Below are 72,089 nucleotides of genomic sequence, written 5' to 3' on the forward strand. Positions count from 1 at the left end.
CCTTGCCGCCCCGGACACCGCCGTAGCGCGAAGCGTCGTGTGTTTAGTTCCATCGTGCTAGCTTCTGAATCGTGCCGCCACCTCGCTACCGCAAACCGCGAAGCCTTAATTTTCCTCGCATTCACGATTGTCGGTGAGGGCTAGTTGAAGTCTTTTCATGTGTTGTAACGTGGTGTGTGCGTTAAAGTTGAGGTCTGCCAGGGGCGGCTTGGGCTTCGGCTCACGCGATTTGCCGGTGCGCCGGCCAATCTCGCAAGCCGAAACCAGACTCGCGAGATTCCGGCCTCTGCATCAGCTTGTCGTTCCGAATGCAATGGCATTGCATTTTGCTCACGTGGGGCTACGGCTTAGCGGAGGCCGTTCGTCTGGCGCTATCCTCGAACTCACGAGTATTCAAACTCAATGCACGCGAACTTTCTCCAGAAGACAAAGCTGCGGTCTGGGCGCTTGCCTAGCTGTCGACAAGCAACGTCGACCCGGAGGCAGATCGTTCGTTTCCCGCTTTGTGGTTGCTGCGTGGCTGCGCTCCCCCGCGTATTGCGCAGGAGCATGTCTTCACCTCACATAGGCTCGGTGGCCTGGTCGCCGCCGCTGTATCAGCTTAAGCCTCAAATAGATTCGACGCAGCTTTTGCTATGGCTGTGAAATATAATAAAAGTTTAATGTTTAATTTCCTGTTCGCTCTATTTGCCGGCTAATGAGATCTACCATATTGGATTATATCACGTATTAGGGACAGTTCTGGACGGTGAGATGCATATGTTAGGCACGGGCCGTCGGTCACCCCCACGTGTCCGTTCTCTTCGGAGGCTGCTGGAGCATTGCAAACGGCGTAGCAGCTTGACAGCATGCTTAGATTACGAGCAGATTGAGGCACATGCCAGTAGACTGTTTATTAAGGGCTAAGCTTAGGCTTCAAGCGAATACGCACCTCTGCTGACGTAATCCGTCGCGTCCCCTGTCGCTGACGCTTGCATGCAATCTGGGGCGAGTTAGCGGTGCTTGCCGGACGCAACCAGGCGTGAAAACGTCAATCTGTGCGATGTTGGTATGTGCGCATCTTTGCAAAATCTCGAAAGCAGCCAATAGAGCGTGCAACTTAACGGCGTTGCCTATTCAGTGAAGAGCGCGTAGCAAGCAGCATGGAGGGCATACTTTGGACGTGACTTTAGCCATGTGTTTACAGCTATGTCCGCCGTAACCTTGTAATGAGAATGCACTGAGATGATTGCATATTCAGGAGTAAAACCAGTCAAAAGACGGAACACAGCGAAGAGACGAGGCACACACACGACGACTGGACTAGCAACTGTGCTTTATAGAAGAAAACAGTCTCCCAAGAAAAGTGGCAAAGTTTGCGCCGCTCAGTTAACAACAATCTACATCTAAAGATAAACTGTGATCTAATGCCGTTGCGAAAGGAAGCTTAGTTCCTTCTGCATGAGGTAGATAGAAGGACTGCTGATGCAATCATCTCCTTGAATACTAATGAGGAACACTTCGAGGATTTTGCGCTCAACTTTTCTCTTGCCTCTGCCGACAATACTAGCATTGGAAAATAACGGGTGGCAACCGCATTCCCGGCAATGTCGAGGCAAGTTAGCGCCGTCAGTAGGGGACAGAGAGTTGTGGTGTTCTTAATCTGTCATTAATACATCGGCCTGTTTGCCCAATGTACACTTTTTCGCAGGTCAACGGAATTTTGTAAACCACACCTGTGGCACAGCTGACGTAGCTCTTTTCATGCTGCGTCGAACAAACCTGCCGATAAGTCCTGCCACGTGCAACTCCGTGAGCACAGGCGTGAAAGCTTGCAGGGAGATGAAAACACAACATTGACGCCCTGCTTTCCGGCGACCCTTTTGATGGTGTGGGCGACTTTATGCACATAAGGCAGGACTTCAAAATTTCTCTTTTCCACTGTCTTTGGGTCAACCTTTTTGACGTCTCGAAGCTTTATCTTTTGCAAGAGCGTTTCGGCCACTGTCCTCAGAAGTTCTTTTGGAAAACCGGCCGCCTCCAAACGTTCATACTGGATATCGAAGCTAGTCTTCATGCTGTGGTGGCAACTCTTTTGCAGTGCATTACGGAAGCAGTTAGTAGCAATACCCCTCTTGACAATCTTGGAATGAGCTGATGAGTACGGTAATAAGGACTTTTTAGTTCTAGGCATGAACCACCAGCAAACATGGCTATCGTCACGAAATGTTGATTGAAGTTCTAAAAATCTAATCGAGTGGTTAGCGGGTAGTTCATATGTAAAACTGAGGGCACTCGAGCAAGCTTTAGAAGCTGTCAAAATCTGGTTTACAACCACATGCCATGAGTCACTGGGTGAAAGATTAAAAACAAATCAGGAAATCATCAACATATCTAAAAATTCTGCACACATGTTTGTCAAAAAGAACGCCTTGCAACGTGTTGTCAAACTTTGCTCAAAATATATGGAACAGTACTGGTGCTACGCTTGGCCCAATACAGATGCCTTTTTTCTGGACGTACCTGCCATCCTTAAAATCAACAACTGTGGAAGAAAGATAAATCGTTAACAGGTCAAGGAACGTATCCACAGAAACGCCACAAGCATTTTGAAAGGCGACTTGACCATGCTGTTCAATCAGCTCACGCACCGCAACCAATAGATCACCATGAGGGATGCTGTAAAACAAGTCACCAATGTCAATGGAAAACGCACTGTTGGCTCCAGGGATGCCTTTGTACAGAGCTTCAATCACTGCAGCCGCGCTCGCAACACAGTAAGCGTCCTGAACAGTGATGGACTGTAGATGTCTCTGCAAATACTGGCCCACTAACTTCTGCCACGTGCCTGCCTCTGTCAAAATGGATCTCAAAGGGCAGTCAGCCATGTGCGTTTTTGCAGAGAAAAACACGCGGATGCGATTCCCTTTGCAATTCTTCATCCTTTGAGACAGGCTGTCTAGGTATTTGGCCAACAGAAGTCTCACAGCCGCACACTTCAATTTCGAGGAGTTGCACTTCGCAGGCTGGAAGTTCCTGTCAATGACCGCCAAGGCCTTCTCACCAAACGCGCCCGTGGGAAGCACCACAAAACCGCCTTCTTTATCCGCCTGAAGAAGTGTCAATCGTTTTCTGTGAAGTAGTCCACAACTCGGTGAAGAATGTGGTTACTGTGCCGTTACTGTGCAGTATGAACGTTTGGAGGCGGCCAGTTTTCCAAAAGAACTTCTGAGGGCAGTGGCCGAAACGCTCTTGCAAAAGATAAAACTTCGAGACGTCAAAAGGGTTGACCCAAAAACAGTGGAAAAGAGAAATTTTGAAGTCATGCCTTATGTGCATAGAGTCGCCCACACCATCAAAAAGATCGCCGGAAAGCAGGGCGTCAATGTTGTGTTTTCATCTCCCTGCAAGCTTTCACGCCTGTGCTCACGTGTTGCACGTGGCAGGACTTATCGGCCGGTTTGTTCGACGCAATATGAAAACCGCTACGTCAAATGTGCCACAGGTGTGGTTTTGTGGTTTTCAAAATTCTGTTGACCTGCGAAAAAGTGTAGATTGGGCAAAAAGGCCGATGTATTAATGACAGACTAAGAGAACACCACAACTCTGTCTCCTACTGACGGCGCTAACTTGCCTCGACATTGCCGGGAATGCGGTTGCTACCCGCTATTTTCCAATGTTAGTATTGTCAGCACAGGCAAGGGAAAAGTTGAGCGCGAAATCCTCGAAGCGTTCCTCATTAGTATTCAAGGAGATGATTGCATCTGAAGTCCTTCTATCTACCTCATGCAGAAGGAACTAAGCTTCCTTTCGCAACGGCGTTAGATCACAGCTTATCTTTAGATGTAGATTGTTGTTAACTGAGCTGCGCAAACTTTGCCACTTTTCTTGGGAGACTGTTTTCTTCTATAAAGCACAGTTGCTAGTCCAGTCGTCGTGTGTGTGCCTCTTCTCTTCGCTGTGTTCCGTGTTTTGAATGGTTTTACTCCTGAACATGTACCAACTGACCCAGATTTCAACACTACTGTAAGATCGCATATCTGATTAAACATTTTTTCTTTCAATGAAGGATGGGCGAACCAGTCTGATTTAACACTCAAAATCAGTTTTTAGCGTTCGTTAGGTCGGTTACACAACGTATCGCTGGTATACACACGTCCTGGTGTGTTCCAGATAACCTCGTGAGTTCGATTTGACATGCATGTCGCTGCGAGACATTCATGTTGCACCGGGCCTCTACTAGAACTGACAATTAATTTACTCTTAAAAAAAAGAAGCCTTTGAAAGGATCCGTTAGCTGCCATTAATAAAACAGAAAAAGCTTCTTCACCACACAGTTCAGCAGTCTTGACTCGGAGTCATTAGATTGCGCCACTGTATGTTACGCTTCTCGGCTGCTGCGCTGTCTCTATGGAAATGTTAGCGCAAAATAAGACAAAATCACAAGAACGGTGGACAGGAGGAAAACGCGCTACTGACAACTGATTCTTTTATTGACAGGAACACATATTATAGAGGCACACTGTCACACCCCCTATCAGCAGCAGCAAACGTCAGAAAGATCTAAAGGATCATAAAATCGATAAAATACAAACACTAAAGACATGACTTAGCTAAAAAACGATAAGATCGGAGAAAACACTAAAATGCATGACACGTGGTGTATAGGACCAAAGAAACATGACTGGATGGGATCTGAAAGGATTAAGATAAACCAAAATGCATTAAAACCGTAAATATAATACGAGAAAGCACGTGAGGCAAGAAAACCCTTCTAAAAAGGCTTTGTGCCCTGAACTCTTAGCATTACATTCAGAAAAAAGCACCTGTACACGTACTCGTACTCAGAAAAACCTTTCTAGATAGCCGTTTTCAATTTGGTACAAGAAGATAGTTGCATCGCTAACGGCACTGAGGCCCTTTTACCTGATCAAAAAAGCTTCTTTTAATTCACGGGACACTCGATCACGGCCTCTACCTAAAACAATGGTTTTCTGAATAATGGGCCCGCAGGTGTTTAGTTCACAGTCCTTACAGTGAAGAGGCAAATTCGAACCTGTTCCCGTCCCCATCGAACGCTCATGCTCCCTCAATCTTTCATTCGGGTAACGCTCCGTTCGCACAATATACACTTTTCCACACGCGAGTGGGATCTGATATATAACCCTTTCATTGCACTCCACGTAGCTACGTGTATGCCTGCTTCCGCAGCTTTTTCCGCTTCTTTTTTCCCGAGTTGACACGAGGACATATTTCGCCCAGCTTACAGGGAGGAGAGAATATAACTGGAACTTTGAATTTAGATGCAACTTTTTTCACGTTATGGGCAACGCCGTGGGAATAGGGCACCACTTCAGGCCTAAATCTATCCTCAACGGGCATAGGCTGCTTACGTTGCACGCCTTTTATGCTGTGAAGAAGGAACTCCACCACACTTGTCAGGAGAGACCGAGGGAAGCCTGCATCCTGAAGCCTTACCATCTGTAACTGGAAGCTCCTTTCCACGGTATGACAACAGGACTCCGCAATGGTGGCTAACCACTCCCAACAAAACTGTCTTTGAGACAGAAATGGTAATAGCGCTGCAATTAGACGTACACAAGAAAGACTGACACAGGACATGCGCTAACTTCATCTGATTTTATTTACTGCGAGGCCAGCAAATATATGGAAAATTCAAGGCATGCGCAAACAACACCTACACAACAGGCATCAACAAAACCGTTCAAGATATGATATCTCATTCTTGAAAAGGCGAACCGAGGTATCACTCACGCAATCTACTCCCCTCTTCCTAATGTGGAATGCTTCCAGAAGCTCCCTCGCCTTCGTATCTCCACTCCTGCCCAGAATGGCCGGGGCATGGGCCGGGGCAAAAAATATGCCAGCAATGCAAGAAGTGTGAGCCACGGCTTCGGGAGATAAAGATTCTGGGCAGGAGTGGAGATACGAAGGCGAGGGAGCTTCTGGAAGCATTCCACATTAGGAAGAGGGGAGTAGATTGCGTGAGTGATACCTCGGTTCGCCTTTTCAAGAATGAGATATCATATCTTGAACGGTTTTGTTGATGCCTGTTGTGTAGGTGTTGTTTGCGCATGCCTTGAATTTTCCATATATTTGCTGGCCTCGCAGTAAATAAAATCAGATGAAGTTAGCGCATGTCCTGTGTCAGTCTTTCTTGTGTACGTCTAATTGCAGCGCTATTACCATTTCTCTCTCAAATAATGCACCATCTAGCCCAAACTGACGTTCTTCTAAACAAAACTGTCGTTTCCAGGACAGGTGGCAGTGCGTGTTTGGTGCGCCCGTTGCGTACGCCTTGCTTTTGTGGGCGCACAGATGTAACTGTTTATTACCAGAGTCTTCAAGCTATTAAAAGAGCCTGCTATTATGCATTGGACGAGCGGTTGCGGTTGATGTTCATGAACGAGTGAAATCACGTCCTGACCAGTTGTCAGTGGCTTATAGCTAGGAATCTTCGTTCAGACTAGATTGAAGGGAGGGGTGCTCAAGCTTTTATGCAACCCCCTCACCTCTCTAGACAAATTCGCTAGCTAATCCCCTGTGATATTATAAGATTAGGAATAGGGGGACCCTATCAGTCAGGGGGATAGCGTAAACGTGGACATGCGCATGCGCATGTGCAAGAGAAAAACTAGCGATCCCTCTAATCGATAGGGTCTCCCTATTCTACAACCACCTAATGTTTAAATATTCCCTGATGTCTTGGAAAGGGTTGGGCCACTAGCCCCGGCCCCGTTCGTCCCCTCAAATGTAGCTGCCTGACGAAAGGGGCGGTGGCTCTTGTGAGGAGTGAAAGCGACTTGTGCTTTTTCTCTCGCGGTTTGAGTGTACGGGCATTGGCATTTAGTAATTTCAAAAAATGGCTTTCTTAAACGTGTACTAACATGTTGGCACAGCATTCAAATGCAAAGGCACGCATGTGGTGTTCCATGTCAGCACCATGCATTTAAATTTCGTCAGCAGCATTGTGCACCAACTTCCGGTTTGGTCTCCCGGCTCCTCTCAAAGCTTTTTATGTCGCAATTTTTACTCCAAAGCACCGCAGATTGCAACCCAGAAGGTAACACACCGCAGGGCGAATTGTGAATTATTTGCGTGGTGGTAACTATTTAAAAGGAAAAGATAAAAAATTTCTTCTGTATTTCAAACGGCCATGACACCATTTCTCAGACTCAATCTGCTTATTGTATATTATTCACTATCCATTTAGGAAAAAGTGGGGAAAATATGAGCGTATTTTGTGCAGGGAGTAAACTGTAATTGAATTTTAGTAGTTCTCTTGAAACTTGAGGGAGTCACGTAACACTGGCACATTCGTAGTTCGTGACGACATAAACTAACAGTCACAAGCTTGCTGATCACGACTGAACTGCGGGTATTGAGCGTAGGAGAGTTGGTTGCTTGTCGTTCAGGCTGGTGGTGCGGTGCGGTTAAATGAGGAAGATTGATGGGGAGGGCGAACGGCAATAAAGACACTCGGTTTTGTAGCGGACAACGCTGCCAGTCCATGAAGTCACTCAAGCTGTTTCAAAATGGCCGTCACTTCCAGGGGGAGGAGCTTAGAGCCGATAAATTCAAGTTACTATTTCAAGTTCAAATGCGCGCGTAGAGCCCTGCGTTTTTTAAATGTGCATAATAAAGTCAAGGCTAGTACCTTCAACGTAAAAACATGATTTGTTGGCAGAGTATGTCGTGACCCCTTTAAGCGAATGCTGATATCACTTAAGCGAATGCTGATATATTGACACGTGTACTTATCTTTATCGGGCGACCACGTTTCGCCGCCTAACAAGTGTTATCGCACAGCGCGGGACGCGCCTGCATCTATCCGAAGTTTCTGGCAAGTCATCGATGCTTCTATTCGCTGTCTGTTGCAGACGAACCTTATGTCATCTGATTTCATCGCCTGACGCGAATGGTGTAGAACTTTGTGGAAGGCACGCGGGTCCCAACGATTAGTCTGGAACATTCGACGACCGCTATATAACAGCCGACGCGCTTGACCCGCGGATCAGATTTTCGACGATCGCCGACCGTGCTCGCCGCTATCGTTGTGCTGTAAGTGTAGCCTCTCTTGTGGGCACAGGTTCGCCCAATAAAAGTTAGTTTTGTCTTTCACAGTATTGCTACTGTGTTCTTCAACGTCACCATCACGTGACATCTGGTGGAGGTGCTTCTTTTTTGTTTTGTTCATGTACCGGACGCCCCCGATAAGCCGTGATCCAAGCCCGGACCGCAAAGAGAACACCAACGTAGTCCGGGACAATCGAGCAAGCCGCTGTCTTCAGCTGCCCCCGGAGCACGGATTTCTACCTAAGAAGACCAAGAAGATTGTGGCCGAGGCAACCCCAATGGCAGCCCCAGCGTCCCCCATCGTGCTGCAGCAGCCCAGGGAACCACCGACGTTCCGCGGTTCCACATTTGAGGACCCGGAAAGCTGGCTGGAAACGTATGAGAGGGTCGCTACGTTTAACAGCTGGGCAAGCGATGACAAGCTGCGACATGTCTACTTCGCATTGGAGGACGCCGCCAGGACGTGGTTCGAGAATCGAGAAGCCACCTTGACGACGTGGGACCTGTTCCGAAGCAGCTTCCTGCAAACATTTACAAGCGTCTTGCGAAAAGAGCGAGCCCAAGCTCTACTGGAGACCAGAGCGCAGCTGCCGAATGAGACGATCGCAATCTTCACTGAGGAAATGAGCCGTCTTTTCCGCCACGCCGACCCGGAAATGTCCGAAGAGAAGAAAGGCCACCTACTGATGCGTGGTGTAAAGGAGGAACTTTTCGGCGCAATGACACGAAGCCCACCGATGACCGTAGAAGAGTTCCTTCGCGAGGCCACCAGCATTGAGAATTCGCTCGAAATGCGGAACCGACAATTCAACCGCCGCACGAACTCGACAAACTTCGCCGGAGTTCAGTCACTGGCCACCGACGACCTGCGCGAGACCATCAGGGCAGTCGTACGAGAGGAGCTTCAAAGGACCTTCCCTTCATCGCAACCTCAAGAGGCCTCAGTCGCCGAAATTGTCAAAGAACAAGCCCAGCGATCGCTGGGAGTTCCCTAGGTACAACCACAATCATCGCAGCCCCAGCCAGAAGCGATGACCTACGCCGCCGTCGCCCGCCGTCAAGGTCCACCTCCACGACCGCGCCAGGACCCTGTAACGCCGCAATTCCGTCGACCGCCGCTGTCTACACGCCCACCCGTCGACCAGCGCAGCTACCCGAGGAAGACCGACGTTTGGCGCGCTACTGACCACCGCCCGCTCTGCTACCACTGCGGGGAAGCCGGCCATGTGTACCGCCGATGCCCATACAGCGCCCTGGGATTACGAGGGTTCGCCGTCGACGCACCGCGCCCTCGGGGAGGCGAACGCCCTCGTGACATCGCCGACTACCTCGCCGCTACTCAGTGGAGCCCTCGACGGCCGTCTCGGTCGCCGTCACCAGGCCGCTACCTGCCGCAGCAGCGCCGTCCATACACTGGCCCAGCACGGGGCCGCTCTGCGAGCCCATATCCGGAAAACTAAAAGCAGCAACCGATGGAGGTGCGGTTGCTGTTCGTCGAACTGACGAAGATCCTCCGCCGCAGACGAAGACGACGCAGAGACCATCTCGACGACATAATAACGACACGCCGCCGTCCCGACGAAGTCATGAATCCAAGACAACACCGACGAAAGACGACTTGACGACGCGACGTTCCAACTTCAGTTCAACAGGACGCAGCCGTGATCTCGCGTCAAGACCTAACTGCAACGCCAGACAAAGAACAACCGACCTCGACGTGCTTCTCGACGGCCACACAGTTACCGCCTTAGTGGACACAGAGGCTGATTACTCCGTACTGAGTGGACACATAGCCACCCAGTTGAAGAAAGTTAAGACCGCATCCTCAAATTCGGACCGCTGGAGGACACCTCATCACGCGAAAATATTATATCACTAAATATCATACCGGAACGCAACTTCCGACGTCACTCCAGGGCAATATTAGAAATTGTTTGCCTGATGTAAGCACTTAAAAACATTAATGAGAAAAAGTGTACAATAGAAAGAGGATTCCAACTGCAGCCCTCTGCATTCAGAAGCAGAGCAGTGATCAGTTGTTCCTCAAAAAAGAAAAATACTAAGTGGTGCTGCTGTGTTCTTTCTTGCCCACGCTCACAAATATTCCACTTTCCGCTAGGTGGCGCAGCTGACTTCTTGTACTTAAAGCCTCTTGATAATATAAAGTAGCGGCACTCGCCTCCTCGCGGCGCTTTCATCCTCTTTCTCCTCGCGCGCAGGCACCCAACGATGCTGTCGCGAATTGGTATCGTGACGTTCCTTGTGTGTGCTACGAGGGTCCGCGTTCGACGGCGCGGCGTAGACGGAGCCCCCAGTGGCGGCAAAAGCACTCAAGGTAAAGCAATTCAGCTGGAAGAGAGGAGATCGGCAACAGACGGTCTCGTTTTGGAAGCAGCCAGCACACATGTTTCTACTGTATATGGCTGCAAGCAACTTGAGTGGGATTGCTTTCGGGCCTGCCGCCATGAACCGCAAGGAGAAGACCCAGGTGACAGCTGCGTCCAATTACCGAGCCATACTCCTTGAGAGTGAACGACCAAAACGAAGGGGTTTAAGCACAACCGCACCCCCTTTCCATAGTGTCGGCACGTGTCGAACGCCGCCGCCGCCGCTGCGGGGAGACGGGCGTTATCTTCCCCAATTGCCGTGACCGTGCCGGGGACAAAGGGCCTCGTTTCGCCGGGCTTGGCCCCGTGACAAGACGGCGGGCATCATCACCAACACTCCCGAGCACATCCTAGGACAAGGGACCACTTTCCCGGCCTTTTAGTGACCTCGCGTTCCGGCCTTGAGTGGCGAGTGTCATTTGATGGAGAACGGAGGTCGGTGACCCGCGGGAACCGTCAGCGGGCCAGAGACCGTCTACCACAGCCGACGCTACCTCGACGACAACCTTCTTTCCCTCGGACTCAACACGCGACGGGGGCGAAACCATAAGTGCGGTGGTGTGTTTGTGCGCCCAAGTGAAAGCCTTAGGCCCCTCCCACTCCGGCGTGGGCGTCCTCAACCTAGAGAATGTGGGGAATAAGAAGGATATAAAAATCGACAAGGAGCACGGAAGAGAATAAAACGCTGAGGACGACATCGTTCGCCAAGGGGGCCTTCAGCGCCGAAGCCCGACGGCGTGCAGCTTCTGCCAGCAACCGTTCGAGCTCAACTCCAGAGCCCCTCCATCGTCCCCATTAAGTCGTCGGCACGTAAGCTCGGACACCCCAGCCTCTGATTGTATAATCATAATCATGTATAATTATTGAATATATCTGTTTGTTTAAACTGAGCCATACGGTGTCTCTTGCCTCTCCGTCCAGTGTGGACCTGCGAATTATGGGGGGTCGTCACACTGGTGTCAGAAGTGGGGTCTCAAAAGCAAATGTCCTCTGAATGCTGCGACATTCATGACTTCAAAATTGTAATCAAAAGGGAATCACGGGACTGATTGTGGGACTTTTACCCCCATTTGAGAGGCTTGAGGCACCGGAGGGCTTGAGCGAAAAAAAAAATGTCTGTATCTGAGGGAGCTCCCACTCCACAGCCGTCGCTCGGAGCAAGCATGCTGGCATTAGGAAGCGTCATTCCGACGTTTACGGGAGATAAGACAGGGGTTCCAATCTGCGATTTCTTTTCCATGCTAGAAGAGATTGGGAAAATGGGGGGATGGTCCGATGCTCAAATGCTGGGAATGGCGAGGTGTAAGATGGCAGGAGCTGCTCTTGATTTTGCATGGCGAGACGAAAAAGTAAAATCCACAAAATCATTTGCAGAATTTAAGAAGCTCGCGTTTGAGCATTTCGACACTGAACCACGTCACGTGCGGGTACAGAGGTTCCGTGACGCCGGACAGATGGTAGGGGATGACGTGCGAACGTTTGCGTCGCGGCTTCAACGCCTAGCACGCGATACGTTAAGCAGGGAGGAGGAAGGAGACCAGCTAAAAAAGAAATACGCGGAGGATCTACTTAAAAAGGAAATGACCGCTTTGTTCGTGGCTGGTCTGCAAGACCCCGTGCGCCGGTTCGTGCTCTCACGCAAGCCGAGCAATTTCGACCAAGCCGTGGCGGCCGCATTGGATGAGGAACGAAATGAGGCGTTAACGACAGCCGCAGCGAGAGTACGCGTCATAGAGAGAGCGGTGCTCATCCCTGAGGTTGCTCTCTTGACAGAGCTCGCTTAGAACAGCTGCTATCTCAGCAGGTGGAACGCCATGTTGAAGCGCGCGCTCAACAGCGCCCATTCGCTGGAAACCGGAGACCGCCACAAAGCTACAGGCGCGGTATGCGAGATTTTGAAGAAATCGTATGTTTCTCTTGCCAGGGTCGCGGACACATCGAAAGGTTCTGCCAAAACGTGCGCCGTGGGGAGCCACAAAGAGAAGCAGGTGAGACACGCCCTAAGCAAACCTACAGCGGGGCTCTAGATACCGAGACAAAAAAACTAGATAGTCCTCCCCATCCTGAGGAGCGTGGGGAGGGAGCAGTGGATGATAAAGTGGTGGTGGTTTGTGTGGCCGACGAGGCATGCCCTGTTGTGCGTTGCAAGTTAAATGGTTGTTGCATGGAATTGTTGATAGATACGGGGTCAAAGGTGACATTGCTTAAGGAGAGCAGTTTTAACACGCTTCGAAGGAAGGGGGACCGCGAGGTGTTGGAAGCGTCTGGTGGTATGGCAACCAAATTTGTAGTTGTAACGGGGGATCCTCTTGGCATAAGTGGACTCTACCGGTTACACTTCTCTCTCAGCGGAATTGCATTGGAGCACCCCTGCTACGTATGCCCCGACGCGGTGTCTCTGCCAAACGGAGTGTCAGGTATATTAGGGCAGGATTTCTTGAGAAAAGGGAAGGTAGTAGTCTCATTCTCTGAGGAAGAGGTTAATGCGGGCGGCTCAAAAGTTCCGTTTTTGAAGAGGAGAGGGGCTGAGATTCGCATTACCGATATTGACACCCGTCAAACAGTGGGATCAGTGGAGGAGGTATATTCGCGGTTTGCCGTCAGGCTGGTCGATGAGGCGGTCGTCCTTCCTTGGTCGGAGCACATTTTGTACGCGTGTGTGCCTTCAGATGTAGAGAGCGGCGCCGTGGGAGTGCTGGAGCATGTCGACTCTCTCAGCAATGGCCTGAAGGCAGCCGCGTGCCTCGTGACAGTTAATGACGCCCACAGAGTTCCCCTACGGGTGGTTAACTGTAGCCAGCAGCCACCGATCCTTCCCAAGAACAAAACATTGGCTTTCTTCATCTCTGCGATAGAGAAACGTGAGCCCACCGATACGGTACTCGCAACTGTAGACCATGCTAGTCCTTCGGCTGCTCCAAAGGCGTCGTTCGATCTTTCTCACGTAAAATCCAGGGAGATGGAGGCTCTGGCTGGTTTGCTGAACGACCACTCAGAGGTATTCGCCGCGTCCAACCTGGATTTGGGCTGCTGTGGCGTTATAAAGCACAGGATAGAAACCGGCACTTCATCGCCCGTTTACCAGCGTGCGTACAGGATTCCTTACTCCCAACGTGAGGAGATGGAGCGGAAGGTGCAGGACCTGATTGATCGCGGCATTGTCGAACACTCAAAGTCACCCTGGGGAGCACCAGCACTATTGGTGGAAAAGCCAGATGGCTCGTATCGATTGGTAGTGGACTACCGCAAACTAAATGCCGTAACTCGCATCGATCCATACCCCATCCCCAATATACAGGAGACGCTTTCTCTGCTGTTGCTCTGCCAGGTACTTCACGGTAGTGGACATGGCGGCGGGATTCTGGCAGATAACAATGGATCCGGCAGATGCTGATAAAACGGCATTCAACACGCCCTCAGGGCACTATGAATGGAAAAGAATGCCGATGGGTCTGGCCAACAGCCCTGCTGTCTGGGAGAGAACCGCTGATGTTATCCTGGCAGGTCTTCTGGGGAGGCTGGGCTTCGTGTATATGGATGACATAATCATATACAGTGACAGTTTTGAGAGCCATTTGCGCGATATTGAGCAGGTTTTGGTGCGACTAAGAGGAGCGGGTCTCAAGCTGTACGACCTGTACGACCGACTCGCCCAACAACGTGCACTCCTGAAGCTGAAGCCCTCTAAGTGCCAATTCCTCAAAAACGAGGTGAAATACCTCGGGCACGTTGTTTCAGCTGACGGCGTGCGACCGGACCCTGAGAAACTAAGGTGTGTCTCGGATTTTCCATCCCCGACTAGCGTCCGCCAGGTCCGGCAGTTTCTCGGCCTGATCGGTTACTACCGAAGGCACATAGAGGAGTTCGCCAAGCTCGCAAAGCCGCTCACCGCCTTAACAGCCAAAAATGTCGCCTTTCGCTGGGACGAAAACGCGGAGGATGCTTTTGGGGCCCTGAAAAGGAAGCTAATGAGTGCACCGCTGTTGCGCCACCCGGATTTTAATTTGCCCTTCGTTATGGCCACAGATGCGTCAAAGTTCGCAGTTGGTGCCGTGCTATCTCAGGTTACCGAGGGCAAAGAACATCCCGTTGCTTTTGCTAGCCGACAGCTGAGCCCCACAGAGCAAAAGTACGGAGCTGCGGAAAGGGAGTGCCTCGCCGTTGTCTGGGCAGTAAAGCACTTCAGATGCTACCTTTACGGCCGCAAATTCAAGCTAGTCACAGACTGCCATCCTCTGAAATGGGTGATGAGTGTCAGGGACCCTAGCTCGCGACTCGCTAGATGGAATCTACACCTGCAGGAATACTGCTTTGAAGTGGAGCACAAGTCAGGAAAGACACATCTGAATGCTGATGCACACAGCCGCACAGCTTCCGTGGCAGCTATAGATGAGTTTGTCACCGTAGTCGACCCCGCCGAATTACGCACAGAGCAGTGCAAAGATCCTGACCTGAAGCGAGTAATCGAAAACTTAGAGGGCGCACCGTCTCACCCCGAACAGCTAGGTTATTTCATTGGCAAAGACGGCACCCTGTGTCGGCGCACGAGGCCAACCAGGAAAGGGAGACCAGAGAAAACCGCTTGGGAGAGAGTCGTCATACCTCGGTCGTGGACAGAAAGGGTTCTTCGCGCGTTTCACGATGCGCCATGCGCCGGTCATTTTGGCGTAGCGAAGACACGCAGGCGTGTGGAGCGTTTGTACTTTTGGAGTGGCATGCGACAGGATGTTAGAGACTACTGTGCGAAGTGTCATTCCTGTCTCGAAAGAAAAACACCCAAGGGACGAAGACCAGCTCCAATTCAGCCGTTCCCTGAGGTTTCGGCTCCCTTCGAGCGGACAGGTATGGACATAATGGGCCCATTGCCCACGACCACTTCCGGAAACAGGTACATTTTAGTATTTGTCGATCACCCTTCAAAATACGCGGAAGCAGTAGCACTCCCAGATCAGAAGGCAGACACGGTTGCAAGAGCATTTGTCGAGCGGATCGTGCTCCGACATGGACCCCCGAGGCAACTCTTGACAGATCGGGGAACGAACTTCGTGTCGCAGCTAACGAGGAGAGTTTGTGAGCTGCTTAAGATCGCTAAGAAGCAGACAACACCGTACCATCCGGCTTGCAACGGCGCGGTGGAGCGACTGAACCAAACCGTGGCCGGGTTACTGTCGCATTTTGTTTCGCGCGACCAGCGGGACTGGGACTTGTGGCTCCCGTATGCGATGTTTGCCTACAATTGCGCAGCACACGAGAGCACGGGCGAATCGCCATTCTTTCTTCTCTACGGCCGAGACCCGGACCAGCCTAGTGAAGTGCCAGAGGGCCCCCGTCGTGTCCCATAAGCTTCACTGGACGACTATAAGGTTGAGCTAGAATCGCGCTTGCAAGTGGCGAGGGACATCGCAAAGGAGGCCTTAAAGAAAGCGGCGAAGCGCAGGAAGGAGGTGCACGATCGCAGTGCTAGAGACGCGTCGTTTGATGTAGGGGACAGCGTGTACATTGAAAACTGCCAAAGGCAGATTGGGCTAGCTCGTAAGTTCCAGACGAAGTGGAGAGGACCGTGCGAGGTTGTCGAGAAGCTTTCTCCGGTAAACTTCAGAGTCCGAGACGTGAACCGGCAAGACCCGACAAGACCATCTAAATCTTGTCCGCTATCATTACAGGTTAGAACGTTTTGCATACAGTGAAATTCCATTTCTGTCCTTTCTGCCCAAACTGCTGCCAACGCCGTTGCTTGTGTGCACTGTTTTGTTGCATTTGAGATGGCTGAATGTACTGAACTTAGGAAGGAAATGCGCGAATTTCAAGCAAAACTTGAACGGGATCTAAGAAAAGAGCTAAGGGAAGTAAAAGCAAGTCTCGAATTTTTCAACAAAGAATTCGAGGACAGCAAGAAAGAACGTGATGAGCTCACAAAAGTAAACAAAGAGCTCCAAGCGGCTAATGAAAAGCTATTAAAAGACTGCGAAGCGCTCAAAACGCAAGTTTTACAGCTCGTGGATCGAGTGACTTTCTCGGAGCAGTATTCAAGGAATCGGAACCTTGAGATTAAAGGGATACCTTTCTCTGAAGATGAAAACCTTCCTGATGCTCTTGATAAAATAGGGGAGGTTTTAAAGGAGCCTATTGCGAAAGGCGACATTGAAATTTGTCATCGCGTTCCTACAAAAAACCCCCACACTGTACCGAATATCGTTGTGCAGTTCAAAAGCCGTCCCAAGCGAGACGCTGTGCTCCAAAAAGCACGTAAAATGCGCTTGTCAACTAAGGACCTGGGTTTTTCACCGAGCTCGCCCCTTTTCATCAACGAGCATCTTTGTCCAGCGCTAAAGCGAGTACTTGGCATGGCTATTGAACAAAAGAAAGCAAACGGGTGGAAATTTGTCTGGACAAGCAATGGTAGGGTTCTTTTATTTATTTATTCAAGTTACCCCTAAAGGCCCTCCAGAAGAGGGTATTACATAGGGGGGGGGGTACAATCATAAGTAATCGCGATACATTTCAACAAGTAAGTGTAACAAAAAAAACGCTAATTAAAACATAAGGCATCACACAAAGAAAAATTGAACACTAACAAAAACAGCAAACATTTACACATTTCCGTCACAGCGAAGAAGCTCTTGGAATTTTTTATTGTCAGTTTCTGTGGCGATGACTGATGGCAAACTATTCCATTCAGTGATAGTACGGGGAATAAATGAATTGGCATAAGACGATGAATGACAGTTTACGCGTTTAACTTTGAAAGAATGATCACGGCGTGGAAAGAGAGCATCAGGTGACTGAAACAAATCACGGCGAAGGGATGGGTGGTGATAAAGCTTATGGAAAAGGGTTAAGCGAGCAAGTTTACGGCGATATGACAAATCTTCCAGTTCGGCACGTTTTTTTAATGCTGAAAGGCTTGTGAAGGGTGAGTAGTCTGAAAATATGAAACTAACAGCACGGTTTTGCAAGGATTCAATGTTAGTGATAACGTAGGCTTGAATAGGGTCCCAAATGGCCGCAGCATATTCGATTTTAGGGCGTATTAGAGTTATATAAGCAAGCTTTTTAACGTGTATAGGGGCGTATCTGAGGTTACGTTTAAGAAAACCAAGTGAGCGGTTAGCAGATGCTAGGGTGAGGTCGATATGGTGATGCCATGTTAGGTCAAACTGAAGGTGCACCCCAAGGTACTTGTATGTTGATGTTAGTTCCACAGTATTGTCATTTAGAATATAAGTGGTTGGAATGCGAGCTGTACGGCGAGTGAAAGATATTAGTTTAGTTTTAGAAACGTTTATTGCCATTAACCATGATGAGCACCAAGAGCTTACTGCGTTCAGGTCAGATTGTAGAGATTGGCGGTCACTGTCTGTAGTAATGTTACGGTAAATTACGCAGTCATCAGCGAAAAGGCGAAGTCTAGATGTTACACAGGCAGGTAAATCATTAATATAGATTAAAAAAAGCAAAGGCCCTAGCACGCTTCCTTGTGGTACCCCAGATGTCACATTAGCAGAGGAAGAGTTAGAATTATTAACGGAGGTAAACTGAGTTCTAGATGACAGAAAGTCCTTAATCCAAGCGAGCACGTTAGGGTGTATATTAAGCTGTGCTAGTTTCAGTAGAAGTCTTTGATGAGGAACCCGATCGAAAGCTTTTGAGTAATCCAGGAACACTGCGTCGACCTGAAAGCCCGCGTCAAGTGATAATTGTAAGTCATTAATAAAGCCAGCTAACTGAGTATCACAAGAAAATCCCTTGCGAAAACCGTGCTGATAATCGAAAATAATGTTATGATCTTCGAGATAGCTGATGACTTGGCTGTGAATGATATGTTCGAGTAGTTTGCAAACAGTGCTGGTTAACGAGATGGGTCGATAGTTTAATGGAGAGGAACGCTCACCTGATTTAAATATAGGTATTACTTTGGCTATCCGCCAGTCATTAGGAATTAATCCGTGCGATAATGATTGCGAAAACAAACAGGACAACACAGCGCTAATGCTTTGGGATGTGTTCTTCAGCAACTTATTGTTGAAACCGAGGTGATCCGAACTATTAGTTATTTTAAGATTGTTTAATAAAGCTAAAATACCAGTTTCATTATTAACTATTTCAGGCATGCAAATATCTTGGATTATATCTAAGTCAGGGAATGCGCTAATGTCTTCTTTGGTGAATACTGATGAGAAGGCGTCGTTGAAAACCTGAGCACATTCATACTCTTTAATTATGACGCCGTCGCTGTCGGAAAGCAAAATGTCGGGTTGAAAGCCAGGATTTATGATGCGCCAGAATTTACGAGGGTTGTTGGTTAGCAGAGATGACAGGTCGTGATTGAAAAAGTGACGTCGAGTGGATTTCAGTAGTGACTGGTAGTCCTTGTCGCATTTCTTGTACTTTTCCCACGCGCTTAGAACACCATTTTTCACTGCCTGTCGGTAAAATCGCTTTTTCTTGTTATTGGCACGTCGCAACTTCTCGGTAAACCATGGTGCACTGCTGCTACATCTAATGGTCATTAGAGGAACGAAATCATCGATAAGTTTATTAAAAGTACTCTAGGAAGGAAGAGTCGTCATCGATTCTGTACCTTCGCAATGCTCAGGACGTGGAAAAAATGGTTTAAGCGTCTTCACTTGTTTACATTTGGCATCTCGCCTGTAAAATGGCAGAGTCTCCATTCGACATAAACACCACGTTTAATACATCGAGAAAAATTGGCTTGAGTTCCTTTCATCTGAACATTAGATCAGCAAGGCATAAAGAAGATGAGCTTACTATCCTTCTAAATGAATTTGTTTTTGACTTCGACGTAATAATGTTGACAGAAACGTGGTATTCAACGGATACAGAGGTTTACAGGCGTGATGGATATAATAGTTTCTTCCTAAACAGACCTAATAAACAAGGTGGGGGGATTGAAATCCTTAGCAAAAATAATCTAGAATGTGAAATAATTCCTGAACTGTCTCTGTTGACTGAAGATTTTGAATGCCTATGCTTGAAATCGAGAAACTACATTTACTGCGTGATCTACCGACCACCAAACGGTCATTTCAATAATTTCATTTCCCACATTGAATTGCTATTCAACTACGTGAATGTAAATGATTTGGAATTATTACTTGCGGGTGATTTCAACGTTGATGTGCTAAAATCTTGCCCTGCGCAGGAGACCTTTCTTTTGACAGTAGAAGCAAATGGTCATGCTATCTTTACTAAAACTGCAACACGTGTTACAATGTGCACAGAAACTTTGATAGACCTTTTTATCACTAACATTGATGCAAAAAAAGTAATATCAGGAGTTGTATGTAACGACATGAGCGACCACTTTCCCATATTCCTTTTTGTTGAATGTGAAGATAAAAGAACGCATGCGCAAACTTCGACGACAGTAATTGTCCAGAACATCACCCCTGTAACCTTGGAATCTTTCTACTCGAGTATTGTGAATGAAAACTGGGATGTTGTATTCCACTGTGACACTGCAGATGAGGCGTATGAAACATTCATATGCATTTTTAAGCGAATTTACTGTGAACAGTTTAGAGAAATTATTTTAAAGCCACATCACAACAACCGAAAGCCCTGGATCAGCCGTGAATGTTTAAGACGAATAAAAAAGAAGGCTAGATTATATAAAAAGTTTGTCAAAACGAGGTCACTTTTAGATTTAAAAATATTTAAGCAATATAGAGATAAGCTGAATTCCTTCCTGAGAAATGAAAAGAGGCGTTTCTTGCAGCATCAGTTCCAACAGGAATCCTGTAAAGATAGTGCAGACGTATGGAAAAAACTAAACAAGTTGCTAAACAGAACACCATCGTCGCCAGTTATCAAAGATCTCGTTTTTCAGGGCCGCCGCATACATGGTAGAGAACTTGCCGAAGAATTTAACAAATTTTTTAAAGATGTTGTCAGCAGTTCTCAAAACCCTCAATCTCTGAGCAGCACAATTCCTAGGAATAGCCGCAGCATTTATTTTGATCCGACAGATGAATGCGAGGTATGTAATATATACAACTCGTTGCAAAATAGCAAATCACGTGATATTGATGGCATACAAATTATTCCAGTTAAATATGTGCTGAACGTAATTGCCCCCCTAATGACTTATATATATAATCTGGCGTTATCAACAGGTTGCTTTCCCAAATTAATGCAGATCTCCAGAGTGATTGTACTTTTCAAGAGTGGCGATAAAAACGATATGTCCAACTATCGACCGATTTCTATTCTGCCGATTTTTTCTAAGGGCCTAGAAAGAGTAATTCATAAAAGACTCATGAACTTTTGCAATAAACTTAACCTCATTAATCCGTCACAGCATGGTTTCCGCCCAAACAGGTCTACTGAAACAGCCTTACTAATGCAAAAAGAGATAATCCTGGAGGCACTTGAAAATAGGGAGATGTGCATAGGTGTTTTTGTGGATTTCTCGAAGGCTTTTGATCGTCTAAACCATCAAATACTACTCAACAAGCTAGAAAAATATGGAGTCCGTGGCACTGCAGCTTGTCTACTAAAGTCCTACCTACAGCATCGATATCAATGTGTAACAATAGATCAGCATGTTTCAACTCTTCAACCTATAACCACTGTAGTTCCACAAGGAAGCATTTTAGGACCGCTACTGTTTATTGTATACATAAACGACATAACAAATATTAGTAACCTTCCAAAATATGTTCTGTATGCAGAAGATACCAGTCTCTTATTTAGTGGCAATAATATTCCATTGCTCATTTCAAACACAAACAGTGTGTTAGAAAAGTTGAAATCGTGGAGCGCAGCAAATTCCTTGATAATAAATAGTAAAAAAACAAAAGCGGTACTTTTTCATTACCGGCAGAGTGCCGTTACATCAGATCTTAGGCTAAAAATAGACAACTCTATTATAGAGGTGGTTGACACAGTAAAAACACTAGGAATTTTCTTTAACAAGAACATGAGCTGGGACCCTCACATTAGCTTCTCTTTAACCAATTTATCAAAGTGCGTCGGAATTCTAGCGAAATTTCGGTCCTATCTACCCGTATCGATTAAATTAATAATATACAACACATTATTCATGTCGTATGTTAACTACTGTTTCCTTGTCTGGGGCTCTACTACTCCAACTAACCTGCACAAGATATACATGCTGCAAAAGAAAGCAGTACGTTATATAGCAAATGTTGACTACCTCGCACATACCGAAGAACTGTCTAAGAGATTCAAAATCATACCCGCTCATAAGCTATACGAATTTTTCTTAGCCATAAGATATAAAAAATCCATTTCTCACGGTGACAATTTCTTGACAGCATTGTCATCCCTCGAAACAAACTCAACGCCATACTCGTTTCGAAAACACGAACATTGGACCATTCCCTTTTGCCGTACAGAACATGGTCGACAGATGATGCGTCATGCAGTTCCAAGGTTACTAAACAAATTCATCTTTGAACGTTTTTCTCTTGAAACATCTAGTACACAAACTCTACGAAATCATTTTTTGTAAGCCACTGTATTCCCTTTGTGTGAAAAGTGTGACACGAATGACTTTTGCATCTATGTTAACACCAATGTATTCCGTATTAATGAACATGTACCAAGAGTTTATATCGATTGTTCTGAAATTCCTGTATTATATTCTGTTAGGTAGCGTGTGTGGATTTTGTACTTTTTAAAAAAAAAATTTTTTTGCCCTTGCTGTACGCCATGTAGGGGGGCTCGGGCTCCCTCAAGCGAAAATCGTTCGCTTTTTGCCTGAGCCTGCCCACATCATAATGATGTAAATAAAACTGACTTGACTTGACTTGACACGCAAATCGCATCAGGTCGGCACCGTTTCAGTATTCACGAAATGAGGAAAGGGAAAGCGCGGATTTTGATGGCGACAGAAGTGAAGCGGAGCGCGCAGATAGTTCGCAAGAAACGCCCTCTCCTACATTTGTTCGGCAGACGCCAGAGGTGACGGCCGGAATGCCACCGGATTTATTTCATGCATTGCTAGAAGAAGAAGAAGCGCGCGAGGTTGCCGGGCAGATAACGCCAGGAGAGGGTCCTGCCACGAGCCCTCGCGAGTCTCAAAGCAGACAACGGGTCACAGACTTACTTGGTATGACTCATGAAGGCCGATATCCGCTGCGAAATCGGAAAGCTAAGTCGGACTAATGGCGTAAACAGAGCGGAGTTGTGGATTGGTTAGAATTGTGTAATGCCGGAGCTCATAACATTGCTATGTGCTTATGTGTTAAGATATCGGAGTTGGTAGTTAAACCTTTCTGTCATTAAGTAACACCTTCACAGGAGAGCATGCGGAGCGCATGCAGAACCTACCCTACTTCCTTTCGTTATCTATATTTTTGTCTGTGCCGTGATCGTGCTAGAAGTGGGAGCTCCTTTGTAACTGTGGTAAATTTATTTCGTCCAGTTTGTACTAGAAAGGAGAAGCTTGGGTGCTGAGTTTCATGTTTATCTGTAAAAGAAGATCAGTGCTGCCCCTGGAGGCGCCAGTTATGACAGCTGAGGCATATGGTGTTGTGCAGTGGTGTTGAGTGCAGCGAAAAGTGTTTTGTCGGACGCACTGTGCGAGGCGATTCAGAAAGAGAAGGGGAGCTACATGGACTCAAATGTTCGGAGAACATTCTTCTGGAGGGTGAGCGAGTGTAACGTTCCTTGTGTGTGCTACGAGGGTCCGCGTTCGACGGCGCGGCGTAGACGGAGCCCCCAGTGGCGGCAAAAGCACTCAAGGGAAAGCAATTCAGCTGGAAGAAAGGAGATCGGCGACAGCCGGTCTCGTTTTGGAAGCAGCCAGCACACCTGTTTCTACTGTATATGCCTGCAAGCAACTTGACTGGGATTGCTTTCGGGCCTGCCGCCATGGACCGCACGGAGAAGACCCAGGTGACAGCTGCGTCCAATTACCGAGCCATACTCGTTGAGAGTGAACGACCAAAACGAAGGGGTTTAAGCAAAACCTGACCCCCTTTCCATAGTGTCGGCACGTGTCGAACGCCGCCGCCGCCTCCGCGGGGAGACGGGCGTTATCTTCCCCAATTGCCGTGACCGTGCCGGGGACAAAGGGCCTCGTTTCGGCGGGCCTGGCCCCGTGACAAGACGGCGGGCATCATCACCAACACTCCCGAGCACATCCTAGGACAAGGGACCACTTTCCCGGCCTTTTAGTGACCTCGCGTTCCGGCCTTGAGTGGCGAGTGTCATTTGATGGAGAACGGAGGTCGGTGACCCGCGGGCACCGTCAGCGGGCCAGAGACCGTCTACCACAGCCGACGCTACCTCGACGACAACCTTCTTTCCCTCGGACTCAACACGTGACGGGGGCGAAACCATAAGTGCGGTGGTGTGTTTGTGCGCCCAAGTGAAAGCCCTAGGCCCCTCCCACTCCGGCGTGGGCGTCCTCAACCTAGGGAATGTGGGGAATAAGGAGGATATAAAAATCTACAAGGAGCACGGAAGAGAAAAAAGCTGAGGACGACATCGTTCGCCAAGGGGGCCTTCAGCGCCGAAGCCCGACGGCGTGCAGCTTCTGCCAGCAACCGTTCGAGCTCAACTCCGGAGCCCCTCCATCGTCCGCATGAAGTCGTCGGCACGTAAGCTCGGACACCAAGCCTCTGATTGTATAATCATAATCATGTATAATTATTGAATATATCTGTTTGTTTAAACTGAGCCATACGGTGTCTCTTGCCTCTCCGTCCCGTGTGGACCTGCGCATTATGGGGGGTCGTCACAGTATCGCGTGCAGGTTCGAACGAAACAACAAAGACATCCTACAAAGCAAAACGAAGCAGTATTTATAATTTAAAGGAAAGAAGCCGATACGAAACGAAAACAAGAAAAACACGCTAAACTACAGAATGAAGGAAAGCGTTCACCTGGTACTGAGCGTCCCAGGTGAGGCGGGGATGCCTTGCAGACAGTGCGAACGCGGGCCGATGTAGTGCGAAGCGTTGCTGGTCTTGCGTCGAAGGAAGCGGCGGAAGGGAGCCAGGTGGTAGCAGGAGCGGAGAGGAGCACAGGGATACGCCGGTGGCCTCCTGTCAACGGCGCGAAGAACTTGGCAGCAGCAGGATGGGGGAATTCGGGCTTACCACCGTTGCTTTTGCGCGGCAGTTGCCGGCGTCCAGCGTTGTTCGCTTCTTTCCCTTTCTCCCGCCTCAGGCGAAGGAGTTGGGCTGGGTGACTAGTCACTGTCATTTGGCCGCAGCTCCGCCCCGGCTTTCCAAAGGCCTTTGCCATTGGTGCCTTTTGGCGGGAATTCAGGAGCCGCTTGGGCGGCAGCGCGCCGTGCGACCGTCAGAGTGCAGCCCAGAGAGGGAGACCCTCCGAGACAGCGTTAGGTGCGTACGCTACTGTCTCCCCGGACCGACCTTTGCCGTTCGCACCAGTGCATACTCGAGCTCACCAGCACGGGTCCTCGACCTGCTGCGGCTCGAACCTGTCCAGGGGTCCAGTGACCTCCGACAGGCGCACCTTGCGTTGACTGCCCACTCTCTCTCGCAGACGGCCCAACGGCCGACACGAGGGAGATCACAGCACTGCCGCGGCGACAGTCTCCTGCAGCGACGTGCTAGCGACGCACATTACTCTTGTTGCTCCGGGTGCGCAGCGGAGTCTTGCTCCTCGCACGCCCCCGGGACGGGGTGACTTTGAGTGTGTGTATTGCTGGAGGACGGCGTGAATAAACGTCTCCTTGGTGAACTTGGAGGCCTGTGTCTTAGTGGCGAGTCGCTCCCCTCTCTGTAGAGGTTGAGTGCGCCGTAGCGGTCCCCCGGGGGCGTGTGGTGACGGCTGATCGGGACCCTTGTCTCGCGCGAATCCCGAACCCGCGGTGGTTGGTGGCCTGTTCCCACTGAGAAACCACAAGAATCGTAGCTAGACCCTGTCGATGGCGGCCCGAAACGCCAGAGGCTTAAAACAGGCTATCCAAGGGCACCTATCGGCAGCACCGACCTTGAATCCATCGGCTGCCAGCTCCACGCTTGCAAGGAACGCAGGAAGCTTGCGTCGGTGATCCAAGGGAGGTCCACGGCAGCATGGACCCAATGTCCGACGGCTGCCACCTCCGCGCTTGAATGACCCGATCTCCGCTGCGCTGCCTTCCTTTACACCTCGGTATTCTGACACCTGAGCTCTCTGTTCCTCGTGCCAGCCATGCTCCCTGTCGCCCTCGCCTCGCACACACCATCCGCACATGCACGCGTGCAACGCTGGGATGGCACGCACCGCGCCACGCTGGCCGACCCACCACTGCCGACGCACCGCGTTCAACAATCCTTCGAAGATTTGTTGTGCACGTCACAGATGCACACGGCACGCTTTTTCGTCCAAGCGCCCGGTGGCCACCCGCAGCATTGTTTGCTGGCGCGTGTTTTGGGCCTGACTGGGGGCGTCACTGAGTTAGCAAGTCTTCTTAGGTAGTGGTAAGAGCATTGGTAACGTAGACAGATACTTTTTGGGAAGTTTTGGTTTTCAGTTTATTTTTTGTCCAGAATGGAGACTGCATAAACTTTCTGTGCCACGAGATAAGATGTTGAAGTACGTGTTTCGAACTTAGTACTGCCGTTGACAATAGCCATCTGTGTTAGGGTTTGTTCATTCCGTGAGCGCATATAAAGCGCCTGTACTGTGTTTGGCAGGCCTTATGACAAAATGTCGCGAGTGCAGAGGAATGCCAAGTGTTTGGTTTTTCTAATTAGATCGTGGCTTTAGTGAATTTCATCTGAACCATATGGCAGAGTACCGTATAAGACAGCGTCAGCGGCGCCGGCAACCACTCTACGACCGCAATAATTGGAGCTGCCACACACGACCTGCTGATTTTTAATTCGAAATCGTTATATGAGCCGTTGAGTGGAAAAACTGGCGCCGCGCGTCCGATAGTGTTGCTTGAGTGCGATGGGGCCGTTGCGAATATGATGTGGTGCATAGGAGACAAGCATAAGAGCAGTACTTATTTTTATTTATACATACTGCAGCCCCCTTATGGGGCTACTGGAGAAGTGGGTTAGACAAAAAGAAGTCATACAAAAAACAAGTAAAAAATAACATTAAAAATTCTCAGGAAATGAATGAATGAATGAATGCTTATTTCAGGCAGACAGGTACAAGGAAAAAAAGTACACATCTGTCTAAGAAGCTGACAAAAAGGCACGGATGCCTGACGAGTGTGAGCCTCTCAATACACACAACACCTCAGCATAGGCTGTGAAGAGAAAAATAATCTGTTACATGCACTAAAGAGCAGAGAACAATGGTAATGATAATACGGGCATTGACAAAAAGCGGCCTTGTAGGGTTAACAATATATATATATATATATATATATATATATATATATATATATATATATATACAGCAGGCATTCAAAGCAACCAGACATGACTAGGAATTCAACTTTCTCCTAAAGTGACAACAAATAAGCATTCAACTATTTCTTGAAGACTGCTAACGAAAATGATTGATTTACTAACGTCGTAAAGGCAGGGTGGCAATTTAAAAAATCTGGTATAACAAATGATTGCTGTTGCATGCCGTAATTAGTTCGTGTTTTACCCTTGTTGTAAGTTGTGTACCTTGTGTCATATTTGTGTTCGTTCGGGAGGTATTTTTGAAACAATTCTCTTTCATTAAGCTTGATTGAGTGGTATATTGTAATTGCTACTTTCCTGTTAATGAGGTTTCCGATTGTTAATATATTGTTCTTCTTGAAAAGCGGAGTGGAATGACTCATGTAGGGTGCATTCTCAATAATGCGTAATATGCGTTTCTGTAAAACAAATAACTTATCTATATTTGTTTTTGTCGTCGTTCCCCAAACGGATAAGCAGTATTGAAGGTGTGAATGCACTAGACTATAATATAGCTGTTTTTTTAATTGTGGAGGTAATAGGTTCCTTAGTTTATTTATAATATCGATGGATCTTGCAATACTGGTTTTTATGTTGTCGATATGATTTGACCAGTTCAAATGTTCTTCAAACACGACTCCAAGAAATCTGTGAAATGAGCAGCGCTGGATGACTTCATAATTGTACTTTTAATATGCCTACCACGAGGCCGAAAAATAATGTATTTCGTTTTCTTAGTGTTTAATTCTAATTTGTTTATTCTAAGCCACTCATACACTTTATTTAGCCAGATATTAGCTTTTCGTTGAACAGCGCATAAATTTTCACCATAAAAAAAAAACGTTAGTGTCATCGGCATATAGGATTATGTCTGTAGTAAGAGGCACGTTAATGATATCATTGATGTATAAAAGGAAAAGAAGCGGGCCGAGAATAGGCCCTTGTGGTACACCAAATTTGATTTCTCCCCGCGCGGATCGCGAACTAAGTATTTCTGTGTACTGTAGCCTGTTAGTTAAGTAACTTTGAACTAGGTTAAGAGCAATTCCCCTTATCCCATACTCATTTAACTTTAGTAATAAGATGTCATGCTTGATGGAGTCAAAAGCTTTTTTAAAGTCAAGAAATATTCCAATTGTATACAGTTTATTTTCAAAGTTGCTTACTATTCTTTCTTTTATGTTTAGCAGCGCCGTTTCCGTACACTGTTGCTTCCGAAACCCATATTGTCTTTTTGTTATAATATTATTTACAGCGCAGAAATTCAGGATACGTTCATTATTCACTTGCTCCACTAATTTAGAAAAAATTGGCAGGATCGAAATTTGTCTGTAGTTGTTAAAGTCATTCCTGTCACCCCCTTTAAATATTACCGATACCTTTGCAGTTCACAGTTCACAATTGGCAGCGAGAGCCTAGAAATTGTGACGGAATACGTCTACTTAGGGCAGGTGGTGACAGCTGATCCGGATCATGAGAGGGAGATAACTAGAAGGATAAGAATGGGGTGGAGCGCATATGGCAAATTCTCGCAGATCATGAGTGGCAGTTTACCAATTTCCCTCAAGAGGAAAGTGTACAACAGCATAATCTTACCGGTACTCACCTACGGGGCAGAAACGTGGAGGCTAACGAAAAGAGTTCAGCTTAAGTTAAGGACAACGCAGCGAGCCATGGAAAGAAAAATGATAGGTGTAACGTTAAGAGATCGGAAGCGGGCAGAGTGGGTGAGGGAACAAACACGGGTTAATGACATCCTAGTCGATATCAAGAGAAAGAAATGGGCTTGGGCAGGGCATGTAATGCGAAGGCAAGATAACCGCTGGTCCTTAAGGGTAACGGAGTGGATTCCAAGAGAAAGTAAGCGTAGCAGGGGGCGGCAGAAGGTTAGGTGGGCGGATGAGATTAAGAAGTTTGCAGGCAAAGGGTGGATGCAGCTGGCAAAGGATAGGGTTAATTGGAGAGACAAGGGAGAGGGCTTTGCCCTGCAGTGGGTGTAGTAAGGCTGATGATGATACCGTTGCAATTTTTAATTCATCAGGGAAAATACCAGTAGGCAATATGAGATTGCAAATGTATGACAATGGTTTGCTTATGTACACTGCGACTGTTTTTATAGGCTCTGCTGTAATGCCGTCAACACTACAGGCTGCTGAGTTCTTTAATTTGAGCAGTTGGCTACTTATCTCCGCGTCATTTGTAGGTGCAGATGACGCAAATGAAACTCAAAATAACAGCAACACTGAGATACAGTACAGAAACCAGAATGAGTCAATAAACTGCAACAACAAGAAACTACATAAAATCAGGTGTAATTAATTTTTAACAGGAAGTTGTTTAATGGCAGCGACCTACTTGTTCCGGGAATTAAGTTCCAGAATTCAATATTACGTATTACGTGGGAAAAACCAGTATTTAAATTTATTACATCGAGCAAAGTAAGGCTTCATATTAAGGCTATGGTGATTCCTACTTGATCGAGGAATATCTGAAAGAATATATATGGGGTTTGAGACACGATAAGAAAAATGGAAGATGCCATGCAGAAACTTCAATAACTCAGTGTTACGGCGTACGGATGAAGGGGTTAGGTTCAGAGAAGATAAGTCGCGAGAGGGTGAAAAATGGTGATTATAGCGATGATATATGATCCTAATAGATTTAGTTTTGTTTTATGCACTGAATGCAGTTAGTTTCGCACTGCTTATTTAGGAGGGTTCCAAACAGGAGAAGCATTATCTAGGATTGGGCGAATTAAAGTTTTATGCATTAGTAACTTAGTTTTCTTTGGAGAATTCTTGAAATTGCGTCTCAAATACCCGAGCTTATTGACTGCTTTAGTGCAAATGAAATTAATGTGTTTTGACCAGAACATGTTAATGGTAAATATGACGTTAAGTTACTTGTATTCTGAAACCCTATGCAAGGATAAGTCGTTGAAAGTGTAACTGATCAATGAAGGAGAGGCTCTATTAGAAAATGACATCATCACAGTTTTAGTAAAATTTATTTTCATTTGCCAAGTGTTGCACCAGGTACAGAAGCTAACAAATGGGGAGTTTAGTTCAAGATGATATTCTGGCGTGCTGATCACGTGATACAAAACACAATCGTCCGCATAAGAGCTTATGTGTGAAGTGACGTTTCGAGGTAAGTCATTAATGTATAGTAGAAATAGTAAAGGACCAAGAACCACGTCAATAGACGAGTCAAGATGACACGTTAGACCACGTCAAGATGACAACAAAATAAGAGTTAGTTGAATTATAACATGCGAATTGTGATCGATGAGAAAGGAAACTGGCAATCCAGCTAACAAAGTGAGAATTTTTCAAAATCATGTTAAGCCTTATTAAGAGATCAGAGTGCAGTACAGTATCGAAAATTAAGCCTTGGAAAAATCTATAAATATATTTGTAGCCAAGGGTCTGACGGAATCCTGACTGGTTGGCTCGGTACATGATATAGTAAATCGCACCGACCAAAAATTATGATGGAATGACGTTTCGGCTGCCACACGGGAGCCTTGTTCACAATGTGAACAATGTTGAACCTTTGTGAACAATTGTTCACAATGTGAACACGGCTCCCGTGTGGCAGCCAAAATGTCATTCCATCATAATTTTTGGTCGGTGCGACTGTGAACAAGGCTCCCGTGTGGCAGCCGAAACGTCATTCCATCATAATTTTTTGTCGGTGCGACTCACTAATATCATAATCTAGAAATATAGCGTCGACCTGGGTGCCGACATCAAGGGCGCAGAGAATGTGGTGTGAGAATTCAACTAGTGTCAAGGTGCTGAAACCTTTCCTAAAAGAGCTTGTGTCTTGTCGTCGTCCGTCCTTGTGGTTTGCATGGTTTTGGCGCTAGGTTTTCTCTAATTCAAGCAGTGACTTCTAATTTCTTAAGTGTGATTTGTAAATATAAACAACCAGAACACCAAAAATGCACCGAAGGTAAATAAAAATTTTTGCACTTGAGTTGGAGATGTGAAAGTTGTGACCTCTAATTAGTGAATAAGACGGCTAAAAATGCTCCTCAATAAAGGACCAAATGGTCCTTTACTGACTGCTAATTACTGAAGAGTGGTTAGAAAATAAATGTCCAAAATGGTCTGAATGTAATTAAACGAACAGAACCTAAGCTGGAGGTATTAAATGACTTAACAGTGACATCTAATTCCCGACCCCTAATTAGTGAGAAGTGATTAAAACGGCTATAAAGGCCCTAAGTATAATCAGTTGAATGGTACTTATCCTGGAGGTAGTAAAGGAGTAAATGGCGACTGCTATTTAAAGACCCTTTGTTAGTCAGAACTAATTAGCGAATTAAGTTGCCAGAAAGCTCCAAACATGTTCAAATTAACGGTACTTTAACTTGACGTAATAATTTACCAAATAGCAGTTCGTGATTAGGGACCGCTAATTACAAATAGGAGTTATTGACTTAATAACCAAAATTCTCTGAATGTAATCAAATTAACAGTACTTGAACTGAAGGTAGTAGGGAACTAAATATACTTGTATTGATTATAATTGATATACTTATAATCAATTTTGGTCCAGTTTGGCCAATGTCATTTTTTGGGTCAACCATGCCGAAATTTGGGGGTGTTTCTTTTTTTTGCTTAGCTTTTACCGCTCAGAACGTAGCGGATGATACATGAGACCTGATTTTTTAAACACATCATAGTTTATTTTGCCCTAGTCGGAGTGATTGCGCAAATGTACAGCATATATATTTTTTGTCTTTCAACTATAAAAGTTAATTCTTTGTGCCTGGTCGTGAGTCACAACTCGTGGCTCTTGGTTTCAGGGCTATTGCAGCTATTAATTATGCAAGAGGAACGAAGGTCGAGAACACAGGCGGGAAGCAGCACTGCTTGTTGCTGCACTCATAACAGCACTCCACTATGAGTTTTAGATTTCTGGCTTGTGTTGCTCTTTCTAGGACAACACATTTTATTATTCCATTGATAAATATTGCGCTCACAAAAAGTTTTGGAGCCATAGGAGACCGCCTAAATCTCCTGGTTCTATGTTTTCACTTTAATTTTAATAAACTGTTCATTCATATCAAACTGCTTGTCTTTCGGTTCTCAGACAATGCTATACCGATAAAAATCATTGTTTTCCGCAAACGTGTCACATTCAGATATTGCTGAACTACCTGCAGGCAACTTCCCTCGAGCAGCGAATTATGGATTCTCACTCTTTCATTAGTGTAAACGATGTAAAGATCGTATTTGTAATTTAATGTGCACTTGTGCTTGCACAGAAATCGTATTTTGTGCGGGGAAAAAACTTTGAAATAAAATAACAGCAACCAGGGAACAGAAGCTTGCAGGAATTTCAAATATATTTTCATAAAACCGAAAACAAAAATCTGAGTAAATTAACAGGGCAGCCAAAAACAGAGAACTGAACTCAATTTATATTCACAGATTTTCTGTACATGACAGAAAAGAAACATTGTAGAATAACAGAATAACTGAAAACAGAAAAGAGAACTTCACTGAGATTTTACAAGCTTTCAGTAAATAATGAGAAAGAAAAATTTGAAAATCACGGTCTTACTTCGAAACCGAAGGGGAAGTTCAAAGAAATTTCACACGAATTTTCGGTAAATAATAAGAAAGTAACACTGTAAATTAACCGAAGTACTGAAAAACATAAAACAGAAATGTAAGGACATTTTCTGGTAGGAGAGCTGCCAGAAAATGTTTTTTTTTCAAAATATTTTTACAGTGCATGTGTCTTCAACGCTGCGGGCCGTGAGCGAGGAGCCACTTGAGGTGAGCCGAAACTTCCTCCCGTTCCCCCATTTTGTGCTTTTTACCCCCGTACGCGAGCGGAATACTCCTTTACGGCAGTTATTTTGTTGGCTCTACGTGCATTGCTAGGGAGCACTAAACGCTCATCCGAGTAGAATATTCGTGTTTGTCCCCTCTGGTCGGAACCCGCCTTGGTTGCGACCTACCGCACCGCAGGTTGGAGGTCACAGCTGTGACTGCTAGGGCTGGCATGCGGGTGGTAGAGAGCGGCTACTGATTGAAGCCCTTTGAGAGTAATTACAAGAATAACCCACGTAATACCGACGTCGCCGCCTGGCTCACCCTCAAATAGCCTATGACTGCTTCTGCTGTACCCATGTAAAAATAAATATTTACCGAGGATTCCGAAACTCTAGTCTTTATTCCAGTCCTTGTTCTTGTCTCGGCTCATAATCCTTGGTATTTTGCACGTCCTTACAGGTGTTTTGTAACACCAGGCCCTTGCCAATGCCTTCGATGCTGCTACATTCATGGGAAATTTTTTATAGCATTGAACCACACATTATGAATGCGGTCCTACGTTTTCGGGTTTTTCTTCTTTCAGAATTCGGATGGTAAAAATTTGGCACTCATTTTTCCTTGGAAATCGAGTGGAAATGGAGTTTTTTACCGTAAAGATTTAGAATTAGTGGTTTTAGAAGCCTTTTTCTGCAAAGCTACTTGATTATTAGCCATAATTTTCGCTTCTGCGAGACATACAGATCTCCATTTCTGGCACAACTTTCGCGTATTGACAGGTTACCTCCATAAAAGTACGCACCACGTCAGAAACCATCTTTTTATGCTCTGCTTTCTTACAGTTATTTTATGTGGTTCATTATATCAGAAACCAATTTTCTTTATTTTCTGCATTCTTACAGTCATTGTGTGCGGTTCATTATCAGCTCTGTATGACACAATTCTCCGGAGTTGGGAACTTTTTGTGCACTGTGAAAAAATCATTTAGCAACAGAGTAGCATAACTGGCGCAACACCTGACAAAACAGCAGTGGAAAGATGGATTGTGCATGTGTGACATTAACAAGAAAAAAGAGGGCTTCTTTGTGAATGCCCCATAGGGGCAAGCCTTCTCTCTACTGGCATGAATCAACTTACCCCACAACGAGCTCTGCTGACCTGACGTAATGTTGCCGTCCTGGCGTCCGGTGAGCACCTGAATTCAGGACTATACTTTCTAAAACAATTTTCGATCTTCTTCTTAGAGTAAACGATGCCATAGATCAAGAGGATAACAAAAAAATGGAAAACCTAAAAAATATGACAGATAATCTCCTTTGAAAAACATGCATAATATCAGCAAACTTCTGTGCTGTACCCCCTCTTCTGGACGCTAGAGCACTGCACTGACATAAGGGCGCATTTTTGGGTATGAATGCGATTCATCCCAATAGTTCAGGACTATTTGGGGAGTGCATGCGAGTTAAAAAAAACATAAAGACCATCATTTTGTGTATATTGAACTTTCAACTTGAACAAACCCGACAACTTCTACTGTTCGGTGCGTTGACGCTTTATTGCTTCCAAATAATGTGTTTTTCTTTTTGCACAAAAATATCGGCAGCTCGATTTTCATTGTTTTCTTAATATTTTACGGGTACCGATGACCCGTAAACATAATGCGCGCTTCAACATTAAACATACCCCGGAAAAGTTAGGGCTGCAGTCGGAACAGAGCGCTGTCAAGATAAAAATCTTCCAAGAGATAAAGGAACAAGGAATGGAGCCCAGCGTACAAGGAAAATGATTTGCTAGAGTAGAAAGACGGGCTAGGTGATCCACTGCAGGCTGAGCGGGTAATTTCAGCTCATTAAAAGAAAAATCTTGCTTGAAAAAGAAGTTGGCGATAAGTCAAATAAAATACATTCTGTACGAACAGCAGACCCTGAATATGAAAAAAAAACTCGACTCAGAGTCTAAACATGCAGGCAACACGAAATAAAAAGACGCCAAGGCTGAAATGGATGGCGGCAGGAACGGGCGCAGCCGACCATGTGATGCATGGCAGTCGTTTATTCATCCAGGAGTCCAGAGTCAATAATGGAGCGCGTCGATGTTCACTTGACGGTGCGCAGTTATTTCTGGAACGCCGCAGTAATGAGACGATTGTGCAGAGAGTGAGAGAGAGAGGCCGGGATAAGAGGAGGACTCGACGGTGGGCGAAGAAGCGAAACCACGCCGACGTGAGCTCTCACACTGAACCCCTATACTTATCCCATTACGGAAATGCCGGAAAAGGCGGAACACGCCGCGGAGAAAAAAAAAAAAACATTGCATGTGGAGGAGCCGCCTTCTTTGTTCAGGGCGAAATATTGGGTCAATAGGGAAGTGGATGGTGTACCCTTCAGTCTTTTCATGGCCAGAGAGGCAAAAAATGCGACAGGAGCGGCTGAAGGCAGCGCTCCCCGTCTGCTGTGGCCCGTCACGAGTGGTGCTCTGGATCACTTTATTTTTGTTTCAACGCTTTCTCTTTCCCGCGTTAATAAGCGGTCCTCAGAATCGCCGGAAAGACGCGCCGTCTTGCGCAGTACGTAGTCCTCGTCTATGCAGCGATCTGTACCACAGCCGCTGAAAGGTAGGCATTTGGTTAGTTGCACACCACATCGGAGGTCACTGATATTTCAGGCAATCAGTAATATTCACGACTCTCGGCAAGCGGTTTTTGTAGCACACAGCCGTTTGGCTCTCGCTAATTGCTATAGAACCTTCGTCAAATGATGAGGGAAAAATATCGAGAGACATCGTTCGAAGATTTCGCCCAATGCAGAATGATGTAGGGCTACCATACTGACAGCAACATCATATGCTACACGGCGCTGTTCATAATACTTTTTATTAGCCCAACTATATCGAACCAGTGCGTTTCACTCATTAACCGATTATTTTATGGAAGCGTGGACGAGGTGCGTTAGTTTACTATAATTCAGTGCTTTAAATGCAAGGGCACATGAAGCAAATAGGCGCAGTGTGTTTGAAAAGTTTTATTCTGAAACAAACATACATGCTCGGAGCTGAAGAAAAGCTTACTCTCGAATCCTCTGTTTCTTTCAGCCTTGCTACGAAGGTTTTAAACAGAAGTAAGGACCGGACAGCCTGAGAACTGTTGGACACCTTCTATATTAAAAGCAACTCTAGTGATTGTGTTAGCGCGCCATCTATTTAGAAGAATGAAGCTGTTTTTAAGATACACGGGAGTGAGATACCTGTGTCAAATCAAATCATATCAAGTTTATTTCGTATTTACAGTACATGGTTTATGGGGTATATACATCAGGAGGCCCAAAAGTCGAGACTGCAAATAGGGCCTCCTATGGCTACATGAACAGAATACATAAACCGGCGCATGCACAACAATTCGAGGTAAAGAAAAAAAAAAGGAAGGCAAATAAAGCGACAAAAAGGAAAGAAGTGTACAGCAAATGAATGTTACATAGTGATTGCAAACACAAAAACGTTATTAAACATCTAAGGATTCAAACAAGTGGTGTTTTAACATTTTTTTGAATTTGTACAATGACATTGGGGTTTTCAGTGAAGGGGGCAAATTATTCCAAGTGGAGATGGTAAAGAACGATGTAGTTTGCTTTCCATAATTAGTCCGTACTTTTGGCAACAATAAATTGTTCGACAAAGCAAAACGCGTGACGTTATTATTTGTAATTATATTTTCAGGGACAAAATTAACACATATGTAAACCAGGACCTGAAATTTGTGAAGATGTTCAAGGGGCAGGACATGTAGTGAATGGAACAAAGGTGCAGACGGCTGGGTAAAAGAAGAGAAAGTGATGATTCTAAGTGCTTGTTTTTGCATAGAAATGAGTATAGAAAGATGAATTCTGTATGTGCTACCCCATGAAGTGATACAGTAATTAATATGGGAGTGTATGAATGCGTAATAGATTGAAAGCAACGTATCTAGGCTAAAGAACGGCCTTGTTCTGATGAGAGCCCTTATTCCGAAACGAATTTTATTAACAACGGAGGCAACATGATGATTAAACTTTAGGTTCGAGTCAACTATCACACCTATAAATGTAGCAGAATGTGTTTGCGGTATTGAAACATTGTTGATAGTTATTGATAAATGTGAAGTAATTTTTCTTTGAGGGGTGTGAAATACCACAAAACTGGTTTTAGACGGATTAATTTTAATACAGTTAGCGTGACTCCAGTTCTCTAAAGAATGCAGCAACGAGTCAAGATTTGTGGTTAATTCAGAAGACGTGTTACCAGTTGCCATGATGGTTGTGTCGTCAGCGTACAAGAGACACTGGGTTGTATTTAAGTAAGTCTGAAGGTCATTATTATAGGTTAGAAAAAGGAGGGGACCTAGAATTGAACCTTGGGGCACTCCTTTATTAATTAGTCTAGGAGATGACAATATACCTTCAATGCACACGCTCTGGTACCTGTCGGATAAATAACTTTTGATCAGGGTCAACGCCGGGCCTGTAATACCATAGCTTTCGAGTTTAGAAAAAAGAATGCAGTGATTAATATTATCGAAGGCTTTGGTATAGTCTATGAAGACAGCGCCGGCTATCATACCGCTGTCAAGTTGTGTTTTGATCCAGTCAGAAAAATATAATAGGGCACTTTCCGTTGAATGACCACGTCTAAAACCGAATTGAAAAGGAGACAAGATATTAAATTTGGCGTAATAGGAATGTATTTGTATTTCTAGTAGCTTTTCTACAACCTTGCTTAAGAAGGGAAGTATAGAAATAGGGCGGTAATTCTGCATTTGTGATCGGTCGCCTTTCTTAAATATTGGAACTATCTTAGCCCGTTTTAATTGAGTAGGGAAAACTCCTGTTTCAAAAATGACATTGATAACGTGACAGAGAGGCTCGCAAATTAGGTGCTTGACACTTTTAATATGGGAAGAATGTATATTGTCTAATCCAGCACCTGTGTTATTTAGGTTGCTTATTACACCTAAAACTTCCTGAGGCGTGCATGCTCTTAGAAAGAAGGACGGTGGCTGACGTGATAGAACAGGAACTTCAACGCTTTGAACTGTTTCAGACGAGGAAAAATATTCACTCAACGCATTGGCTATTGGTAAGGGGTCGCGCAGAGCTGAATCATCTTTCTCGATAGTCTTAATAGATTGTTGACTAGGTCTCGTGTTTATGAATTGATTAATCAGTTCCCACTTTCTTTTCGCATTACTACTGCTTTCGATAAGCTTGGTTTCAAAAAACTTTTTTTTGCATTTTTAAGAGACTGGTTTATTTGTTCAGATAGAATCTTGTAGCGATGTAAAATACGCGTATTAAATGGTTGTCGTTTTGTTTTTCTATATAAGTTCTCTTTTTTCCACAATGATTCCAGTATATGTGGGGAAACCCAGGGACAGCGAGGTGCGCGATACCTTATGGTCGTTATATGTCTTGTACAGGATGTAACTGCAGCTGTTATGAGACTTGAGAACATATCAATGGCCTGTTCAGCGTCTGAGCTTGAAAAAATTGCTGAGAAATCTGCCCGTGTTATTTCATCATTGTAAGCCTGCATATCTAGTTTCGTCTGAACATAATTAGTTTTGTAGTCATGATGGGAGCTAAAGTAAAAAAACACCGGATAGTGGTCAGTGATGTTGACCTCTGCGACTCCTACATTCGGCGAAAGCTCAACATTAGATAGAATAGTGTCCAACAAAGTATATGGATTATGCGGCACGCATCGGGTCGGTATGTTTACAAGAGACTCAAAGCCAAATCCACTAAAGCAGTTAATGAACTCTTCATAACCTGGGCATGTACCATCAATTAAATTAATATTGAAGTCACCCAATATTAGCGCGTTCTTGTTTTCGATAGATATTTTTTCAAGCGTAGCAGAGAAAGAGTCGCAAAAGTCAACAGTTGAACAGGAAGGGGAGCGATAGACAGTGCCCACGATTATTTTCTTTTTGTTGTACTGAGGCAAAAAATTTTCAATTTCCAGCCACAAGGACTCACACTTATTCACGTTATTCCTTAAATCATCCCGCCTATTGTATGAGAGGGAGGATAAAACAAACATGGCAACGCCCCCGTGGGGACTGCCACTGCGATGGAGAAATTCAGCATTGTAACCTTGTAAGCAGAACAGTTTTTCGTCTTCTGGGTGAAGCCAAGTTTCCGAAAAACAGATGATTGAAAAGTGATGGTTTGTTAACTGTAGGAAGGTAGCAACCTCATCGAAATGTTTCCTTAGGCTCCGGACATTAAAATGTACAGCCGAAGTAAGATTGTTTCCGCCTAGTTTATTTGCCAAATCTGAAGTTGAAAAATAATGCATTCACTAGACGGCTGATGCGGTTGAAGTTTCAGAAAAAACCTGCAGATCCTTCTGTTTGTCCAAAGGAACATCCATTTTTTTTCTTTCTTTAGTTTCAGCGCCGCTCCAAACAGCCTTTTGTTAGATGGTGTGAGGTGTTCATTTACATACACAACATTTTCATGCAGGGCCGAGTAACCAAGACTTTTCGTTGTCAGCCGCGTCTTCCGAGCCTTAGCGAAGAACTCATTTCGCTTTTCGCGGGAACGAAAACGTGCTATCAGATTCTTCTCGTCAGAACGTGTAGGAACTCGATGCACAACTTCAAAATCCTCAGTCCCAACAGCACAGCTGATCTCGTCGCCCACTTTCTGCATTATCTGGATGCAGTCCTCACCTTGTGTCAGTGGGATGCCTTTTATCTCAAGATTGTTAAGACGGGAATACTGCTCTAGCTCAGCCACACGGTGAGCGAGCTGCTTGTTGCTATCAGCAAGCCGCCTGTTCCTATCAGCAAGCCGCTTGTCGCTATCAGCAAGCGTTTTGCACTGGGCGTCGATGTCAGCTCGCGCGGTCTTTAGTTCTTCAAATGTTTGATTCATAAAAGTCATGCTTGACCTGAAACATTCAATCTCAGCCTTTAATGCGTCAAATTCGCTTTTCGAACGCTGAGCTAGTTCTGATTTTGAATCGTTGATGGCTTGAAGCATTTCTTTCATTCTTTTTTCAAACATTTGCTTGAATTCTTCAAGTTCTTTTGCAAGAGACGCAACAGTCATTGTGCACAAACGATTCGAGGGCTGTTTTTCGCGAAAAATATATGATAGTCACACTGTACCTGCAGAAAACAAGGGGCTTGCTTAGCTGCTGCACGGGTAGCGTTGCCTGCAGCCTCGAATCGTCTGTGCAGCAATGATGGCTCGGTGATTCCCGCGACGGCTTATATCATCAGGTCTGCCGTAGAAGGGCGCTGCTGTGGTGCCAGGATCCGTGCTTCGTTCAGGATGACCATGTAGATGCAGATGCGCATGTGCCAGGTAGCGATCTGCAGAAAACAAGGGGCTTGCTTAGCTGCTGCACGGGTAGCGTTGCCTGCAGCCTCGAATCGCCTGTGCAGCAATGATGGCTCGGTGATTCCCGCGACGGCTTATATCATCAGGTCTGCCGTAGAAGGGCGCTGCTGTGGAGCCAGGATCCGTGCTTCGTTCAGGATGACCATTAGATGCAGATGCGCATGTGCCAGGTAGCGATCTGCAGAAAACAAGGGGCTTGCTTAGCTGCTGCACGGGTAGCGTTTCCTGCAGCCTCGAATCGCCTGTGCAGCAATGCTTCAGATATCTTTATCCACATTTTTTTTTTGCAAAACCCCTCGCGCGCATGTGTGGTTTTTGCGGCCCATCTTGATTGTGGTCCTTATATTCATTCGCATTCGCGGTGAATGAACAGTTGAAAGTTGCGCATGTTCCGTCTCGCTTACTATGTGCTGTCTTTTTCGGCGCTACAACCCCTTTCTGGAAACATGCACCAACTAGGCCCCAACAAGTATTACTTCGTTCAAGAAGCTTTGCCAGAGGCCTGATTTCTATGTGAAACCCCACAAGTGTCATCTTGTTATCAAGTGCCCACTCGTGGCACCATCGTCAACGGCGCCGGCAGAGAAGATTAAAAGCCTGCCTCGCAAGGAGTACCGCTTTCGGCAGTGGCACGAAGAATGTACCGCTAAACAGACATTCTACGTTTTTACAGTTTTCATCACCGGAAAAAACTTCGTTCAAGAAGCTGTGCCAGATGCCTGATTTCTGTGCGAAAGCCCACAAGTACCATCGTGGTATCAAGTGTGCACCCGTGGCACCATCGTCAACGGCGCCGGCAGAGAGGATAAAAAGACTGCCTCGAAAACAGTATCGTATTCGGCAGCGGCACGAAGAATATACCGCTAATGAAGGTCTACTTTTTTAGTTTTCACCACTGCCCACAACTTCGATCAAGAAGCTTTGCCAGAGGCCTGATTTCTATGTGAAACCCCACAAGTGTCATCTTGTTATCAAGTGCCCACTCGTGGCACCATCGTCAACGGCGCCGGCAGAGAAGATTAAAAGCCTGCCTCGCAAGGAGTACCGCTTTCGGCAGTGGCACGAAGAATGTACCGCTAAACAGACATTCTACGTTTTTACAGTTTTCATCACCGGAAAAAACTTCGTTCAAGAAGCTGTGCCAGATGCCTGATTTCTGTGCGAAAGCCCACAAGTACCATTGTGGTATCAAGTGTGCACCCGTGGCACCATCGTCAACGGCGCCGGCAGAGAATATAAAAAGCCTGCCTCGTCACGAGCATCGCACTAGGCAACGGCACGAAGAATGTACGAGTAAATCGAAAGTCTGCTTTTTTTAAATTTCATCACTGCCCACAACTTTGTTCAAGAAGCTTTGCAGAGGCTTGATTTCTGTGCGAAAGCTCACAAGTGTCAACGTGGTATCAAGTGTCCACCCGTGACACCATCGTAAACGGCGCTGGCAAAGAAGATGAAAACCTGCCTCGGCAGGGCCATCGCATTCGGCAGCGGCACGAAGAATGTGCAGCATAGCAGAAAATCTGCGTTTTTTCACTTTTCATCACCACCCAAGACTTCTTACAAGTTCTGCCAGATGCCTGATTTCTATGTGAAACCCCACAAGTGTCATCGTCTTATCAAGTGTCCACCCGTGGTGCCATCGTCAACGGTGCCTTCAGAGAGGATAATAAGTCTCCCTCGGAAGGAGCAGAGGATTCTGCAGCGCAACGAAGAATGTACCGCTAAACTGAAAGTCTGCGTTTTTTCAGTTATCATCACCGCCCAGGACTTCGTGCAGTCTAAGCAGGCTCGTACCACAGAGCGGTAAATTCTTAGAAGGCTTGCCCTGTCAGAACCCCGGTGTTTATGTGAAAGGACTTCAAGTATATTCAGTGATCGGGAAGTTCTCTTTTTTAATGCATTAATATGAGGCAGGAAAGTGAGTGTTTTGCCAAATGTTATACCTAAAAATTTGTGCTCATTTTTTACGGGCAACTCTGTTCCGTTCAGATGAAGGGTCGGATCTGCCTGTAATCCTCGTTTTAATGAGAACAGAATTGCCACTGATTTCTGGGGGAAAACCGGAAACCATTTTTATCCGCCCATGCTGTTAGTTTATATATTGTCAATTGTATTTGTCTTTCACATGTTGATACATTGGAGGATGTACAAGCTATTTGAAGGTCGTCTGTATAGACTGAGTACATAACGAACCTCGGGATTATTTTACTAAGTGAGTTCATTTTTACAACAAAGAAGGTAATGCTTAAAATACAGCCTTGAGGTACTCCATTTTCTTGAATAAAATTTCTCGAAAGCGTTGAGCCCAGGCGGACATTAAATGACCGGTTTGACAAGAAGTCTTTAAGGGAGTTCAGCACTCTGCCACGGAGGCCGAACTCAGCTAAGTCCTGTATAATCCTGAACCTCCATGTTGTATCATAAGCTTTTTCTACATCGAAGGCTGCAAGGCAGCATTGTTTGTGGATAAAGGCTTCTCTGACAGTATTTTCTAGACGGATTAGGTGATCTGTTGTGGAGCATCCCTTTTTAAAACCGCATTGATGGATATCTAGAAGTTCGCAGGATTGAAGGACAAAAGTTAATATTATATTCAGGACACTTTCAAAAGATTTGGCGAGGCAGCTGGTAAGGGCTATGAGTCTATAACTGCTAGGAGATGTTGGAGGCTTATTTGGTTTCAGAAACGGTACAATAATAGCTTTTTTCCAGGCTTCAGGTATTTTCCCCAAAACCCATACTTTGTTAAAGAATCTTCAACGTGCTTCTACGGCAGGCTCAGAGAGATGGGCGAGCATTTCATAGTGTATTAGGTCGGCTCCTGGAGCAGTTTTCTTTCCGGCAGACAGTACTGTGTCTATTTCTTTTCTAAGAAAGTAATCAAATTGTTGTATTCTTCTTTTTCACCTCCACTTATTGGAAGTCTTCGTCTTTCGGTTACATGTTTGTGTTTTACAAATGACTGCGTATATTGCGATGAAGTGGAAACTGCAGCGAAGTGTTCACCCAAAATATCTGCCTGTTCCCTTATGCTTGTTTCTGTGCCAGGTGTTGTCAGAAGAGGAATTGTGAACGGCGAGAAGTTGTTTAATTTTTGAACCTGTTCCCACATTTTTTTAGATGTGGGTTGATGTTTATAGATGAAACATAACTCTGCCATGAAGCTTTCTCGGTAATGCGACGGATGTACCGAGCTTTAGCTCTTGCCTTTTTAAAATATACGAGATTTTCATGTGTCGGATACCTGCGAAATTTACCCCAAGCTCTATTTTGCTGTTTTTTTTTGCTTCCTTGCAGTCTTTTGTCCCCCACACTGTGTGGTTTTGTCGCACTATTCCAGAAGACTGCGGAATAGCTAATTCTGCAGCCGTTACGATACAATTGGTGAACTTTTCGTTTATCTGATCGATGGTCAGGTTTTCTAAATCTATATTTTGTAAAGTGGCTTTTGCTCTAAAAAGTTCCCAGTCTGCAAGATGCACCTTCCAGCGTCGCGGTTTTGTGGGGATTATTTGCGGTGGAGATATTAAACTGATTAGTATAGGGAGGTCATCGCTACAGTATGGGTTGTCAAGGACGTCCCATTTAAAATCGTTAAAAACAGAAGGTGAAGTAACTGACAAATCTAAACAGGTCATTTTCTCCGAGGTAGGGGAGCAGTATGTGGCCTTTTCCGCATTTAAAAGACATACATTACTTGTAAGGATAAAATTTTCGATTATTTGTCCCCTAGAGTCACTGCGCTCGCTTCCCCAAAAGGGGAGTGTGTGTTAAAATCCCCAACTACTAAATATGGTTGTGGAATCTCATGAATGAGATCTTCTAGATCATGAACCGTTAATGTAAAATGGGGAGGAATATATAGAGAACAGATAGTGATTGTTTTGTAGCTGATGATCCTGACCACAACGGCCTCAAGTTTTGTTTTGATTTTGATTTCTCGAGCAGGGACGCCGCTTCGAACGACAATCACGACGCCTCCTGAGAGTCTATTTGCCTGCTCGCGACCGCGTCTAAATGTTTTGTAATGTTTCAGGATATTCATATGTTGTGGACCTAGATTGGTTTCCTGAGACATAAGGCTACGGGCAACATTGACCCTAAAATATCTTATGTCACTGTAATTCCTCAACAGGCCTCTACAGTTCCACTCAACTAAAAAAGCCATGTTTATGTTTTTCAGAGGGAATGAAGCGGGGTTTACTTATGTGGTGGGCCCGTTAAGAGGGGCCTATCTTTTTTCCGCTCAAGAGAGCTGTTCCGCCTCTGTAATGGAGGCGGAGTGGGGGTTGTATCCATCACCTCAAAAGAGGTTCTGGAGGACCGCGCAGCCGCGGTTATGTTAGTTTCAGGCCTTTCCCGACGGGGGACTTCCTGCGGGATGCCGACCCATGGACCGGCGCTCTCTGCTTTGGCAATGAGAGGGGAGCTTTCGCTGGCCCTGCCTGGGGCGTGGATGGCCCTGCCATAGGCTCGGTGGAAGCGGCTTTGGCATGTGCCGGAGTGCTGTGTGGTGCTACGCCCCTGCGCACCACGTCAGCGAAGTTTTGCTTTGCAGTGAAGGAGAATGTGTTTGTAAGCGCAAAACGCCTTCTCGCTTCTTTAAATGAAATGTTTGCCTTTGTATTTATGGTGATTATCTCTTTTTCCTTCTTCCAGGACGGACACGCCCTCGAGTATGCAGCATGTTCTCATTCACACTTTGCACAGCACAGGGCTGCGTCACATACATCAGACTGGTGATCATTCGCAGCACATTTTGCGCAAGTTTTGCGACCGCGGAAGCTCTGTGAGCCTGGCCGAACCTTTGACAATTGAAACATCTGCAAGGGTTTGGTATGTATGGTCTTACATTGATTTTCAAATATCCCACGTCGATTGTGTCGGGCAGGGTGCTGGTGTTGAAAGTCAGGATCATGTGTTTTGTGTCTATTTCCTTATTGTCCTCCCTGATTTTGATTCGGTGGACATCTATGGCGTCTCGGTCGATGAACCCTTTGAGCATTTCTTTTTCAGTTATGTGAACAAAATCATTTGCCGATATTACGCCTCGGACAGTGTTAAGTGAGCGATGAGAAGTCACAGAGACCGGGATTTCCCCTATAGACGTAAGGTTGGAGAGCTTAGAGTGTTGGACATTGTCACACAGTTCGAGCAATAAGTCGCCGCTGGCCATTTTCGACAGCTTATAGCCAATGCCTAAGGTTTCAGTCAAGCACTTTGACACAAGGAAAGGGGATTTTATTCTTGCCTGTTTATCTTGTTGTTCACTGTGGATCACGTGATATTTAGGGAAAGTCACTTTCCTTTTTTGAAAGAAGTTGTCTGCCTCGTGCCGCCCTCTTTTGAGAGAACGATCAGGTTTTGAAAGTAGGGGAGCCATAAAAAAATTTTTTTGGTCATGGTGCCAGCCATTTACCGCGGAGTCCAACAAGGGGAAGGGACAGGAACTTGATAGCAAGTTCTGCCCACGCCAGCTGTACACCTCAACAATAACCAAACATGACGCAACTCAGGGTAGTTGGTCACACAACGTTAACCCTCGCCGCCAGAAAAGAAGGAAAAAAACCAAGAAGTGAGTAGGAGATAGGAGAGTTTTGAGAAAGAAATAGGAAAGTGAAAGATGGAGGGGAGAATAGGAAAAGGCGACTGCTGATTTTTCCCGGTCGGGTCAGGCCGGAGGTGCCGTCTACAGGAAGCTGGGGCCAAAGTGGTGTGTTGCTTCCGCCGAGGGACCTTAAAGGTCCAAACGCTTGACATCGGCACAACCACCAGGATCCCCTTTTCCCCGGACACGGCGATACCACGCAAGGCTAGAAGCGGGTGCTAGACGCTATGGCAGGAGTGCATGCCTAGGTCAAAAAAGGCACTCCTGCCCTTCAACTCGTCTCATTCGAAGCTGGTCAAGAGGGGTACTTCATCAACTTGCCTCAGGGCTTCGTGAACGAAGTCCTCCCTCATAAGGTGAAGGCTAGCTTTGATATACAGGTGGATCGCCTTCGGTCTGCCGGTTTTTTGCTGGCCCTCCTTCGGGGTGTTGCCGAGTCCTTGTTGAAGTCCTTCGGCCCAAACTCAAAGCCTCGTGGGGCGGATGCCCAGGAGAGGCGGAAGTATGAAGTAATTCCCTGTGTTCACAGAGTCTCGCACGGCCTGAAGATGGTCGCCGGTAAATTCGGCGTAGAGGTCCTTTTTTCGGCACCTTGCAAGCTGTCGCGTTTGTGCAATTTGGTTATACCAGATAGGTAAAAGAAGACTGAGTGTAGCACCAACCACAGGAACAAGTTTGTGTAATGCAGAGTGAATGTAATCTATCAGATTCCGCTGAGCTGTGGTAAGGTGTACGTAGGGCAAACTGGCCGATGCATCAACATTAGATTATTAGAGCATGCCAATTCCTTAGCTGATTCTAGAGGGCAGCATCTGCCCAGCCATTGCAAGATCTGCAAGCATGACGATATAGATTGCACTCCACTTTTCGGCAGCACTAAGATTATCGGACGCGCGAGGGATAAGAAAGAACGTGAAGTTATCGAAGCCTTGGGAATCGAGAGATCAGGGCCTGAAAAATGTGTTAGCGAGGCTTCCATATAACTGTACCGCAAGGAGTTGGAGTTTCATGGTTCGGCGTGATGATTATGGCTTTTGTCTTTGCTGTTCGTGCGCGTGCTCTTTGTTGCCGAAAGAAGGAGGCATTGGTGCAATATACCATTTGTTAGACTGCGCTTGTCTCGTGTGTTTCTGCGTTTCTTCTCTCTCGTCCCGTCCTTTTTGCGCAGTTATTGTTTCGAAAAAAATGTCTACTTCCGTGTTAACTGTAGAATAATCTTCATTTTTGTAATCCCGTATTACCTTATAATGTTTGACTGGGCACGTGCCGGCGGAATGAAGTTGATAATTGAATGGTCGCTTAGTTCAGGCAGGAGTGTAAGAGATGAAACGGAATCAGGGCAGGTGGTTAGAACAACGTTCAGAACGTTGACAGTGGATGCTGTAGTGCGAGTTGGTTCTTTCACAAGTTGACAGATGTTAAACGTTGAACACATGTCATGAAAGGCTAACGATTCTGAAGAAGAAGAAACAGCAGGGTGGTCTTTCGTCCATGATATATCAAGGAAATTAAAATCGCCCATGAGAAAAATTTGAGCTTTTGGAAACCTGAGTACAGTTTTGTTATGACAGTCATCGAGGCTATAACAAAAACTGCTCGCTGATTAGGGCGGTCGGTAACAGGCACAAAATACGGTTTCCTTATGATTTATCTTAATACATGTGCAAAGAAATTCTAGCTCTGACGGTATGAGAACGTCACAAGGAAGCAATTCATCTGCAACAGCGATCAAAATCCCGCCTCCCGAACGCTCAGAGCGATCGTGTCTATAAACAGTGTATTGTCGTTCACAATCAAACAGTTCAGAATTATAAATTTTCCAAGACAACCATGTTTCAGTGACAATAAACACATCGGCACCGCACGTGTCTATATAGGCGGACAGGGCGTCGCTTTTATTCATGAGGCTACGAATCTTTGTGAAAAAGAATGGCAGAACGGCAGCTGATCCCTAATCACCTAGAAAAGACGAGTTTGATGAACCTCCTGCTTCATTGGCAAGCGTAGATGTCACGAGGGGCTCAATTTTGCATACACGATCAGTTTGTGGACAATAAACGTAGCATTTCTTATTTACATGTAGTTTATTCTAGCGCAATTGATAGAAAGCTCCAGTACATTTACAGAATCCTAACAGCTTTTTCCGCGATTGTGTGGTCGCGTTACAGAAATCTTCTTGTACAGTAACGCGGTTTTTCTTTAACTTAAACTTTTGCGGTAAGATGCGGCCTTTGGTCTTGGAGGAAGAAATTTAACAATTATCGGCCGTGTTTTAGCTAGAACGAAACGCCCCAACGGATGCACGCGAGAGATGGCCTCATCATTTAGTCGCAGCGAGAAAGAATCTATAGGGATAGGCGAGGACCAGCAACTGGGCAACGAAAAAGAACGGACGAAGGAGCGTCCGCATCCTTTCCGCTCTCCGAGGCCCACTGACGCGCGCCATTCAGAACAGGCAATTTAGAGATTATGACGATGCTAGCGCTGACAATTCTGTTGTCTTGTCGTGACAGCACCGGTGGTGTTCCAACGGTGGCAGGTAGCGAAGCATGAACAGGCAACCCGCAAGCTGCTGCAGGAAGGTCATGGTCTTCCTCCCCGTATTCAGGCGTCAAAAGTTCCAAGGGCACTTGAAAGAAGCAGCCTACCAGGCATAGGCAAGGACCAGCAACTGGGTAAGGAAAAGGAACTGATGAAGCAGCGTCTGCATCCTTTCCGCTCTCCAATGCCCACTGACGCGCGCACTTGAGAACAGGCAATTTATAGATGATGACGATGCTAGCGCTGACAATGCTGTTGTCTTGTAGTGACAGCACCGGTGGTGTTCCAACGGTGGCAGTTTGCGAAGCCAGAACAGGCAACCCGCGAGCTGCTGAAGGAAGGCCATGGTATTCGTCCGCGTATACAAGCGTCGAAATTCCAAGGACACTTGAAAGAAGACAGCGTACCAGGGATAGGCGAGGACCAGCAACTGGGTAACGAAAATGAAGGGATGAAATAACGTCTGCATACTCTCCGCTCTCCGATGCCCACTGACGCGCGCCCTCCAGAACAGGCAATTTATAGGTGATGACGATGCTAGCGCTGACAATGCTGTTGTCTTGTAGTGACAGCACCGGTGGTGTTCCAACGGTGGCAGGTAGCGAAGCATGAACAGGCAACCCGCAAGCTGCTGCAGGAAGGTCATGGTCTTCCTCCCCGTATTCAGGCGTCAAAAGTTCCAAGGGCACTTGAAAGAAGCAGCCTACCAGGCATAGGCAAGGACCAGCAACTGGGTAAGGAAAAGGAACTGATGAAGCAGCGTCTGCATCCTTTCCGCTCTCCAATGCCCACTGACGCGCGCACTTGAGAACAGGCAATTTATAGATGATGACGATGCTAGCGCTGACAATGCTGTTGTCTTGTAGTGACAGCACCGGTGGTGTTCCAACGGTGGCAGTTTGCGAAGCCAGAACAGGCAACCCGCGAGCTGCTGAAGGAAGGCCATGGTATTCGTCCGCGTATACAAGCGTCGAAATTCCAAGGACACTTGAAAGAAGACAGCGTACCAGGGATAGGCGAGGACCAGCAACTGGGTAACGAAAATGAAGGGATGAAATAACGTCTGCATACTCTCCGCTCTCCGATGCCCACTGACGCGCGCCCTCCAGAACAGGCAATTTATAGGTGATGACGATGCTAGCGCTGACAATGCTGTTGTCTTGTAGTGACAGCACCGGTGGTGTTCCAACGGTGGCAGGTAGCGAAGCATGAACAGGCAACCCGCAAGCTGCTGCAGGAAGGTCATGGTCTTCCTCCCCGTATTCAGGCGTCAAAAGTTCCAAGGGCACTTGAAAGAAGCAGCCTACCAGGCATAGGCAAGGACCAGCAACTGGGTAAGGAAAAGGAACTGATGAAGCAGCGTCTGCATCTTTTCCGCTCTCCAATGCCCACTGACGCGCGCACTTGAGAACTGGCAATTTATAGATGATGACGATGCTAGCGCTGACAATGCTGTTGTCTTGTAGTGACAGCACCGGTGGTGTTCCAACGGTGGCAGGTTGTGAAGCCAGAACAGGCAACCCGCGAGCTGCTGCAGGAAGGTCATGGTCTTCCTCCCCTTATTCAGGCGTCAAAAGTTCCAAGGGCACTTGAAAGAAGCAGCCTACCAGGCATAGGCAAGGACCAGCAACTGGGTAAGGAAAAGGAACTGATGAAGCAGCGTCTGCATCCTTTCCGCCCTCCAATGCCCACTGACGCGCGCACTTGAGAACTGGCAATTTATAGATGATGACGATGCTAGCGCTGACAATGCTGTTGTCTTGTAGTGACAGCACCGGTGGTGTTCCAACGGTGGCAGGTAGCGAAGCATGAACAGGCAACCCGCAAGCTGCTGCAGGAAGGTCATGGTCTTCCTCCCCGTATTCAGGCGTCAAAAGTTCCAAGGGCACTTGAAAGAAGCAGCCTACCAGGCATAGGCAAGGACCAGCAACTGGGTAAGGAAAAGGAACTGATGAAGCAGCGTCTGCATCCTTTCCGCTCTCCAATGCCCACTGACGCGCGCACTTGAGAACTGGCAATTTATAGATGATGACGATGCTAGCGCTGACAATGCTGTTGTCTTGTAGTGACAGCACCGGTGGTGTTCCAACGGTGGCAGGTTGTGAAGCCAGAACAGGCAACCCGCGAGCTGCTGCAGGAAGGTCATGGTCTTCCTCCCCGTATTCAGGCGTCAAAAGTTCCAAGGGCACTTGAAAGAAGCAGCCTACCAGGCATAGGCAAGGACCAGCAACTGGGTAAGGAAAAGGAACTGATGAAGCAGCGTCTGCATCCTTTCCGCTCTCCAATGCCCACTGACGCGCGCACTTGAGAACTGGCAATTTATAGATGATGACGATACTAGCGCTGACAATGCTGTTGTCTTGTAGTGACAGCACCGGTGGTGTTCCAACGGTGGCAGTTTGCGAAGCCAGAACAGGCAACCCGCGAGCTGCTGGAGGAAGGCCATGGTATTCGTCCGCGTATACAAGCGTCGAAATTCCAAGGACACTTGTAAGAAGACAGCGTACCAGGGATAGGCGAGGACCAGCAACTGGGTAACGAAAATGAAGGGATGAAATAACGTCTGCATACTCTCCGCTCTCCGATGCCCACTGACGCGCGCCCTCCAGAACAGGCAATTTATAGGTGATGACGATGCTAGCGCTGACAATGCTGTTGTCTTGTAGTGACAGCACCGCTGGTGTTCCAACGGTGGCAGGTAGCGAAGCATGAACAGGCAACCCGCAAGCTGCTGCAGGAAGGTCATGGTCTTCCTCCCCGTATTCAGACGTCGTAAGTTCCAAGGGCACTGGAGCGAAGACAGCGCACCAGGGATAGGTGAGGACCAGCAACTGGGTAACGAACCAGAACGAAAGAAGCAGCGTCTGCATCCTTTCCGCCCTTCATCTTCTTCCTCTTCTTTTTCTTCTTCTCCTTAGCAAGCATGGCACATACGCACTACGGGGGATTGGCCAAGGTCCAGTAGAAATCCCAATATCTTCTTCTGCTTCCTCTCTTTAGTACAAATGGCACATACCCACGCAGGGGGATTGGCAAAGTTTCAGTAGATAATCCCAATGAGGTATTTGCCGAGAAAAAATGGACGTGAGAAGACTTAATCAATATAAGGATTGGAAAAGTCAAATGAAATAAAGAAACATGATTTACGAGGAGTAGAATCGAGCAATTTTGGACATGCGACAAAATTTTGTATACAGCTAACAAGGTAATCGATCAGTTGCACTTATGTAATCGTGATGGTAGCCATAGACACAGATTAACGGGAATCCCGTTGCGCTCGCACCGAACGAAAGAATTAATGGAAGAGACAGAGGGAGTTTAACTTCGAAAGAGGGACCTCCAAATACTGTTTTCTTTGACCTGCAGACCTCCGGCAAGAGAGGACAAAATGATCTATTGTTTCTACTTGCCCACATGATACACAATGGTTTATCGCAGCGAACCCACATCTGCATAAGTACAAATCTAAGTGAGGGATTCTGCATCGCAACAGCGTCATTGACACCTCACAAAGCGTTGATTTACACCACCGGATATTCCACGGGAACTTTAAGTGGTTAAAATCCACGGTATTGAGCAATGGTTCACTCAGGTTGGTTGAAATATGTTCGAAGCGCTGGAAACGTGATGTTTCTAACATAATCAAGTGAGGGACGGGATTGATTACAGGAGCGCTGAGAGCTGACTTGACCAATAAATCAGCCACCTCGTTAAAATAGACGCCCGAATGCCCAGGTACCCAGACAAAGCGGATCTCAAGCACTCTGTGCGGAACAAAAAACCTAAGCCAACGATTCAATATTTTCCCGACTTTTGGAGAAAGACTAGAACTGAAAGGCAGTCTGCAATAATAAGAAGTCGTACTACATGCCTAGGAAGTTTGAGAAGAGCCAAATCAATGGCCAAAAACTCTGCGAAGAATATAGGAGTATAATCTGGCATACGAACGGAATAGCTCCAAGCCAGCTCCTGCGTATATATCCAAACCGCCGCCTTCTCACAGCTGCCGGAGGCATCATGGAGATAACAATAGGAAGAGGAAAATTCAATAGGTGTTCAGAAAGGAGACCATATAGGATATTTGCGGGCATATGTTTCGCATGGGACGGGAAAATGTGGTCATAATAGAAGACTGGGTCAGCTTGCGTATCTGCAACTAATTGCATGGAGGTAAGATCAACTTGAAGCGGGGCTAACAGATTCTGCGTTAACCTAACTTGCGGAAGCTGATAGCGTGGCCAATGATTAGTGAAAAACAGGTGTGGCTGGGATAGAAAAGTGGGACTACGAACGTCGGGGGCCGTGTCAAAGGACCTGAGGACAGTGCGGACTGTTAGAATTTAGAAGCGGAAAAAGAGATCGGGGATACGGGCTTCCAGATAAAGGACAGCGATTGAAGCTTACTTTGGGAGCCCGAGGTATAGCCGTAGGGCACGCCTTTCGAGTAAAGCTAATGGCTGCAGCTTGTTGTTGGCGCTGCCAGAGAACAAGACACAACCAAATTCCAGAATCGGTCTCATATAAGCCTTATAGAGCAACAGTAATGTCTCACGACGCATGCCAAACTTTTTATTGCCAACTTGTGTCAACCGGCCCAGAGCACGTTCCCCTTTAATAACATTATTCTTGATATGATGTTACCAGTCCAAACTTAGATCATAGGTAACGCCTAGGTGTTTAACCGACTCCACCTGCGGAATTGGAGTGGAGCGGTAGGCTAGCGAGATGCACAAAGGAGTGTCGGGCGGAAACACCAGCACGCCACATTTGCTGACATTAAGTGATAAATTAATTCGGTTCAACCAGACTTCATTAGTATTCCGGTATGCCTGCAAACACTCTTATAGTGCATGAATATCCTTTGCTGATGCGAAAAAAGCTATATCACCTGCGTATACATGAACTGCAATGTTTGGATGAATGGGTATGTCCCGAACCAATATGTTGTTGTTGTTCCTCTCTATAAATGGCACATACCCACAAGGGGGATTGGCCATAACCAGGCAGTCACTATTTAAATTGCAGATTGCATATGGCAAGCGTGGGATGACCTAACAAAAATTGTGTAACTCTGATTTCGTATCAGAGGAGGTTGCACGAGGTTAGGGCGACCTGACAAACAGTAAAATATTTAAGGGAATCAGTAAAAAAATGAGAGATTGAGAGAGAGAGAGTAGGAATTGCAAAAAGTAGTTACCCAAATACGAAAGCTTATGATGGTGTGGGCAGTACGAAAGTTTATGATAGTAGACGTTTTGATACTAGGAAATAATTTTTAACGCAGAGCAAACATTCCCATTGGTATGGCCAAGAATAGAAGCGCCAAGGGACCCAACAACAGGAGAAGACAGACGCAAATTGAGATTCTGCATTGGGACCTCTAATAGTCGCCTCCGGATCGATGAGTAGCGACGACAAAAAAGAATAAATTGCTCTATTGTTTCCGGCTCAGCACAATACGGGCACAATAGGGAGGTCGCCAGACCAGGCCTGTAGAGGTAAAAATTTAGTTGCGGCACCCGGCAACGAAGACGCGTGAAGGAAACTTCAAGTTTGCGCGATCGCCATGCTGCGCTTCTCCAAGGGAACAGGAGGTCTTGGAAGTCGTCCAATGAAGTAAGCGCTGATGCGCCAAATTCTTTCATTACAGTGTACATTCGAAATCGTGCCACCGTGATGTAAGCAGTTGTTGGAAGGGGGACAACAATCGGTCCACTCAGGTCTGCCTTCGCTAGAGCATCAGCTCATTCATCTAATAGAAGACCCCTGTGCCCAGGAACCCGAATAAATCGAATTGATTTGATATGTTGAGGGATCAGGTATTTTAGTATCCGAAAGAGCTGCGGTTCAGCGCACGCAGGCAGGGAACTGTGTCAGGATAACGAGTCCGTAACTATTAGTACCGCTGATAAGCAGATGGGTACCTTTCGCAGAGCCAGAACCACTGCTAGAAACTCAGCCAGATAGATAGGAGTAAAATCTTGAAGACGGAGATAAAAAGACCAGTCAAGGGACTGGGAGTAAATGCCTGCACCTGCCTTTTCGTGACACACCGAGCCATCAGTCGCAATAGCAACATGTGTGCACAAGGTCGACAAGTAATCCTGCAACATACCATTTAACAAAGAGAAAGGCATTACGTGGGTAAATATCATCGAAGATGATGGTCACAGTTGAGGGGATGGAACCAATATTTTGCTGCTCTCCCATGCCCACTTCTTCTTCTGCTTCTTCTCCTTCTTCCTCTTCTATTTTTTTTTTATTTCATTATATCAGGGCTGTTGAGGCCTTACAGATATGAGTGGTAAGTGATTACTCAAAATCAAAGACAAAAGGGGAGATATTAACATAAATGATGAAGAAGCGCTGATTTGAATGCTTCTGGTGCTGTTATGCAGTCGATGCAGGCGGGCAGGTGGTTACAGTCTGAACTGGTCTTGGACAGGAGAGAATGAAAGTACTGATTAGTTCTGCCGCTTGAAACTCTGACTTTGAATAGGTGATGAATACGGGATGATACATAACTAAAAGCAGTGAAAAGAGTCTGTTTTAACGATTAATTTGTGTAATATATTTTGTGGAAAGTTAAAAGTCTAGAAAGATGACGCCGCAGTGAGTGGTCTTGCAGGTCAAGAGTTCGCTTCATGAGTGTAACGTTAGACGAACGAGAGTAGTTAGACAAGATAAAATTTGCTCAACTCTTCTGAACAGATTCTATGGCATTATTCAGTGATTTGATGTTAGGGTTCCATACGGAATGCGCGTATTCTATTTTTGATCGGACATCGGTTTCGTACAGAAGCAGTTTTAAATTAACCTGAGCAAGTGATAAGTTACGGCGAACGAAACCAAGCATGCGATTAGCATTGTTAGTTATGTGCTCGGTATGCGTTTTCCATGAAATGTCATTGGTATTGTACACGCCAAGATACTTATATGTAGAAACAAAAGCTAAGCGGCAGCCATTTAGAATATATGAATGTGGGTTAGTTTTGGGAGGTATCAGCGTTACTTTCATTGGTTTACATTTAGATGCATTAGGCTTTATTAGCCAAGTGTCACACCAAGCAGAAATGTTATTAATGTCAGATTGAAGATCTAAGGTATCATATGGGTTGCAAATTTCTCTGTAAATTACGCAGTCGTCAGCGAACAGCTGGTTAGATGATATGAGATCAGGAAGATCATTAATAAAGATTAGGGAAAGGAGAGGCCCTAGCACAGATCCTTGAGGAACGCCCGATGTTACTGAAGAAAGATCAGAATTATTGTCATTAACTGTTACATACTGAGTACGACCAGCCAAAAAACACTCAATCCATTTTAATACATTATTATCTATGTTTAGGTGGCTAAGTTTGAAAAGTAGAAGAGGATGAGGGAGGGTATGGAAGGCTTTAGCAATGTCAATGAATATGGAATCAATAATCGAAGAACGATCCAAAGCTGCAAAAAGGTCATTAATAAAAGCGATTAAGTGTGTTTCACGTGAATGATTTCTTCAAAAACCGTGTTGATGGGCTGTAAAAAAGAATTGGACTGAAGGTGACTCATGAGGGCAGAATAGATTACATGTTAAAGTAATTTGCATAGAATAGAAGTTAATGATATTGGTCTATAGTTTATAGGGCTGTGAACATCACCATACTTGTGTACTGAATCCACTTTTCCCACCTTCCTGTCGTCAGGGAGCGTGCCAACCTCCAATGATTGAGCAAAAATTTCGGACAACATAAGTGAAGATTGATTAATAGTGTTTTTGAACACCTTGTTACTGATACCATCAGCACCTGCAGAAGATGACATTTTAGCATTATCAATGAGTTTGTAAATTTCGCCCCAGTCAATGGTGATGGCATCCATCATTTGGGAGTCAAATGTAGGCATGTCGAGAGAGTAACGGGTGTAGTTGTTAAGAAACATAGAGAAAATAAACGATGTAATAATTTGCAACATTCGTTCAGTGGGACCAAGACAACTTTGTTATCTTCCAGTATCATATATTTTTTTGGTTTCACGTTAAGGATAGTCCAGAACTTGCGTGGATTAGTAATCAGCATTCTAGCCAAGGTACGTTGAGAGAAGTTGCGTTTCTCGCTTAAAAGGGCGTATTTCTATTGCGATGCCACAGTACGATAAGTATTTCATCTCTCAGTAGAATTAGATGCCGTACAGCGACGAAAGATGCGTTTTTTTGTTTAGCAGTCGCCTCAAAGAAACACTGAGCCATGGCGAACGTATAGCGCACATTATTCTATGAATTGGGATGTACTTATCTTGAGGGCTTCCAGTTTGTCTTTGAAAAGAGACCAGTTATAGTGCAGTCAACGCTCCCAAAATCTGGGGAAAAAATGTCAGCAAAAATTTCTAGTTCCGTGGTAATTGCAGAATAATTTCCATTTTTGTAATTTCGTATTAACTTATAATGTTTGACTGGGCGGGGTGCACGTGACGGCAGACTGAAGTTGATAATTGAATGGTCGCTTAGTCCAAGCAAGAGTGTAAGAGATGAAAAAGAATCAGGGCAGGTTAGAACAAGGTCCAGAATTTTGGCAGTGGATGCTGTAATGCGAGTTGACTCTTTCGCAAGTTGACAGAGGTTAAAAGGTGAACATATGTCTTTTTGTTTTATTCGAGAAGTGTGCCATGAAGCATAAGTTGAAAAAGGAAAGGGGGGGAAGGAATGCACGGGATTGAAAGTTAAAAGAAGGAGTGAAGAACCGTTGCGCTGAGGTAGTCGCAGAGGTTGTTAATGAAACGGTTGTCCATTGTCCACTTCACGAAGTCACTTTCGCGGTTCCACCGCAGGCCCACCTCCCTGAGGAGCCGTTTTCTGATAGCAGCCATCGCTGGGCACGCCCACAACAAGTGCCGCACATCACATATGTCCGGTGCAGCGCCACAGTGAGGGCACCTGTCAGGTAGTGGCAGATCTTTGGCACGCCACCGATGACGGACAGATGGTGTCAGAGCCTCCGCTGCCCGAATCCGGCGCACGGATACCTCCTCCTGCCGAGTAAGACTACGGGGGAGAGGGTGCGAACACGGAGGAATTAGAGCGCGTGTTCGCTGGAGCAGAACTTCGGAATCGGAAACGTGGGACAGGAACGGATCTGGGGGAAGAGGGGAAGGTGGCGGATCGTCTAATGTATGAAGATGAGTCATAGCATCCGCTTGAATGTTATGTGGATCCTGGGCATGGCCGCGAATCCAGTGTATGCGCACAGGACATGGATACTTTGCGCAGAGCACATGAATATATTGTGAATTCTGGAACGTTCGTCGAACAGCCTTCAGCTGTTTAAGGGCGGCGCGGGAGTCGGTGTAAATGTGAACTGTATTGAATGTTGGAACGAGCGGAAGGGAAGCAATGACATTGTAAATGGCTTGAAGTTCCAATGCCAGGGGAGTGCACGTATCCGCAGTATACGTCGCGCGAGAGTTGAGATGCGGATGAGATAGACTATACACAGCAGTAACTCCCCTCTCTGCAGATTGAGATGCATCCGTGTATAATATGCACCCTTTAGGCAGATACGCTGCTGATACCGACGGGGAAACAGTGGGGCGATTGTCAGTGAGCTGGCAATAGGACCACGGTGGAAGTGTCTTTAAACGATGAAGTTTGAGAGACTGTTTTCGAGCTCTATTTGCCACCCGTTGGTCGATGGTTTCACTGAGTGTATTAAGTTGGGCGAACTACTGTAGCACAGGTATGGGTGTTAAACGAGGCACATATGTTATGACGCGCATAGCCTCACGATTGATAGCTTCAAGGGAGTCCCACTGTCTGCGGGTGAGATGTTGAAATTGTGCCTGATATACTATCCGTGGCTGAAGGATAGAGCGCACAAGCTGGCGGGCCGTATGAGCACGTGCGCAACTAGAGCGCATAGCTATGCGACGAATGAGACCTAGAGTAGCGTGAGCCGATTTACGGGTGGCTGTCAGCCTCGGGGTGCCAGTCCCAGATTTATGGAGGAGAAGACCAAGACTACGAACAGTTTCTACCTGAGGAATCAGAGAATTATGTACCGTAAAATTTAAAGGGGGAGCTTTCCGTAAGGCGGCTTTATTTCCAATTCGAATGAGACATGATTTAGTAGGAGAGAGTGTTAGACCCAGAGGTGGGAGGCGAGATGTCAATACATCCAGCGCGTGTTGAAGGACCGACTGATGAATAGACGCATCTGGATGACAGCACCACAAGGTGATATCATCGGCATATGCAAGCACGCGGATAGAAGGGATGGTCTCTAGGGCTCGAACAAGAGGAATTAAAGCCACATTAAATAATGTGGGGGCGAGAACGGAGCCCTGCGGCACTCCTCTATTGGAAGTGAAATTACCAAAGGGCTTTCCGTGGACACGCACGCTGAAGGTTCGATTTGCTAAAAAGGCGTGAATGGAGAGGAGGAACCGGTGAGGGAGACCAAGAATTTGAAGGGAGGCAAGAATGGCAGAGTGAAGGATGTTATCATATGCCTTTGTTATGTCTGTAGCGATTACGGTTCGCACAAGGTGACTCTGTGGAGAGTGGTCAAGCACGTCAGCAGCCAAAGTAGCAAGGCCGTCCTCCGTTCCAATTTTTGGGCGGAAACCAATTTGGGAATCTGAGTAACAATCATGGAATTCCAGCCACCATGATAAGCGTGCGGCTAGAATGTTTTCATAAAGCTTGCAGATGGTAGGGGTTAGGGAAATTGGACGAAGGGCCGAGAGAGATACTGGAGGCTGACCTGACTTGGGTATTGGAACCACAATAGAATGCTTCCAGTCTCCCGGCATGACGCCATAAAGCCACACTTCGTTAAAAGTATCAAGTAGGGTTTCCAAAGCCCTCCCTTCCAAGTTACGGAATAAGGAGTTAGGTATGCCGTCGTGCCCGGGAGTAGTAGTAGCTTTTAAACGGTCAATGGAGGCCAGCAGCTCTGCCATGGTGAGGTCAGAAGTAATCCCATCGGGGGGCTCTGTTACCGATAAGTCAGGTGGAGACGTAGCGGTGCAGTCATGGTTTGGAAAAAATTGACGGGCCGCTTGTTGCGCAAATGTGTCCTCATCCACATTTAGCGCGAGGCGAATGCTCTCTGCGTAATCTGCAACCTGAGAAGGGCGCTCCATGGCGTGAAATACTCACCAAAGATGTCGGTTGCCCTGCGTAGAGGACAGGCGGGCACACCATGCAGCCCAGCGTTGCCTGCCTAGCCGCTTTGCATAGCGCCGCGCCCGTGCGGTAGCGCGGTGAAGAGTAGGAAAAGCCGAAGGGTCATCGGGGTGACGAGTAGCGTAAAGATCTGCCTGGCGACAAAGAGCCCACAGATTCAAGATATGTATGTCCGGGTTTGGGTCGTCTTCATTTACAGTAGTGGTAATAGTGTGAGTCGCGAGAACAGCAGATAGAGTAGACAATGCTGAAGAGGGGTTGAATGTAGATAAATGATTGTCTGCGCGTACAGAGTCCCATGATGTTATTCGTACAGTGCGCCGTATTTTCCGTAGACGCGTAGGCGTGAGGGAGATAAAAATAGGGCTGTGATCGCTACCCCAAGTATCAGAATCAACAGCCCAACGAGGGTTACCGGGGCCTAACCACCAAGTCAAATCAGGTGAATACGGGCCACCTCGTGGGCGGGTAGAAGTATTCGGGTGGTTTAAAAGTTGAAAGGAATGACCCGAAAAGCTCCCTTGGATGTGTGAACCCCTTGAGGAATCCGATGGGTAACCCCACGCAGTGTGTGCGCCGTTGAAGTCACCACCAACTAGAATAGGGACACCCACGTTGGTAGAACGTAGAAAACGAACCCATCCCAGATTGGGAGATGCGGAGCCAGGACGACTATAAAAAGAAACTAGAATAAGGGGTGTGCGTGCAGGTTTTACGAGAAGGGCGACAACCTCTTGACGTGTGTTGCACCACCGTGAAAGGTCGAGCGGTGTGTGCGGAACTGAACTGTGAATATAAATTGCAGATTTACCTGGGCTGAGGGAGGAGGCGGTGCAATGGCGATCAGGGATAGATGGTGAATGGTATGCGCAGAAACCTGAAAGGCGTGGGAGTGCATTATGCTCTTGCAGAAGGAACGCCCATGCCCTCAGCTTTCCGTCGCGAAGGCGGATGTTCACTTCAGAGGCCTTATTAGCGAAACCTCGACAGTTGCACTGCACCACCACCGATGATGATGCGCTATCCACGACGATGCCGAAGAGCTTCCACGATGAGGGATGTCACCTGCTTCATCAGCGCTAATATCTTATCCACTGTCGGGGTAGTCACGGCTAACAGGTGGTCGGCACCTGATTGTGGGCCAGTGTTTACCCTAGGTGATTCCTCTGATGGATGCTCCCGAGTTATGAGAATTCCTCGAGAGGATTGAGAACGACGCTGTTCCCGGCGCTGGGTGAGTTCGTCTAGTCGGCGGCGAGCCTCCGCGATTGCATTGTCTAAAGCTGTGTCTTCATCTGTGGTATCCACATGTGATGGATGCACTGGACGTTTTGGCGTACCCTTTGATCCGGGAAGGTGAGCCGCTTGTGCATATGTACGCTGGCGAGGAGATGTATGGTGAGCAGCAGGCTCAGATAAAGGAAGTTCAGGGAAGTCGTTGTCGTCACATGCGAGAGCTGCAAAGCGATTACTTGTAGGAACACCCATTTTTGCAGGCGACTTGTGAAACTTCTTCGCTTGCTTCTTCTTTGGACAAGCGGGGGAGCAAATGTCATGGTCCGGCGATTTGCACAGGTCACAATGAGCTGTTGGTTCATTCATGTCGGCTACAGCTGCTGGATTAGGGCAGGTATTTTGCATATGTCCTTCTTTGTGGCAGTGATAGCAAAAAATACGACGAGGTCGGAAGGGCTGTGGTTTGACGATCGCACCGTAGTAGGTAAGGTACTTCGGGACAGTCAACGGGCCTTGCGGGATGAGCAGATATGAGCCCCGGCGACCCATAGGCCGTGCTTGCAGTACAACATGAGTTGAGCAGCGAATATTTGCGCGAACCTCCTCGGGAGGGCTCGTGCTGTCGACATGATAAACCATGCAGCGGAGTGTATCAGGACCAGATGCAAAATATATTTGCACCGGGACATGATTGCTGTCATCCAGGGGGATCCGCGTAACTGCGCAAAGTTTCTGGGCGTCCATCAAGGATGACAAGTTTACCGTGATGGTGTTCGATGGGCGATGGACGACAAACCCGCAGTAGTTCGAAGAGCCAAGGGCATGGTCATAGTCCAAGGTTCGACGGAACACCGTCTGGTCAGGGCGAAGCATGATTTATTCACAAATGAAAATTGGGTCACTGACCAAGTCGAAAGATGAAAAATGACGTTTCGGGTCCCATACGGGACCCTTGTTCACAATGAGGCTGTCACAGAAGAAGGAATGGTTATATACGCTTCAGAATCTTCTGCAATCTTTTCACGTAGATAGGATGTAGCGTGCCCTGATTCTTGTTTAGTGTGTTGGCCGTTGTCTGGATGATTAGGGATTCTAGATGAAGTCTTGCAGATAGGTTTCTTTCCGTCGCCAAGATTTCCACCTCATCCCAGCCAATCTCGTGGCCAGTGGACAGCACGTGCTCTGCAACTGCATTTTTTGCTGCGCGCTTGTTTCTGACATCGCCCTGGTGCTCCTTCATGCGCAGCTGGAAGTTCCCGGTTTCCCCAATGTAGACGGAGGGGCAGTCGCTGCAAGGGATCCTATAAAACATCTGTTCCGACCCGGTCAGCCTTGGCAACGAGATGAAGCTTATATAGCACGATCTTGAGCGAAACGGCTACCCTAGAAATTTTACCAGCAAAGTCACCAAGAAAGCCACCTACACACGAGGAGCACAACAGCTGACAAAAAAGATAAAACGTGCTGCGATTCCCTACGTGCGTCAGATCAGCGAGGCCCTTTCTAGGATTTTCCGTAAACACGAAGTGCACATTGCACACGTGCCAACTAGCAAACTGCGAGCCGATGTGGTCAACGTGAAGGACCCGCTACCACGTGCCAAGTTCCCTGGCGTTGTTTATAGGATCCCTTGCAGCGACTGCCCCTCCGTCTACATTGGGGAAACCGGGAACTTCCAGCGGCGCATGAAGGAGCACCAGGGCGACGTCAGAAACAAGCGCGCAGCAAAAAATGCAGTTGCAGAGCACGTGCTGTCCACTGGCCACGAGATTGGCTGGGATGAGGTGGAAATCTTGGCGACGGAAAAAAACCTATCTGCAAGACTTCATCTAGAATCCCTAATCATCCAGACAACGGCCAACACGCTAAACAAGAATCAGGGCACGCTACATCCTATCTACGTGAAAAGATTGCAGAAGATTCTGAAGCGTATATAACCATTCCTTCTTCTGTGACAGCCTCATTGTGAACAAGGGCCCCGTATGGGACCCGAAACGTCATTTTTCATCTTTCGACTTGGTCAGTGACCCAATTTTCATTTGTGAATAAATCATGCTTCGCCCTGACCAGACGGTGTTCCGTCGAACCTTGGACTATGTAGATATTCGCCATCAATTTGGTCAACAAGCTTTCACAGGAATAAGGCGCTTCATAAGCCTCTCTGCACGCCTAGCAGCCTTCAGCACCCACTTGCGCTTCAGCCTGGAGTGCAAATCGAACAACGTGACCCCAAGATCACTGAAGCTTCGTCGACCTGTGAACACCGCCTTTGGACGCCACGTCGTGACGAAGGCAGAGCGACAGCTTGTACAAGCCCGCATCGATGAATGTAAGTGCAACTTGAAGCGCCTACAACAGGAGGCTTTCTTTGCGAACCGGCAACTAGAGTTCCGCATGCCAGAAATCTACGCGGAGGTACAACTAGCTGCCAACCAAGAAGCGAGGCGCACAACAGAAAAGCACGAAGTTTCGCAAAGAAGCAAACTATGCACTTTGCTGGGGGAAAAAAGGAACGAGTCTAGAGGACCAGTCTTCAAGGTTAAAAACTTGTCGTCGTACACCATGAGTGCCACCGAAGAAATGGTGCTAAGCCGAGGCTTGAATTTCAATCAGGGGAAGCCGCCGGATACGCGGAAGATGATTTGCGCTGTGGAAAGAGCCATTAGTCTTCTTGATAAAGACGTACAAGAAGATGTCAGAATGAATGCGATCGGTGTTCTTAAAGGAATGCGGAAACAGCACCATGAGCACATTCTTTCCGAAGGTGAACGGAAGGCCCTCGAGTCGCTGAGAAAGAAGGAAGATATTGCAATTCTGCCCGCAGACAAAGGAAATGTGACTATTGTGCTTGACCGGTCTGCGTACCACTCAAAAATGTCAGAGATGCTCGAGGACGCGACAACCTACTGCAAGCTCAGTAAGGACCCTACGTCCAAAATACAGTCCCGCTTGCAAGTGATCCTGTCTGACATATTCAGTGGTCTTCCGCCTTCTCAAAGAAAACTGTACTACAGGCTTCTTTGCAATAACGGATCCGCTCCGGCAATATATGGCTTGCCGAAAATTCACAAAAGTGGTACTCCGCTAAGGCCAATCGTGGATTTCACCAGGTCGCCTCTTTTCCGTCTATCCGGTTATCTGCACAAAGTGTTGGCTCCGTTGGTGGGACAAACAGCGACGCACATCAAGAATTCGCAAGACTTTATTGAAAAAGTCAAGGATGTCGTCCTCGAAGAAAGCGATGTGCTCGTGCCCTTTGATGTATGTTCCCTGTTCACAAGTGTCCCGGTCGATCTTTCTGTGGAAACCTGCAAGGAGCTCATAAAAAGCGACCCCTCATTTCCCGATCGCACGCCGTTGAACGTCAGCGAGATCAGCGAATTGCTTCATTTCTGCTTAGCCAATACGTATTTTTCTTACAACGGCACAGTTTACAAGCAGATCTTCGGAACCGCGATGGGAGCGTCCATTTTAGTCACGGCTGCCAACCTGACAATGGAGTCTATTGAACAGAAAGCCCTGAACTCGTTCACACATCGTCCAAAGGTGTTTCTGAGGTATGTTGATGACTGCTTTTGCATTTTAAACAAGCAGCACATTCACAGCTTCCTTGAACACCTGAATGCCGTAGAGCCATCCATAAATTTCACTTTGGAAGAGGAAGCGAACGGCATGATCCCGTTCTTGGATGTGCTCGTCAAACGTGATGCGCATCGGTTAGCCTTCACCGTCTTCCGAAAAGCAACGCACACGGGGAGATACCTGGATTTTGATTCCGCTCATCCTACGGCTCACAAGCGTTCAGTGGTTGCGTCACTTGTCAACCGTGCTAAAAACATCTGTTCCGACCCGGTCAGCCTTGGCAACGAGATGAAGCTTATACAGCACGATCTTGAGCGAAACGGCTACCCTAGAAATTTTACCAGCAAAGTCACCAAGAAAGCCACCTACACACGAGGAGCACAACAGCTGACAAAAAGATAAAACGTGCTGCGATTCCCTACGTGCGTCAGATCAGCGAGGCCCTTTCTAGGATTTTCCGTAAACACGAAGTGCACATTGCACACGTGCCAACTAGCAAACTGCGAGCCGATGTGGTCAACGTGAAGGCGCTACCACGTGCCAAGTTCCCTGGCGTTGTTTATAGGATCCCTTGCAGCGACTGCCCCTCCGTCTACATTGGGGAAACCGGGAACTTCCAGCGGCGCATGAAGGAGCACCAGGGCGACGTCAGAAACAAGCGCGCAGCAAGAAATGCAGTTGCAGAGCACGTGCTGTCCACTGGCCACGAGATTGGCTGGGATGAGGTGGAAATCTTGGCGACGGAAAGAAACCTATCTGCAAGACTTCATCTAGAATCCCTAATCATCCAGACAACGGCCAACACGCTAAACAAAAATCAGGGCACGCTACATCCTATCTACGTGAAAAGATTGCAGAAGATTCTGAAGCGTATATAACCATTCCTTCTTCTGTGACAGCCTCATTGTGAACAAGGGCCCCGTATGGGACCCGAAACGTCATTTTTCATCTTTCGACTTGGTCAGTGACCCAATTTTCATTTGTGAATAAATCAAGGGCATGGTCAATTGTGGCTTGAACATTCAGGGCAGGGATGGCAGTCATATCAAAGCGCAATGTAGGCTTGATGGTAGCGCGGAACGAGTTCGCAGCAGGCGGAAGAGAGCCTTGACTCACGGGAGGCATCTGTGCAGTAAGCTCAGACGCTGGTGACGGCCCTTGTGGGAATACTGAACTGGCGCGACGGGCACAGTTTCTTGAGGGAGCGCCACGGGCATGGAGGCGGTAGAGCAGTCCATGTCACAGGCCAAAGTCGTAGCATCGGAAGACGGCGCAGGCTGGAGGCCCAGAGGCGCTGACGATTGCGTGGACGTGGAGGCTGCGTCAGGTGGCAACACAGCGGGCATCCGCGTAGCCGTCGTCGACAACGCGGAATCCATGCAGACGCGTAGCGCGGCCTCGCTCGGCAGCGCCGAGCTAAGCCTAGCTTGCCCCTGAGGGTTCCGGTTGGGTTTTCTCACATGAGAATGCGCCCGCCGTGCCGGGAATTTCTCCGCAGGGGCGTCGTCAGCATTCGGTCTCACGGAGGGCACTGTCCGACCCACGCCACACGCGAGAAGACAGCGAAAAGCGAAACCACAGACCTAGAAGCAGACACGTAGCCACCCACTAGGTCTTCGTCTTCTTCCTTGAACATATGTCAAGGAAGGCTACCGATTATGACGACGAAGAAACAGCAGGGTTGTCTTCCGTCCATGATATAGCAAGGAAATTAAAATCGCCCGAGAAATATTAGAGCTTTCGGAAACCTGAGTACAATTTTGTAAAGACAGTCATGGAGCATATCACAAAAATTCCTCGCTGAGTGGGGCGGTCGGAAACAGGCACAAAATACGGTTTCCTTATGATTTGTCTTAATACATGTGCAAAGAAATTCTTCCTCCGACGGTATGAGAATGTCTTAAGAAAACAAGCCACCTGCAACAGCGATCAAAATCCCGCAACCCGAACGCTCAGAGCGATCGTGTCTATAAACAGTGTAATGTGGTTCACAATCAAACAGATCAGACTTATCAATCTTGCAGGACAACCATGTTTCAGTGGTAATAATCACATCGGCACCGCACGTGTCTATATGGGCGGATAGGGCGTCGCGTTTATTCATGAGGCTTCGAATATTTGTGAAAAAGAATTTGAGATCACGCGTACATTCTGCGTTAACGGCATCTGATCCCTAATCACCTAGAAGGGACGAGTTTGATGAGCCTCCTGCTTCATTGGCATGAGTAGATGTTGTCACGACAGGCTAAATTTCGCACACACTATCGGTTTGTAGACAATAAACGTAGCATTTCTAATTTACTTGTAGTTTATTGTAGCGCAAGTGATAGAAAGCTCCAGTACTTTTACCGAATTCTAACAACTTTTTCCGAGATTGTCTGGTCGCCTTACAGAAATCTTCTTGTACACTAACGCGGATTTTTTAACTTCTCCTTTTGCAATAAGATGCAGTCTTCATGTCTTGGGGGAAAGAAAGTTAACAATTATCGGCCGTGTTTTAGCTAGAACGATAGGTCTAACCTATGCGCGCGAGAGAAGGCCTCGTCATTTATTTGCAGCGAGAGGAAATCTATTAAAAGGGATCGTACTTTTTGACCGGTTTGTGCCCAAGTCTCATTTGCTTCATCTTAAATTCCATAGAAAATTAAATTGTCTCGGCGTGACCTATCCTCATACTCATTGAGACGAGTTTGGGTCGTAGTAGTCACGCCTTTAACAGCATCGCTGACTGCGCGACTAAGTTCTGAAGCATCATGCATCTCTTAAAAAGTGTCTACTCTGGTCTCAACCGCAGCCAGTTTCGCGGTAACATCAGACACACGTTCCTCGATGATCTTTTGGCTTGCTTTCACCTCATTAAGGGTCGGCATTGCTTCTGCATGACGCGATTCCATTGCTCTAGCGAGCGCTTTTATTGACGCCAATATTTCGATGTTGGTGGCGTGAACGTCATTTTCCCCAGGTCCGAGCTGACCTGACCATCTCCCGACTTGAAAAGCAACATAAAACACCCACGCAATCAGCAGCCAATAACGACAGAACATGTGGGCATGGTATGAGCAGTAAGCACCGGTTTCTTGTGCGTTTAGAAAGGGAATAGGATTGAATAACCTGGGTAACGAAAAAAAAAAACGGATCAAGAATCGTCTGCATCCTTGCCGCCCTCCCATGCCCACTGACGTGCGCACTTGAGAACAGGCATTATGTAGGTGATGACGATGCTGGCGCTAACAATGCTGTTTTCTTGTAGTGAGAGAGCACCGGTGGTGTTCCAACGGTGGCAGGTAGCGAAGCCATTACAGCACACCCGGAAGCTGCCGGAGGAAGGTCATGGTTTTCGTCCGCGTACACAGGCGCCGAAAGTTCCAAAGGCACTTGAGAGCGCACCAGGGATAGGCGAGGAGCAGCAACTTGGTAACGAAAAAGAACGAATGAAGTACCGTTTGCATCCTTGCCGCCCTCCCATGCCCACTTCTTCTTCTTCTTCTTCTTCTTCTTCTTCTTCTTCTTCTTCTTCTTCTTCTTCTTCTTCTTCTTCTTCTTCTTCTTCTTCTTCTTCTTCTTCTTCTTCTTCTTCTTCTTCTTCTTCTTCTTCTTCTTCTTCTTCTTCTTCTTCTTCTTCTTCTTCTTCTTCTTCTCCTTCTTCTTCTTCTCCTTCTTCTTCTTCATTGTCTTGCCGTTGAGACGTTACAGATATGAGTGGTAAGTGACTATGAAATCAAATACAAACGAAGAGATATTAACATCAATGACGACGAAGCGCAGATTTGAATGCTTCTGGTTCTGGGATGCAGACGATGCAGGCGGGCAGGTGGTTCCAGTCTGAACTGGTCTTGGATAGGAGAGAAAGAAAGTACTGGTTAGTTCTGCAGCTTGGAACTCTGACTTTGAATCGGTGATGAATACGGGATGATACATAACTTAAAGCAGTGAAAACAGTTTGTTTTAAAACATTCATTTGTGTAATATATTTTGTGGAAAGTTAAAAGTCTAGAAAGATGACGCCGCAGTGAATGGTCTTGAAGGTCCAGAGTGCGCTTCATGAGTGTGACGCTAGACGAACGAGAGTAGTTAGACAAGATAAAACTTGCTGAACTATTCTGAACAGATTCTAAGGCATTAATCAGTGATTTGATGTTAGGGTTCCATACAGAATGCGCATATTCTATTTTAGATCGGACGACCGTTCTGTACAGAAGTAGTTTTAAACTTTGGCAGCAGCGACAGAGCGGGGTGGACGTCGAATAATCCGTTCTTCGCTGTGTTTTACAGTCGCAGATGCTGCAGTGTTTCCGCGATGCTTCGGACAAGAATCTCACCGTGGCCGGTTTTCCTTGGGAAGGCTGAACTCAAGTACTGTTTTCGAGCATCGTTTCCATATCAGCAAGACGGAGCCAATCAACGGGAGCCGACGGCTGTGACGAAAGCTGCGGAAACTTTTGCAACGGGGGGCGTACTTCCCCAGGCACTTTGGCAGCAGCGGCAGAGCGGGGCGGACGTCGAATAATTCGTTCTTCGCTGTGTTTTACAGGTTGGTCAAACATTTTCATATTAAGTTCGTGCATGGTGCTTAGCTATCTGCCGCTGCTGCCAACTTGCTAGTCGATATTGGTCACCATGACTCGGTGTTGCAAATGTCGCGAAAAACTAAAGAATGACGATAACGCCATCACATACAGTGAGCGTGAATTTTGTTTTCATGGCGCGATATGTTCAGGCATGAGTGAAACGACATTTGCTTCAAAACTTGTGTCGGCTAAGAAGGTTTGGATGTGTGAAGCGTATAAACGTTCGACTGGAGGCAAGGGTAACGCCTCAAACGGTGACTCGAATACGGATGCCGACCTGAAAGTCCTTATTGTGGAAATGAACAGGAAATTGACTTCCCTTTTCCCTCTTACCGAAAAGCTAGATGCAGTAGAGAGCTCAATCCAGATGCTGCATGAAGAGTTTGCCACTATAAAAGAGCGCCCTGATACGCAGGATAAGGAAATCAATGAAATTAAAGGCAGAATTGACAAGCTCAAGAGAGATGCTGGCTCAAAAGATATAACTCAGTTAAAATTCAGTGTCCAACACTTAGAATGGCGCAGCAGGCGCTTGAACACCGAGCTTTGTGGCATTCCAGAAGTGGAAAGAGAGGACCTCTTGTCAAAAGTCAACGAAGTGGCGGACAAGATTGGCATGAACCATCTCACTGAGGCGGACACCCTCGCACTTCATATGATATCGGCGAAACCAGGAAAGACAAAATGTGTGATTGCCCGTTTTGTAAGGCAGGATCTTCGAGACGCTTGGCTGCAGAAAAGGGTGGTTCTTAAGGACAGAGGCGACTAAGTGTACATCACAGAAAACAGGACTAACTATTCGAGAGTGTTGTTGCAAGTCACAAAAGAGTGGGCTAAACAGGCTGGCTTTGCATATGTGTGGCATGTCAATGGGAAAATTTTGGTTCGTAGAAAGAGTGGCGATGGCGCTAAGGTTATCAAGAGTATGAGTGACCTCTCCACACTTCGTAGCTAAATGCCTTTTTCGTGTAGTCGGGAACCCGTGACCCTTATCTTGAAATGGCGCACCTAGGGCACGTTACCTTAGAAGAACTGTTAATAGAGCTTGGTGGTCAGACACATGGTTACCTTCGTTGTTTTCACTTAAATGCACAGTCTGTGTTCAACAAGGTTCCTGAACTAGAATTCTAGTTTGTTAAAAAAGCTTGAGATTTGTTTTGATGTTCTGATGATAACAGAAACATGGCAATCAAGCAGTTGTGACACTTTTGACCTTCCTAATATGAAAACTTTTTCTGTTAATAGATCCACTCGTCGCGGTGGTGGTGTATCTGTGCTAGTAAGCTCTCTTTTACAGCCGGTCTTGTTTTCAGAATTTTCTGGTGTCACATATAGTTCTCAGATTATTTGTCTGCAAGTGAAAGATGCTGTATTTGCAACTTGTTATCGCCCTCCGGTTGGTTCTCTCCTTGAATTTTTTGTGTTTTTAGATAATTTATTTTCATTTGTTAACCAAAACAGACGAAATGTGATACTTGCCGGTGATTTTAATGTTGATATGAGTAGAAATAGTACGAAGAAAACAGATTTTGAAAATGTATTGCTATCTAATGGCTGTATAAACCATATTACTTCTCCCACACGATTAACGACGTCCACACAAGCAATTCTTGATTTATTAATAACAAATTGTGATGCTAACCTTGTCAGTTCCGGTGTTCTCACTTACCCTATTAGTGATCACTTACCTGTGTTTTGTAGCAGAAAATTTAGTACTCGGGTAAAGTCCCACCATAAATTGTTTAAACTTTTTCAGCCTATTACACCTACCCTCTTAGAAGCATTTTATTATGAGTTAGAAACAGTTTGCTGGAACAACGTCTTTCAGGCAACAAATGCGAACGTAGCTTATGATGCCTTTTTGAATTTGCTTCTTTCGGTATAGCAACGTCACTTCGTTTTCAAACACCATATGGGTAATAAGAGATGTCGAAAACTGTTGGTGACAGAGTACCTATTGAAGAAGATAGAAAAGAAAGAACGTCTGTTTAAAACATTTATGCGAACTCGTACAGCATCTGATCTCGCTACGTTCAAAAATTTTGTAATGACTTGACTAAGCAGCTAAGAAAAGCAAGAGAACTCTACTATGAGAATATGTTCGGTTCCAACGTAAAGCGCACTGACTTAATGTGGAATAACTTAAATGCACTGATGGGTCGGAGCGAGGAAAACGGAGAGTTGAGGAAATTTTTCACAAAGGACAAATATTAAAAGGAGAAGAAATGACAAATATTTTAATGACTACTTTGTTAACAGATTCTACTAAAAACCAGACATCATACAAAACTTTAGGGCAGAAAAAATCTAGCACAATATTTTTTGAACCAACAGGTGCAAATGAAGTGCGTTCTCTTTTTTTGAGTTTAAATAATTCTCATAGTGTTGATGCTGACGGTATACAAATAAGACCCGTCAAGTATGTGATACGTATAATCAGCCCCATTCTAGCGCATATTTTTAATCTCTGCACTTCTACAGCTGTTTTTCCTACAAAAATGCAAGTCGCCCGTGTGATAGCCTTATATACGAAAGGAGATAAAAATGATGTATCTAACTACAGACGGTGTCAATTCTTCCTGCCTTTTCGAAAGGTCTCGAGAAAATTATCTTAGATCGAATATCGCGCTTCTCCAGCAAGCATAATATAATAACTACTTCGCAATATGGCTTTAGGAGGGACAGGTCTACAGAGCTGGCGCTGTTGGATCATAAGGAATATATTGTAAAACATTTTGAAGAGAAACGTATTGTTATAAGTATTTCTTTGATTTTAACTAAACTTTCGATTATATTAGTCATGCTATCCTTTTTGAAAAACTGCATCATTATGGTATACGGGGACATGTTTTGGCTCTGCTCAAAAGTTACCTATCAAATAGATTTCAATATGTCGACATAAATGGTTTCATTTCTCACAGAAAAAAAATAATTTCAGGAGTCCCACAGGGTATCATTTTAGGCTCTGTCCTATTTATTTGTGCATTAATGATATTGCACACATCTGCTCAGATACCAGGTTCGTTATATATGCCAATGACACGAGTGCTTTGGTGCCATCACGTTCTGAAGATGAAGGAATTATTATAGCAAATATTTTTTTGCGAAAATTGGACTCGTGGACTTCCAGCAATACATTAAAACTTAACGCAAACAATATAAAGGTGGTAGGTTTTCGACCAAAAAATAAACAAATTTCGTTACAAGGAACTGTAGTGTTTAGATCCGCAGCCTTTGATGTGGTAGGTACTGTCAAAGTGTTTGGGGTATATTTTACTTCAACTTAACAATGAACTGATCATGTAAACAGTCTAATCAGCAAACTGAGCTGCATAACTGGAATTTTAAATCGCAACCGCTATACTCTTCCAAAAAAAGTTAAACTAATAGTCTACAACGCT

At 46.3% G+C, this 72,089-nt stretch overlaps 1 protein-coding gene and 1 pseudogene across 1 annotated transcript; both read left to right on the forward strand.

Moving 5' to 3' along the window:
• The first annotated feature begins 8,195 nt into the window (after positions 1-8,195).
• On the forward strand, positions 8,196-9,536 carry LOC144130043 (uncharacterized; annotated as a pseudogene).
• A 9,238-nt stretch (positions 9,537-18,774) lies between these two features.
• LOC144127745 (uncharacterized) lies at positions 18,775-24,922 on the forward strand. Its single transcript, XM_077660641.1, has 3 exons — positions 18,775-18,781; positions 21,158-21,633; positions 24,854-24,922. Exons 1-3 carry the CDS (start codon positions 18,775-18,777, stop codon positions 24,920-24,922), a joined length of 552 nt encoding a protein of 183 aa, XP_077516767.1.
• Positions 24,923-72,089: the final 47,167 nt, after the last annotated feature.

Source organism: Amblyomma americanum, chromosome 4, assembly GCF_052857255.1.
Source record: "Amblyomma americanum isolate KBUSLIRL-KWMA chromosome 4, ASM5285725v1, whole genome shotgun sequence".
Taxonomy (NCBI): domain Eukaryota; kingdom Metazoa; phylum Arthropoda; class Arachnida; order Ixodida; family Ixodidae; genus Amblyomma; species Amblyomma americanum.

Coding starts and splice junctions, on each gene's coding strand:
- LOC144127745 (XM_077660641.1), top strand. Junction 21,634..24,853: donor CAGTACGTTATATAGCAAAT/GTTGACTACCTC, acceptor CGTTCGCACCAG/TGCATACTCGAGCTCACCAG.